This window comes from Balaenoptera ricei, chromosome 10 (assembly GCF_028023285.1).
Source record: "Balaenoptera ricei isolate mBalRic1 chromosome 10, mBalRic1.hap2, whole genome shotgun sequence".
Classification (NCBI taxonomy): Eukaryota; Metazoa; Chordata; class Mammalia; order Artiodactyla; family Balaenopteridae; genus Balaenoptera; species Balaenoptera ricei.
The window spans coordinates 94,409,584-94,480,709 of record NC_082648.1 but is presented as its reverse complement, the minus strand read 5'-3'; the positions used below and the strand labels follow the sequence as shown (position 1 = coordinate 94,480,709).

The following is a 71,126-nucleotide window of genomic DNA, read 5'->3' as shown; positions in this document are numbered from 1 at the left end:
GTGGGCATGAGCGCTCTGTGCTCCTCAGAAGCCCACAGACCCTGTTAGCCCCCTTTCCTTAGAGGGCAAGAGGAGCTGGTGGCTTCCCATTGTTAATTTTAGCTCTGCCCCACCATGCTGTTTAGGATCCAGAGAATGGAGCCTCCAAGGTCCCCCATGTGCCCCGCCAGCACCCCAGGAGGTGTAACCTTAGTGGATTTGCTAAGGAGCATGATAATAACAAGTTTACCAGAACCTGAGCTCTCTGACCCCTACACCACCCACACAGTGACTCGGTTCCACTGAGAATGACTCAGCAGAAACTGCCCTCCCCCTCCTGTCCCATCCAGCTGGCATCCATAGGTAGGGGACAGGGCAGTGCTCCCAGCAGCTGTGCAAGAGGAACCAGCTCTGGGCCCCGAGCTCTGCCATTCCCAGCTCTGCTGCCCGTGTCCACTCAGCTCTGGGGTCACACGGTCTGCAGGACCACATGGCCTGCATGAGGGACCCCTTCCTGGGCCCCAGTGAGTTAGCAAGGGGCAGGGGGGAGCGACTAGGATGGGCCAGGAGTCACCCAGGCAGTGTGGAGTAGCAGTGAATCCTGTGGCCCCAGCTGCCAGGGAGCAAGTCGGAGCTCTGCTGGTGTGATGTTGGGTGAGTTACTTAACCTCGCTGTACCTCATTCTTCATCCATAAGGTTCTTGTGACCATTTACCATGAGTCAATACATGTAAAGCACCTAACACAGTGCCTGGCACAGAGAAAGGGCTTGAGGACAGGGAGTTGTTATTATCATTCATGGTCCATCTATCCTCCTATTTATACAACAAATACAGGAAGGGTGAGGAAGGACGTTCTAGGCAGAGGGAACAGCGCATGTGTGCCATGAGATGGGCTATGTGGCAGCTCAACTCTGATGCTCGTTTGCTTCCCTCTTTGGTCTCATTTTCCCCATCTGTAAAAGGGGATAGTAAACAGTTCCTATGGGGCTTTACTGCGAGTGAATCTCTTAGCACAGAGTGCCTGGCACTGAGTAGGAGCTTGGGAACATGAGTGTCATGAGAAACCAAAATGCCTGATGTTGATGGAGGTGCTTCTAAGTTGACTGTTTCTGCTTCATTAAATATAACCATCTAATTTCTCCAGAGAAGACATACAGATGTCCAATAAGCACATGAAAAGATGTTCAACATCCCTAATTATTAGAGAAATGCAAATCAAAACTACAATAAGATATCACTTCACATCCATCAGAATGGCCATCATTAAAAAGTTTACAAATAATAAATGCTGGAGAGGGTGTGGAAAAAAGGGAACCCTCCTACACTGTTGGTAGGAATGTAAATTGGTGCAGACACTATGGAAAACAGTATGAAGGCTACATATAAAACTAAAAATAGAGTTACCATATGATCCAGCAATCCCATTCCTGGGCATATATCTGAAAAAACTCTAATTTGAAAAGATACATGCACCCCTATATTCACTGCAGCACTATTTACAATAGCCAAGACATGGAAACAACCTAAATGTCCATTGACAGATGAATGGATAAAGAAGATGTGGTACATATATACAATGGAATATTACTCAGCCATAAAAAAGAATGGAAGAGGCCCTGAACCAAGATGGCGGAGTAGAAGGACGTGCTCTCACTCCCTCTTGTGAGAACACCAGAATCACAACTAGCTGCTGGACAATCATCGACAGGAAGACACTGGAACTCACCGAAAAAGATACCCCACATCCAAAGACAAAGGAGAAGCCACAGTGAGACGGTAGGAGGGGTGCAATCACAGTAAAATCAAATCCCATAACTGCTGGGTGGGTGACTCACAGACTGGAGAACACTTATACCACAGAAGTCCACCCACTGGAGTGAAGGGTCTGAGCCCCACATCAGGCTTCCCAACCTAGGGGTCCGGCAACAGGAGGAGGAATTCCTAGAGAATCAGACTTTGAAGGCTAGTGGGATTTGATTGCAGGACTTCGACAGGACTGGGGGAAACAGAGACTCCACTCTTAGAGGGCACACACAAAGTAGTGTGTGCATCGGGACCCAGGGGAAGGAGCAGTGACCCCAGGGGAGACTGAACCAGACCTACCTGCTAGTGTTGGAGGGTCTCCTGCATAAGTGGGGGGGGGTGTGGCTCACCATGGGGACAAGGACACTGACAGCAGAAGTTCTGGGAAATACTCCTTGGTGTGAGCCCTCCCAGAGTCTGCCGTTAGCCCCACCAAAGAGCCCAGGTAGGCTCCAGTGTTGGGTTGCCTCAGGCCAAACAACCAACAAGGAGGGAACCCAGCCCCACCCATCAGCAGTCAAGTGGATTAAAGTTTTACTGAGCTCTGCCCACCAGAGCCACAGTCAGCTCTAGCCACCACCAGTCCCTCCCATCAAGCCTCTTAGATAGCCTCAACCACCAGAGGGCAGACAGAAGAAGCAAGAAAAACTATAATCCTGCAGCCTGTGGAACAAAAACCAGTCACAGAAAGATAGACAAGATGAAAAGGCAGAGGGCTATGTACCAGATGAAGGAACAAGATAAAACCCCAGAAAAACAACTAAATGAAGTGGAGATAGGCAACCTTCCAGAAAAAGAATTCAGAATAATGATAGTGAAGATGATCCAGGACCTTGGAAAAAGAATGGAGGCAAAGATGGAGAAGATGCAAGAAATGTTTAACAAAGACCTAGAAGAATTAAAGAATAAACAAACAGAGATGAACAATACAATAACTGAAATGAAAACTACACTAGAAGGAATCAATAGCAGAATACCTGAGGCAGAAGAACGGATAAGTGACCTGGAAGACAGAATGGTGAAATTCACTGCTGCAGAACAGAATAAAGAAAAAAGAATGAAAAGAAATGAAGACAGCTTAAGAGACCTCTGGGACAATATTAAACGCAACAACATTCGCATTATAGGGGTCCCAGAAGGAGAAGAGAGAGAGAAAGGACCAGAGAAAATATTTGAAGAGATTATAGTCGAAAACTTCCCTAGCATGGGAAAGGAAATAGCCACCCAAGCCCAGGAAGCACAGCAAGTCCCATACAGGATAAATCCAAGGAGAAACATGCCGAGACACATAGTAATCAAATTGGCAAAAATTAAAGACAAAGAAAAATTATTGAAAGCAGCAAGGGAAAAACAACAAATAACATACAAGGGAACTTCCATAAGGTTAACAGCTGATTTCTCAGCAGAAATTCTACAAGCCAGAAGGGAGTGGCATGATATATTTAAAGTGATGAAAGGGAAGAACCTACAACCAGGATTACTCTACCCAGCATGGATCTCATTCAGATTCGATGGAGAAATCAAAAGCTTTACAGACAAGCAAAAGCTAAGAGAATTCAGCACCACCAAACCAGCTCTACAGCAAATGCTAAAGGAACTTCTCTAAGTGGGAAACACAAGAGAAGAAAAAGACCTACAAAAACAAACCCAAAACTATTAAGAAAATGGTCATAGGAACATACATATCAATAATTACCTTAAACGTGAATGGATTAAATGCTCCAACCAAAAGACACAGGCTTGCTGAATGGATACAAAAACAAGACCCATATATATGCTGTCTACAAGAGACCCACTTCAGATCTAGGGACACATACAGACTGAAAGTGAGGGGATGGAAAAAGATATTCCATGCAAATGGAAATCAAAAGAGAGCTGGAGTAGCAATACTCATATCAGATAAAATAGACTTTAAAATAAAGAATGTTACAAGAGACAAGGAAGGACACTACATAACGATCAAGGGATCAATCCAAGAAGAAGATATAACAATTATAAATATATATGCACCCAACATAGGAGCACCTCAGTACATAAGGCAACTGTTAACAGCTGTAAAAGAGGAAATTGACAGTAAGACAATAATAGTGGGGGACTTTAACACCTCACTTACACCAATGGACAGATCATCCAAAATGAAAATAAATAAGGAAACAGAAGCTTTAAATGACACAATAGACCAGATAGACTTAATTGATATTTATAGGACATTCCATCCGAAAACAGCAGATTACACTTTCTTCTCAAGTGCGCACGAAACACTCTCCAGGATAGATCACATCTTGGGTCACAAATCAAACCTCAGTAAATTTAAGAAAATTGAAATCATATCAAGCATCTTTTCTGACCACAACGCTATGAGATTAGAAATGAATTACAGGGAAAAAAACGCAAAAAACACAAACACGTGGAGGCTAAACAATACGTTACTAAATAACCAAGAGATCACTGAAGAAATCAAAGAGGAAATCAAAAAATACCTAGAGACAAATGACAATGAAAACACGATGATCCAAAACCTATGGGATGCAGCAAAAGCAGTTCTAAGAGGGAAGTTTATAACTATACAAGCCCTATGCCAACAAAATAGACAACCTGGAAGAAATGGACAAATTTTTAGAAAGGTATAACCTTCCAAGGAAGAAATAGAAAATATGAACAGACCAATCACAAGTAATGAAATTGAAACTGTGATTAAAAATCTTCCAACAAACAAAAGTCCAGGACCAGATGGCTTCATGGGTGAATTCTTTCAAACATTTAGAGAAGAGCTAACACCCATCCTTCTCAAACTCTTCCAAAAAATTGCAGAGGAAGGAACACCCCCAAACTCATTCTATGAGGCCACCATCACCCTGACACCAAAACCAGACAAACATACTACAAAAAAGAAAATTACAGACCAATATCACTGATGAATATAGATGCAAAACTCCTCAACAAAATACTAGCAAACAGAATCCAACAACACATTAAAAGGATCATACACCATGATCAAGTGGGATTTATCATAGGAATGCAAGGATTCTTCAATATATGCAAATCAATCATTGTGATACACCATATTAACAAATTGAAGAATAAAAACCATATGATCATCTCAATAGATGCAGAAAAAGCTTTTGACAAAATTCAACACCAATTTATGATAAAAACTCTCCAGAAAGTGGGCATAGAGGGAACCTACCTCAACATAATAAAGGCCATATATGACAAACCCACAGCAAACATCATTCTCAATGGTGAAAAACTGAAAGCATTTCCTCTAAGATCAGGAACAAGACAAGGCTGTCCACTCTCACCACTATTACTCAACATAGTTTTGGAAGTCCTAGCCATGGCAATCAGAGAAGAAAGAGAAATAAAAGGAATACAAATTGGAAAAGAAGAAGTAAAACTGTCACTGTTTGCAGATGACATGATACTATACATAGAGAATCCTAAAGATGCCAACAGAAAACTACTAGAGCTAATCAATGAATTTGGTAAAGTTTCAGGATACAAAATTAATGCACAGAAATCTCTTGCATTCCTATACACTAATGATGAAAAATCTGAAAGAGAAATTAAGGAAACACTCCCATTTACCATTGCAATGAAAAAGAATAAAATACTGGGCTTCCCTGGTGGCGCAGTGGTTGAGAATCTGCCTGCCAATGCAGGGGACATGGGTTCGAGCCCTGGTCTGGGAAGATCCCACATGCCACGGAGCAACTGGGCCCGTGAGCCACAATTACTGAGCCTGCGTGTCTGGAGCCTGTGCTCCACAACAAGAGAGGCCGCGATAGTGAGAGGCCCGTGCACCGCGATGAAGAGTGGCCCCCGCTTGCCACAACTAGAGAAAGCCCTCACAGAGAAATGAAGACCCAACACAGCCATAAATAAAATAAATAAATAAAATTAAAAAAAAAAAAGAACAAAATACCTAGGAATAAACCTACCTAGGGAGACAAAAGACCTGTATGCAGAAAACTATAAGACACTGATGAAAGAAATTAAAGGTGATATCAACAGATGGAGAGATATACCATGTTCTTGGATTGGAAGAATCAATATTGTGAAAATGACTATACTACCCAAAGCAATCTACAGATTCAATGCAATCCCTATCAAAGTACCAATGACATTTTTTATGGAACTAGAATAAAAAATCTTAGAATTTGTATGGAGACACAAAAGACCCCGAATAGCCAAAGCAGTCTTGAGGGAAAAAAACAGAGGTGGAGGAATCAGACTCCCTGACTTCAGACTATACTCCAAAGCTACAGTAATCAAGACAATATGGTACTGACACAAAAACAGAAACATAGATCTTTGGAAAAAGATAGAAAGCCCAGAGATAAACCTACGCACCTGTGATCAACTAATCTATGACAAAGGAGGCAAAGATATACAATGGAGAAAAGACAGTCTCTTCAATAAGTGGTGCTGGGAAAACTGGACAGCTACATGTAAAAGAATGAAATTAGAACACTCCCTAACACCATACACAAAAATAAACTCAAAATGGATCAGAGACCTAAATGTAAGACCGGACACTATAAAACTCTTAGAGGAAAACATAGGAAGAACACTCTTTGACATAAATCACAGCAAGATCTTTTTTGATCCACCTCCTAGAGTAATGGAAATGAAAACAAAAATAAACAAATGGGACCTAATGAAACTTCAAAGCTTTTGCACAGCAAAGGAAACCATAAACAAGACAAAAAGACAACCCTCAGAATGGGAGAAAATATTTGCAAACGAATCAATGGACAAAGGATTAATCTCCAAAATATATAAATAGCTCATGTAGCTCAATATTAAAGAAACAAACAGCCCAATCCAAAAATGGGCAGAAGACCTAAATAGACATTTCTCCAAAGAAGACATACAGATGGCCAAGAAGCATATGAAAAGCTGCTCAACATCACTAATTATTAGAGAAATGCAAATCAAAACTACAATGAGGTATCACCTCACACCAGTTAGAATGGGCATCATCAGAAAATCTACAAACACCAGATGCTGGAGAGGGTGTGGAGAAAAGGGAATCCTCTTGCACTGTTTGTGGGAATGTAAGTTGATACAGCCACTATGGAGAACAGTATGGAGGTTCCTTAAAAAACTAAAAATAGGATTACCATATGATCCAGCAATCCCACTACTGGGCATATACCCAGAGAAAACCATAATTCAAAAAGACACATGCACCCCAATGTTCATTGCAGCACTATTTACAATAGCCAGGTCATGGAAGCAACCTAAATGCCCATCGACAGACGAATAGATAAAGAAGTTGTGGTACATATATACAATGGAATATTACTCAGCCATAAAAAGGAACAAAATTGGGTCATTTGTTGCGACGTGGATGGATCTAGAGACTGTCATACAGAGTGAAGTAAGTCAGAAAGAGAAAAATAAATATCGTATATTAACGGATATATGTGGAACCTAGAAAAATGGTACAGATGAACCGGTTTGCAGGGCAGAAATTGAGACACGGATGTAGAGAACAAACGTATGGACACCAAGGGGGAAAAGCGGCAGGGGGTGGTGGTGGTGTGATGAATTGGGCAATTGGGATTGACATGTACACACTGATGTGTATAAAACTGATGACTAATAAGAACCTGCTGTATAAAAAAAATAATAAAATAAAATTCAAAATTTCAAAAAAAAAAAAGGAAGATGTCATTTGCAGCAACATGAATGGACCTAGAGATTGTTTTTTTAAGATTTTTTTTTTTTTTGATGTGGACTATTTTCAAAGTCTTTACTGAATTTGTTACAATATTGCTTCTGTTTTATGTTTTGGTTTTTTGGCCACGAGGCATGTGGGATCTTAACTCCCCAACCAGGGATTTCACCCACACTCCCTGCATTGGAAGGCAAAGTCTTAACCACTGGACCCACCAGGGAAGTCCCGGACCTAGAGATTATCTACCAATTGAAGTAGGTCAGAAAGAGAAAGTCAAATATCATATGATATCACTTACATGTGGAATCTAAAATATGATACAAATGAACTTATTTACAAAATAGAAATAGACCCACGGACATGGAAAACAAATTTATGGTTACCAAAGGGGAAAGGCAGGGAGGGATAAATTAGGAGTTTTGGATTAGCAGATACAAACTACTATATATAGAATAGACAACAGCAAGGTCCTTCTGTATAGCACAGGGAACTATATTCAGTATCTTGTAATAAACTGTAATGGAAAAGAATATGGAAAAAGAATACATGTACTGTATTCTGAATCACTTTGCTGTACATCAGAAACTAATACAACATTGAAAATTAACTATTTATTTTATTAACTTCAATAAAAAAAATAATGTAATCATCTAGTAAGGGAGATGGACTAATATGGCAAAGCAGGCAACACCCTGTGGCCTGGGGTAGGGAGCAAAGCTGGTGTGTGTGTGTGTGGGGGGGTAGGTGTGGGTGTGTGGTGGTGGTGGTGGGGTGTCTCTGAAACTATGGGGGAGGGACACATGGGAAGGCTCCCCCCAGGAGTGGCACACAAGTCTGGAAAGATGGGGGGGGCAAAGAGCAGAGGGGAGCACATTGTAGGCAGAGGACACCGCCAGGAGGGAGCCCGTAGGATCTGTTAGGGAGCGGTGGTAGCTCTGTGTAGCTTCAGGCAGCTGAAACTTGGTCACTGTGGAAACAGGCCAGTGCCAGGAGGGAGGGAGGCCTTGACCCTCACATTTGAATAGGCTTTCCTGTAGGCAGCGGATCAGCTGGCAGGAGAGAGACAGGGACAGACAGATTTGTGTTCTAGAAGCTCCCTCTGGCTGCAGGGAAGAGGGGCGGGCAGAGAAATCAGTAGAAATGTGGGTCCAGGCAGGAGACAGTGAGGCCTGGCCCAGGGTAGTGGGTGTGGGAATGGAGGGGAGCAAGGGAGCCCCAGAGGGGAAGAGGGAGTCAAGGAGGAGGAGGAGAAGGCAGGACCCCCACCCTTCCCAGGCCCTGGCCAAGTCTCCCCTCCTTTTGCAAGGGTGTGCTCGTACCTGCTCCCTTCCATCCTCTCCTGACCTCAGACACAGCTATCCCCTTGACACTTAGCAGAAGCATGAGGTTGTGTGACCTCTCCAGCGTCCCTCCATTATGGTAATTATTTTGATGGTGACAACCATTTATGGAGTACCTGCTGTATTCCAGGCACCACACACACACACACACACACACACACACTCACTCATCATCTCATTTAAACCCCACAAGACTCTTGCAAGGTAGATATTATGGCTCCCATTTTGCAGTGAGAATCCCAAGGATCAGAGAGGTTAAGTAATTTGCCTACAGTCACATAGCAAGTATGAGAGAGTCCGGATTTCACCAAATTAACTAATATATGGAAAGTGCTTACACCAGGGTCTGGCACATAGTAGGCAATCAATAAATGCTGGCCACTACTTTTGTTAGTATCAGCAGCTAGATCTGTCTGGCTGCAGAGCCCAAGGTGGAGGGGGGGGGGGGCTCACCGATTCATCTTGTTCTCATGGTCTGTTATCTATTTGTCTTCCCCACTGGGCTGTGGGATCCTGCAGAGCAGGAGCCAGGTGGTGTTGGTTTGTGGGTCCCCAGCACCCCTCATGAGGCAGGCACAGAGTAGGTGGTCGGTGATTGTTGGTTGAATAAATCAAGGCAAGATCAAGCTCTTGAGGGCAAGGACTACGGTTCTCTAAGAATCATGGGATTTCTCCAGCCATGTGTGTGCTACATATCTATGGGAGGAGCCTTGGTTAACACTTCAGCCTGGACAGTCTGTTTCTCTTTCCAGCCTGCCTTCTCCCACCCTCAGGACTCAGCCTGTAATCAGCTCCTACCAGCAACACCTCCTCCCCCCTGGGCTGTCAGCCCTGCCAGGCCAGATCTGCAGGCGCACACGCACCCTCTCTGGTCCTCCGTGGTCTCCATACATAGGATGGAGCGGCGAAGGGGGACAGGGCGCCTGGAGTCCCAAGCTGGCCTCTAGCTTTTGGTGGAAACCCGGGGAAGGCCCTCTTTGCTTTGGTCCTTCCCACAGAGGCACCACGAAGAGTTAATTCGTTCTGGTCTCCCAGAGGCTGGACAGGCACAGGGCGAGCCCTGCCTCCTGACCCCTGGGTCTGCCCCTGACTGCCTGGGTGTGTAGTTCGACTGGCTAGGTGTGTAGTTCCCCTGTCTGGGCCTCAGTTTCCTCAGCTGCAAGATGATCATGGTCATTTTGATCACTTCTTTTAGGTCAACCTTGTCGATTTGCTAAAGGATCCAGCTGGATGGAGGATGAGGAAGTTGTGTTCATCTCTCCCAGTGCCTCTGCAGGTTCTAGATTATCCCTCGGGGGAAGTGGCATAGCTCCATATGACCACTAGGTGGCGCTAGCGGGTCACATATCTCCCTGAAGCCTGTCTTCAGGCGGAATTCCACCCCAGGATTAAGATCGCAGGACCATAGCCTCCCACTGCAGACCCACCAGCTGGAGGAGGCAGGGTATGCCAGGGTTAGGGACTGGTTTTAAGGTCGGGCAAACTTGAACTGGGAAGTTCCACGCTAGACCCTTCTCTAGTGAGTGTCCTGGGCTCTGCTGGGCAATTAGCTTGCCCGGTGACCCTGGGCACGCCATATGACTTTGAGATGTCAGTTTCTTCATTGGGGAAGCAGGATAACAAGTTCTTCTCCTGGGGCATCACGGAGACTGAATGAGATCGGGGCGCATAGAATGTCCATCCCGCCTTCTGGCGCAGCACTCTCTGTCACTAGTCATTACTACTTTACGTCTCAGAATCTCCCCTGGGAAGAACCTTGGGCAAGATGCCCAGAGATCTAGGTCTGCATTTGGCAAGTCCCTTCCTGCTTCTGGTCCTCTGTTGGCCTCAACCAGCCTTGAGGGACTGGGAGTGTCATGGAAAAATAAGGGCTTGGGAATCAGAGAGACTTGGGTGTGAATAGCACCCATTTCTCCTCTTCCCAGCCGTGTGACCTTGGGCCTCTCTGGGCCTCTCTGGTAATTACCTAATTATTTGTGATTATTTGTTCTAAGTCTGTCTTCTTAGCTCTATTATAAGTTCCGTGAGGGCCAGGATCTTGTCTGTTCAGCTCACCTACATAAACTCAGCACTGAGCTCAGCATGGGGCCCAAAGTTAGTCCTTAACAAACAAGAGCTGCCATTATTATTATTATCACTACTGCGGTTACTATACACATCACTCAACACCGTAGTAAGGCTGTGTTCAGAGCTTTCCCTGCATTATCTCTAACAATCCTCTTCCATTATCTCTATTTTACAGGTGAGAAAACAGGGCTGGAGAGGTTGAATCCTTGCCCAAGGTCACACAGCTACAAAGTGGCAGAAGCTGGGATTTGAAACTGAGGCCCATGACAGATTATGGTGACAGGTGTAGTAAGTGGAATAATGACCCTCCAAAAATATCTACATCCTAATCCCCAAAACACTTGTGTTCCCTTACTTGGTGAAGGAAACTTTGCAGATGTGATTAAAGTAAGGATCTTGAGATGAGGACATTATCCTGGATTATCCAGGAGTGTCAGAGTGGGAAGAAGGAGACAGGACAGCAGAAGCAGAGGGCAGAAAGGCTATGTGATGCGGAAATTAAGTCAGCATCCATTCTAGAAAAGGCAAGGAAGAGGATTCTCCCCTAGACTCCAGAAGGAACCAGCCCTGTTGACACATTTTGCCCAGTGAGACTGATTTTGGACTTCTGACCTCCAGAACTGTAAGGTAATTAATGCGTGTTGTTTCAAGCTACCAAGTTTGTGGTAATTTGTTACAGCAGCCATAGGAAACTAATACACAGACAGATGAGATAATGTCCAAGAAGCACCTGGCATAGAGTTGGAGCTCACTAAGTACTCTTTCCTTCCCAGTTGTAACCCTTGTTCCTCTTTCAGCTATAACAGAATAGCAGAGGGGGAACTGACTTCCAAGATCTTTGAGCTCAACCAGCCCATTTTACAGATGCGGAGCCTGCGGCCAGAGTTAGGAAATAACTGGCCCCCTTTGCATGGGGGTAGGGTGGGGTGGAGGGAGCTCTCCCCTGGGCAAGTCCTGGGGTTGCTGGGACTCCAGCACTGGGCAGCCTGGGTGGAATCATCTAATCCAAACCCATTTTCCAGGTGAGGAAACTGAGGCCTGGAATTGCCCCAGAGAGTGGCAACTCCCAGGGAGTCCACCTCTTCACAGAGCCTCCCCTCCCCCTCCAGAGTTGGGGGGGAAGGGGGACATGTTTATCCCCAGCAGATACGGGCCAGCGGGGTCTGGGAAAGCCATGTCCGCCGCGGCCCAGCTGTGCTGGAGGAATTCGAGAGCAGCTCCTTGGTGGCCTTCAGCCTGGGAAAGCGCTGAGGTCTTCCTCTCCCTGCCCGCCTCGCTCCTCCCAGCCAGCCCCGTCCCCACAGCTGTGAGACATCACTGGAGGCAGTGTCCGGTGGAGCTGGAGGAACAGCGGCCCGGAAAGGAGGGACTTGATCCCTGATCCTGAGCCAGCATTATCCTGGATCCTCCTAAACCGAGCCTGGGGCCCCGGGCTTGTCTGGGAACCATGGATCTCCCTACCCGGGCACGTGGGGGCACGGTGGCACCATAACACCCAGTGACATGGGCACAGTTCTTCACATAAAGCATTCACACACAATAGCATTCTCAGTCCCCACAACAGCCCTGCAAAAACGAGGCTGCTACTGTCCCATTTTACAGATGGAGAAACTGAGGCTCAGAGAGAGGAAGGGACTTGCCCAAGGACAAGGTCCCATGATGGCAGTGCTGGGACTCCGCTGACTCCATGACTCTCACGGGATGACCCTGGACTTGACTCTGGCACCTTCTGGTCCCAGCCTTGCTGTGAAACCTTGAGCCAACGCCTTCCTATCTGAGCCTCCGCACGCTCCTCCGTAAACTAGGACATAATGACCTTGTCTCCCTCATGCGTACCCTGTGCCCAGTAAGCAACGAGCCCTGTGCCCAGCACTATCGCCTGTCCTCAGCACGATCACACCACTGGATAATCGCAAATAATACCATCCACCGTGCGCCATGTGCCAGGAACCCAACACACAGCCCCTGCCCCAAAGTGACATTCTGGTCCTGAGGAAGACAGCCAATAGCAAAATGAGTGCCTGGGAAAGCATGTCAGAAAGTAATCAGTGCCGCGGGGACAGGGCTGCTGGGGGGGAGGCCGCAAAGGTGCGGCATAAAGGGTCCAACAGGACATGAGGGGGTGACCATGTGGCTCCGGGCAGAGCGAGTGGGGCTGCCTGTCAGGTTCAAGAGACACAGAAGAGGCCAGTGGAGCAAGCGATGGGAGTGACAGAAGGGTATCCGCAGTAGTTCTGTAGTGGCCACTACCAGCTCCTCAGCTTCAGTTCAAGGGGGAGGAAATCCACCATCTATCCACCCTCTGGTCTTCCATCCATCCACCTCTCTATCTTCCTTCCCATCGGTCCATGCATTCATCTTTCCACTCATCTAACCAATTACCTCACCCACATGTTCATCCATCCATCCATCCATCCATCCGCTGGTCTGAAGAGCCACCAGTCTCTGTCTGATTGCTATTGGTCCATCTCTCATGCATCTAACCTGTCCAACTGTCCATCCACCTATCTTACACTCTCTCTCATCCACCTATTGTTTACCCAAAAACCTCTCTCTCTTTCTGTCCATTGGTCTACCTATCCATCTATCCACCTGTCTATCCTCTTCCTAACTTCCCCACCAATCCACCCATTCACCCACCTTCCTCCATCCATCATCTCCTCACCGCACTTCCCACTGCTCTGCCTACCAACTTGTCAGCCTGCCTATCGGTCCATCCGCCCATTCATGCAACATTCGTAGAAGCATGTCCTGTGTCTGGGGTCAAATCCTAGCTCCATTGCCTTCCCAGCTGTGTGACCTTGGGCAAGTTACCTAACCACTCTGTGCCTCAGTTTCCTCGGGTCTAAATCAGATGACAAAAGTATTTACTCCATAGGATTGCTCAGAGGAGTAAACACAGAGACAGAGCTTAGAACCATGTCTGTCACTAAGCAAGAGCTCAGTAAAAATTGTCGTAAAGCAGATGAGAAAATGGCGGCTCAGAGAGGTCAAGAAACTTCTCTGTGGTCAACCAGCTGGGAAAGAGCCCAGATTCTAATCCAGGTGTTTGACACTGGAGCCCTTGCATTGAACGGATATATTCAATGTATGTTCTTGGAAGGGCCCGACCTCATACCATGCCTGTCCCAAGTCTGACATACAGGGCTCTAGATTAGATTGACAAGGGTGGAGGGGCTGGCCTGGCTGGTCTCCACGGTTTCCTGCCATTTCTGACACTGGTGGCTTCTCCCTGTTCGCCCCCAGTCTGGGGCGTGCTGAGCCAGCAGGCTGACCTGCCTCCAGGGAAGCTTCAGAGAAAGAGCAAGAGAGCAAGAGAGCACGTGTGTGCACCTGAGCATGTGCACACCCCCCCCCCCCAACCCAGCCACCCACAAGGTGCAGCTCCCAGGGCTCCCTGCATGGCCTCCCAGGGGAGGCGCCCCCGCGGGCTCCGCGCCCTCCGGTGACATGTGACACTGGCAGGTGGAGTGGGCGGGAGGAGGGGATGAGCTCCCTGCTGACTGACGGCTTTCCCTCTGGGGCAGGGAGCTCCGGGGGCTGCAGCCCTAGCCCCAAATGGCTTTTAACAAACTCTAACTTCTCACAGACAGATCTGTGCTTTGCGGTGCCAATTCCTGGCCTAGTGTGACCTGGGCACACTTCTTCACTTCACCGGGCCTCAATTTGCTCATCCATAAACTGGGGACAATTGCTCCTACCCCACTGGGTTGTGGTGCAGATGACAGGAGAAGATGCATCTATGTAAAAATACCCAGCCCCCAGCAGACTCTCAACACTGTCAATTCCTCCCATCCCTGTTCCCCTTTGGAGGTGGAGGGGGCTCCTGGTCTGAGACAGGAAGGGGCATCCTTTGGCATCTTGTCACAGTTGAGCGAAGGGTGGCTGGATGTCCGGTCCCTGTGGTTGGGGTGGCCTGTGCAGGTGAAGATGCCCCAGGTTCTTTTTTTTTTTTAATTTATTGTTTTTGGCTGCATTGGGTCTTCGTTGCTGTGCACAGGCTTTTCTCTGGTTGCGGTGAGCGGGGGCTACTCTTCGTTGCGGTGCGCGGGCTTCTCATTGCTGTGGCTTCTCTTGTTGCAGAGCACAGGCTCTAGGCTTGCGGCCTTCAGTAGTTGTGGCACGTGGTCTCAGTAGTTGTGGCTCGCAGGCTCTAGAGTGCAGGCTCAGTAGTTGTGGTGCACGGGCCTTAGTTGCTCTGCGGCATGTGGGATCTTCCCGGACCAGGGCTCGAACCCATGTCCCCTGTATTGGCAGGCAGATTCTTAACCACTGCGCCACCAGGGAAGCTCCCCACCTCCAGGTTCTTGATATCAGGAAAAGTGCTGAAGACAACTTGCTCTGTGACATCACAGGGCTGAGGGAGTGAACCCCTTCTCCACTTCAGGCTTCAGTCTCCCCTTGGTTCAACTGGGTCTCTGACAACCCCACCAGTTTGAGCACCCTGTGGCCGGGGTGGGTGTCTCAGATCCCCCTGAAGGCCGGGGAGTCTACTGGGCAGGACCGGGGGCGGGGAGGGTGGAGGTGGGGGAGACTTCCCTTTTCCTGCTCTGCATCTTTGTCTGTTCACTCACTCCTCCAACAAATACCTTTTGAGCCCCTACTATGTGCCATGTTTTCGGTGCTGGGGGTACAGCCGTGAACGAGACCACGCCTGAGGAAGCAGGTGTTCTTGGCGGGGGGGCAGTCGGACTCCATTTGGCAGGTAGCAACTAGTGCTATGAAGGAAAACAAAGCAGAGGATGGAGATGTGGGGTGTCCAGGGTGCTCGTTAGGTAGAGGGTCAGAAGAGGCCTCTTCCGGAGGAGACATTTGAGCAGGACCCTGAAGGAGGTCAGGTGGCAGCCACAGGGACATCTGGGACAAGTGCATTCCAGGCAGAGGGCACAGCGAGTACAAAGCCCCGAGGCTGTAACCGGCTTGGCACGTTTGAGAAGAAGGCACGGGGGCTGAGGGTAGTGAGCTTAGCATGTGGGAGGAAGTGGATGGGGTCAGAGAGGGAAAGGTAGAGGTAGGGGAGGTGATTTAGAGCTGGTTAGGGATCCTGGGCTTGAGGGGCGGGGAGGAGGCCCCCAGGCCCAGCCTTGCTTCACTGGCTGGGAAGAGGGGGCATTCTTTGGGATTACTCCTCTGAGTTCCCTGCCCCCAAGGGCAGCAAGCCACTTGGACTTAGCACATGGATGAGGACGTGCTCTTGAAATTCTGGGTTCAGCCTAAGAGCCTTAAAGCAATAAGAGGTCATCTGGTCCAGCCCCCTTTGTTCACACAAACCCGCATCGAAGATAAAGAAACTGAGGCTTGGGGCTTCCCTAGTGGCACAGTGGTTGGGAATCTGCCTGCCAATGCAGGGGACACGGGTTCATGCCCTGGCCCGGGAAGATCCCACATGCCGCGGAGCAACTCAGCCCATGCGCCACAACTATTGAGCCTGCACTCTACAGCCCACAAGGTCACAACTACTGAGCCCAATGCAACTACTGAAGCCCGTGTGCCTAGAGCCCGTGCTCTGCAACAAGAGAAGCCACTGCAATGAGAAGCCTGCGCACTGCAACGAAGAGTAGGCCCCGCTCACCGCAACTAGAGAAAGCCCGCGTGCAGCAACAAAGAACCAACACAGCCGAAAGATAGAAAGAAAGAAAGAAAGAAAGCAAGCAAGCAAGAAAGAAAGGAACAAAGAAAGAAAGGAGGGAGGGAGGGAGGGAAGGAAGGAAGGAAGAAATAAAGAAAAGAAATAGGAAAAAAATTTTTTAAAAAAAGAAAAGAAACTGAGGCTTGAAGAGGAGAAACAAGTTTCCCCAGAACACCTGGCTACAAGATGTGCCTGAACCCCGAGGCACGCTCTTCCCACTCTGGCCTTCTTTCAAAATAATGTTTGTGAAAATTAGCCTCAGTAAAGAGCTAACAAGCCTGGGTTGGGGATGTTTTTAGCTGCCTGTAAGCCAGATAAAAGGTTCTGCTGTTGCAAAGATGCTCTTCTTGTGCATGCTATAAGCGTCCATCAATTTCAGAAATTATCCAGCCTCGCTAACTAGAAATGACAGGTGCTTTTTGAATTTGAGATGAAGAGGGCTTTTTTTGGTGTTATTGATGGTGGTTTACTCGTGTCAGACTCTTTTCCTATCTTGAGTGTGATATTCTAAATTTCAAGGAGGAAGGCACTGTTTTTCATTTCTGCAGCCCTAGCAGAATAGACACACCAATTAGCATTTACAGAAGAGGTTTTTCCTAAGTGGCCGCTCAGATACCTGCAATTATGTGATCTTCTATATAGTAGACCTACTATACGCCAGAGCATTCTATAGGCACCGGGAATATAGCAGGGAACAAAACCAATTTTCTGATCCCATGGAATCTGCATTCTAGGGGAGACACAGATAATAAGTAAAATAAACTCTATACATACGATTTGTAGTATGAAGGAAAAAAAGCAGACAGTGGTTTTAAAGAGTACCAGAGAGGCCATTTTGGACAGAGTAGTCATGGAAGGCCTCTGTGAATAGATGAGATTTAAGCAGAGACCTGGGTGGTGTGACAGATGAAACAACGTGTCTGGAAGAGTCAGTGGACAAAGCAGGTACAAAGGCCCTGAGGTTGGCACATACCTGGGCAGGAGGGGGGCGGGGTGGGGGGCGCAGCAGAAGGCCTGAGTGGGAACGCGGCAGGGGATGAGGCCCCACGAAGGAGTTTGGGGTTTTGCCGAGTGAGGTGTGGAGCCTTTCACTGGTTTGCATCCGGGGAGAGGTCTGATCTGCTCTGTTGTCCAGGCAAATACCATGGGGAGAACCTAGGCGGCGGGCGGAGGGACCTGAGAAGAGGGGGCACTTGCCACTGTCTGCGGGGCTGCAGGCGGCTCATAGGCGCTGGGGACTGGTTTCAGCGTGTGGCCGAGAGAGTCCCAGACCTTGACCCCATTTCACAGAGGGCTGGCCCTGGGGGCGTGCCAGGACAGCAGGCTGACGGGCCGGAGCCACCGAGCGGGGCGGGGCCGGGCTCCAGGCCTGATGGACAGCGGAACAGCGCGTTTCCCGCACGCCCCCTGCCCCGCCCCGCGGAGGGGCCGAGGCGCTAAGACGGCTCATTGGCTGGAACCTCGCCCTGGGCGGCTGGCTGGGCTGTGAGTGCCTCCCAGAAGCGGGCCTCAGGATGACGGGGCCCCTCCTCTGTGATTCCGACCACGCTCAAGGCCCAGCTGTATCTGCCACCTAATTCTTTCCTGACCTTTCCGCTTTCCATCAATTTCCCTAACCCCTTCCTCCCCTGAAAAAGTAAACGAGGTCCTTGGAGGGGCGGGTATTCTCATTTTATTCTTACCAGGTTGTCCTTCAATAGCCCTTCCCAGAGTTGCATTTTCCCCTTTCCCTCTGTGATTAGTTGATTGACGTCCATTTGTCCCACTCGATTATGAGCTCTGCGAGGGTTGTCTTTCATTTTGGGGGTTTGCTGGGTCGGGGCGGGGTGGTCACCGTTGTATTCCCAACTCCACCAAGTCCCAACAAACAGCTCAGTATAAACCCGAGTTTCCTGCCTCCGGGTGTCTTCTTTTTTTTTTTTTTTTTTTTTAATTAATTTATTTAATTTATTTTTTTATTTTTGGCTGAGTTGGGTCTTCGTTGCTGTGCACGGGCTTTTCTCTAGTTGCAGTGAGCGGGGTCTACTCTTCGTTGCCGTGCACGGGCTTCTCATTGTCGTAGCTTCTCTTGTTGCGGAGCACGGGCTCTAGGTGCAGCAGGCTTCAGTAGTTGTGGCATGTGGGCTCAGTAGTTGTGGCATGAGGGCTCTAAAGCTCAGGCTCAGTAGTTGTGGCGCACAGGCTTAGTCGCTCCACGGCATGTGGGATCTTCCCGAGCCAGGGATCGAACCCGTGTCCCTTGCGTTGGCAGGCGGATTCTTAACCACTGCGCCACCAGGGAAGCCCCCCCCCCCACCCCGGGTGTTTTCAAGTCCTGTCTCCCTGGAGAATCAGGACCTGATGGCCAGGGGCTGTCTTGGGATTGGAGTCCCAGGGAGCAAAAGACCCATTCTTTTCTTTTTTGATGGGAAGGGTTTTTTCCTCAATTTTTTTATTGTGGTAAAATACATAAACATAAAATTAATCATTTTAACTATTTTTAAATACACAGTTCAGTGGCATTAGGTACATTCATATGTGCAACCGTCACCACCATTCATCTCTAGGGTACTTCTCACCTTGTAAAACTGACATTCTGTGCCCATTAAACAAGAGTTCCCCTTTTCCCCTCCCCTTAGCCCCTGGCAGCCACCACTGTACCTTCTGTCTCTATGAATCTGACTACTTTAGATACCTTGTATATGTGGAATGATACGGCATTTGTTTTTTTCGTGTGTCTGGCTTATTTCACACAGCATAACATCTTCAAGGGCCACCCATGTTGTAGCATGTGTCACAATTTCCTTCCTTTTTTAGGCTGAATAATATTCCACTGTATGGATAGACCACATTTTTCTTATCCATTCATCCATCAGTGGACACTTGCATTGCTTCCACCTTTTGGCTATTGTGAATAATGCTGCCATGAACATGGATGTACAAGTATCTGTTCAAGACCCTACTTTCCATTCTTTTGGGTATACTCCCAGAAGCAGAATTGCTGGATCATATGGTAATTCTAATTTTACTTTTTGAGGAACCACCATACAGTTTTCCATGGTGGCTGCACCAGTTTACACTCCCACCAACAGGGCACAAGGGTTTCAATCTCCCCACGTCCTCGCCAATGCTTGTAATTTTCTGTATTTTGGACACTTAGCCGTCCTAATGGGTGTGAAGTGGTATCTCACTGTGGTTTTGATTTGCATTTTCCTGGTGATCAGTGACGTTGCGCATCTTCTCATGTGCTTACTGGACGTCTGTATAATGAAGACCCCATTCCTGAGTGTTCCTTGCCAGGATGGGTCACAGTGCAGCAGAGTGAGGGGCTTCTAGTCACCCATCTGCCGTTGACTTGCTCTGCATGCGTGTTCTTTATTAGATTCTGTGTTTCAAAGTATCTGAAGCGAAGAGCGAATTTGCAAGCAGATTCGCAATAACTCCGTAACCCACTGACACCAATTACAGGCAGTGGTCTTAGAGCGATGTTGTTTTGGGTTTTTGTTCTGAACTTACTTCAGGTGTGGGGGGGTGTCCCATCTCCATCATTTTCCAGTGGGTGGGTATAAATGGCCCAGCCACAGGCCACAGGCCACAGCTCCTGTGAGTCTGTCCTCTCCTACAATGACAATGATAATGACAACTCCCTCTGATTTGGGAACTGTCCCCTCCTGGCCCCTCCAGTCCTGGGGGTGATAATGGCTCCCACCTGTTGCCAGGTTCCTGGGTGCTTCACCATCCCTTGTCGATTTCCCTTAACCCTGTCTACACCTCACAAGAGTCTCTATTAAATGCTCCCCATGAGCCCATTTGTGTGCCCTCTGCATCCTTCAGGACCCCGGCTGATGGTCCCCACAGCACTGTGCACGGGTCTCTGCCCAGCAGCCTGAAGGTGTACCACCCAATCCCAGGGTTAGGGAAAAAAACAGCAGGGGACTTCCCCTGCATCCTCCCCCCATAGTCTGGTGCCTGGGGATCTCTTTCTCTCTGCTTTCTGAGCATGAGTTGCAGGACTGGGTGGTCCTGGCCACTGTGCTCCTGAGATGACGTCTGATCCCTGACCAGTTTCTGGGTTGGGCCTCAGATTCCTCGTTTGTGAAATAGGGGAAACCAAACTGCCTGCTGCAAGCAGCGTTGTGGAGGTGAGATGAGGTAATGAATATGGGTTGGCACGGAGTAGGTGCCTAATCAGTGCTGGCAGATCTGGATTCCACCAAAGGTGACTGCTCACATTTTCTGCATGATTCCCCAAGTCCTCTAGAAAGAGGTGAAATAGTTTCTGCTGAAGCCCAAGAAACCCATCTCTGTCTCTGTAGTTTTAGAACCCAAACCACATCCTCAAGAGGGTCCCCATGGTAGCAACCTCCAAGAAGGCCTCCTGGTATTCACACTGTTATATACTTTCCTCACACACTGAGTAACCAACAGGGCACTGCAGAAATGATGTGTGACTTCTGAGACTGTCATAAAAAATATCGCAGCTTCCTCCTTGCTCTTGCTTGGATTACTTGCACTGGAAGCCAGCCGCCATGTTGTGAGGACACTCAAGCAGCCATGAAGAAGCCCACGTGGAGAGGCCTGAGGCCTCCAGCCAACAGCCAGCGTCGGCGTCCACCATGTGAGGGCGCCACATTGGAAGTGATTCCTCCAGCCCTGGTCCAGCCCTGGGATGACTGCAGCCCTGCCTGACATCTGGACTCTGACCTCATGCGAGACGCTGAGCCAGAACCACTCAGCTGAGCTGCTCCCACATCCCTGACCCACAGACACTGTGAGATATATTACATGTTTATTGCTGTTTTAAGCTGCTAGGTTTTCGGGTAATTTGTTACACAGTGATAGATGACCGATATAATCACCCACTTTATCCTGCCAAGTTTGGCTGCCACAGCCTTTGGCTGCGTCTCAAAGTCAGATCGATCCCTGAAGAATGAATATTCACCTTTACAGTGGCTTTGGGAAAGAATGTCATCCAACGTGGATTAACAGGCTGGCATCATAGGGAGTCTGGAGTTTATAAGGAGAGAGTGGGGACGAGAGGGCTGTATAGGATCCAGAGGGGGAGCCGTGATGGGGTGGGGAGTGGAAAGAACCCAGATGTGGGTGTGAAGACCTGGGCTGCAGTCCGGCCTCTGTCGCTTGCTAGCTGCGTGACCCTGACAAGTGACTCAGACTCCTGGGCCTCAGGTTCATCACTTGCCTAATAGACCTAGCTGACAGCACCGTTGTGAGGCTGACAGTCTGTTCTCCCAACAGCAGCCAGAAGGATCTTTTAAATTGCAAATCCGATCATGACATCCCTTGCTTAAAACCTATCAGTGGCTGCATTGCCTGGGTAAAGGAGCACAGCCCAGCTGGCCTGTACCATCCCTACACCACACCCCTGCGGGGCCAGGCCCTGCTCAGCTGCAGTGCTTCCCTCATCCTCGCTTTCCCTCCCTCTCCCAGTTCTAACCACGCCACCCGTCTTTTGCTTTCTTGAAAGTGTCATGTTGGGTAGGCCCAGGGATCTGTGGCCCGTGTGGGATTTTTCCACCTCGAATATGTCCCCTTCCGCTTTCTAACTTCTCTGTATTCTTCAGATTTCAAGTCACACGGAAAGCCTTCCCTGACCACTTAGGCCACTCCTCACGGCCACTTGGGATCTCAGATATGATAACTGGATACGTGTCTGCCTCCCCACGAGTCAGTAAGGCAGGGTCCCTGCCTCACTCCTGGCTGTGTGCGTGCCATGAGCAGGTTGAAGGAGCTTAAGTCTTTGTGGAATGACTAAATGAGCAGGAGGGGCCTAGGACCGTGCAAATGTTAGTCTTCATCTATTCCCCCGTCCCCAGATTCTACTCTGATTTCATGAACTTCCTGGGGACCCGGGCTGGGGAAACATATGTGAGCAAATGCTTCCAAGTTTCTACCCTTTCTTATCTTTGGCTGAGTATTATCACTCCCTGTAGAGTTTTCCAAAAAGCTGTTGCCTGAGTCCCACCCTCAGAGATTCCAGTGTAGACCTGGGGTGCACTGGACATCAGGATAATTAAAAGTCTCCCAGGTCTGGGGCTTCCCTGGTGGCTCAGTGGTTGGGAGTCCGTCTGCCAATGCAGGGGACGCGGGTTTGAACCCTGGCCTGGGAAGATCCCACATGTCGCGGCGTAGCTGGGCCCGTGCGCCACAACTGCTGAGCCTACACTCTAGAGCCCACGAGCCACAACTGCTGAAGCCCACGCGCCTGGAGCCCATGCTCCGCAGCAGGAGGGGCCACCGCGGTGGGAGGCCCGCACGTTGCAGTGGGGAGTAGCCCCCGCTCGCCGCAGCTGGAGAGGGACCGCACACAGCAATGGTGACCCGAAACAGCCAAGGATAAATAAATAAATAAATAAATAAATAAATAAATAAATAAATAAATGGATAAATTTATTAAAAAAAAAAAAATCTCCCAGGTCAAGCCCTGGCCAGTGGGGAGACTGGGGCCCTGGCAGAGCCCTTCTAACCTGGAGACTGGAGACTGTCTCACTACCTAGGACGATGGGGCTATAAATAACGAGAGGAAACCCAGAGGCTATGATGTGCCAGACACTGTTATAAGGACTTCTCTTAATTAACTCATAATCCTCAGTAGAGTCTCAGAAGAAGATGGTATTATTATCCCCACTTCACAGATGGGGAGACTGAGGCACAGAGCTATCAAGTAACTTGCACACAGTGACCCAGCCACTAGGTGGCAGAGCCAGGATGTGAACCCCAGGTAGTCTGGCTCCAGTGTCCAGTGCTGGGCCACCACCCTACACTGCTAGTGACCGTGGAGAGGTCCCCACTGGCTGTCCTTATCCTAATGATTGCTCTCCCATCCTCCGAGGGCACTGATGGGGGGCAGGGCTGCTGCCCATCTGGCATCTCTGTCCCTTGCCACCAGGATGTGCCCTGAGCCACCAGCAGGCATCACGGAGCTGAATTAGAGGGGCCCGACTGACCCACTCTGGGCTGGGCTTCTTCCAATACCGAAATAATCCTGCTGATGATAGAGCCCTTTGTCAGCCTTAGGAAGAGACAGGTCGCCATGGAAACCACGGGACTCTACAGCCATACCACCAGCTGGCTTCAAGGAAACCTTTTCGTGGCTCCATTTGGGACTCTGCTGTGAGGAAGTCAAGGGGGCTCTAGCTAATTGGGCCCCCTGTTTGGCCAGGATGTCAGGTTAACTCCCGGTGCTCAGCGGCAGCAGCCTTGGACCAGCCCTCCTCCCCACCACGTGTACACACAAGCGCTGTTTCCAGTCCTCCCGTGGGAAGGTGCGTTGGTGGGGGAGGTCTGCAGGTGATTGATGTGTGGGGTTGAGTCTTTAATTAAACGCATCATGTGCCCGTCAGAAGAAAAGAAAGTTCAACTTGCTGGTGAGGTCGTCATCCTGAGCTTCACTTCAAGAGCTCTTTCCCACGGGAGGGGAGTGACCTTGTCTAAAGCTACGCCGAAATTCTTCTGAGGCTTCCGGCGCTGTTCCTGAGCCCGGCATCTGACAGTGTGGGGCTGGTGTGCAGACCTGGCCACTGGACCACACGCTGACAGTCAGCGCTGGGTTGACCCTTAATGAGCACCAGCTCTGTGGTTCTCAACCCTGGCATCCGCTACAATCACCTGTGCAGCTTTTTAGACACACCCACGTCTGGGCCTCACCGCCGTCCAATTAAATAAAATCTTGGAGAGTGGCACCCAGGCCAGGGTACTTGGGAAAAGCTCTGCCAGAGCTAAAGTGTGGCCAGGGCTGAGATCAAGTCCAACCCCCTCTTCTCCAGGTGGGGAAACTGAGGCTCCGAGAGAAGGGACTTGCCTCCCAGGTGGTAAGGAGCTCCGAGGCTGGTGGAATGCAGACCTTCTCCATCCCTCTGACAACCCGCAGCTCCAAAGATGGGGGTGCAATTTGAGGGCCTGGCTTGGGAAAGGGAGGTGGGTGGCACTGGGGAGACCCAGAGCCAAAGGCTGGGGGGGGAGAAGATGTGAGAAGATGACATCATCCCTGTCCCAGCCAGGGGCCTGGGGTATAGTGAAAGGGGCGCAAAACTCAACCTCATTTTACCTTTTAAAAAAACGTGGGAGAGCGTAAGGCCTTTCTAGTAAAGGCGTAATCGGGGGCCAGCTGTGTCACCAAGGAGCTTGTTAGAAAGACTCTCAGGGCTGCCCCAGACCTACTGACTCAGAGTCTGCATTTTAACAAGTTCCCCAGGCGATTCGTATGCACATTCAAATGTGAGAAGCCTCGTAGTAATGACCTTGGGATGAAAGCTACAACACTTGCTTTCTTTGTACGTAACCCTGGGGACATTCCTCTACCTGTTATACGGAGATACCCGAATCTTCAAACGTCAGAGCTGGAAGGACCAGAGATGGGGAGCGAACTGCTCAAGTACACACAGCAAAAGAGTGGCGGAGCTCCTAGAAGCAAGAGCAAGGCTTCTAGTCCAGTGTATTTCCCTCAGCTGTGTGACCTCCTTGCAGGGGGGCAGGGGCACTGGGGTGCTGCAGATATAACAAATACCTTGAGATGCCTCTAAGTTCTTCTTTTGATATGTCATTTTGTTCCAGCAGATTCGTTGCTAGAAATCACATCTCCTATCAGTAAAACTTGGGGGTTTGGTTCCAGTCCCGTGTCTTTGTGATCTAAAAAAATTACAAAGATATCGAAACAAAAATTGGTGCCAAGGAAAAGAAGTCATCTGAAGTAGAAGGAGAAGAATGATGTGTCTACCTTCTCCTCCTCCTCTGCCTCCTCACTTGTTCTTGGCAGAGTGCTGGGCAAGCCTGTGCCTGCTGTGTCTGTGCGTGCATTCATGTGTGTGCATGTGTTATGGGCGTGCAAGAGTGTGCCTTGCATACATGCATGTGTGTGCGTAAGGGGGCATCCATGCGGGCAGGTTGTGTGGACGCATGCATGCGAGCATTAGTATGTCTCTGTGTGTGTGAGTGTGCGTGGTTGGAATGCATGTGTGTGCCTGTGTGTGTATGGTGTGTATTTGTATGTGTGCATATATGTGTGGTGGGAGACGTGTGCATGCCAAGGTGCCACGATCCTGAACGTGTGTTCCTGTGTGAGTGTGAATACAAGTGTCTGAGTGTGCAAGCATGCGTGTGAGCCGGTGTGTGCAAGCGTGTGCTACATGTGCTGTGTGCACGTGTGTGTTCATGTGTATATGTGTGAACCTGTATGTCTGTGTGTGCATGGCGGCACGTGCCCGCATGTTCATGTGTGTGTGTGCATGTGTGTTAGGTGGTGTGGAACATTAGGGGATTTAAAGGCTGCATTTGGGAGGGGGAGGGGAATCAGAAAGCCCAAGATGTCCTTGACATTCAAGGGTTTAGCATGCAATTTGGTGTCATTTCAAGTGATCCAAAGGTCCATGGCTTGCAATGGTTTTTTTTTTAAATTTTTAACAGTTTATATTTTTGATGGGGCAAAAAAAAGTCAGGAGGGAACTGAGCTAATGAGTGAGCCTAGCTCTGGCCACCTGGTGATAAACACTGTTCCTTTCAGGAAAATGGTCTCAAAAGAATTCCAATTGCTAGTGCTAATCATGGAAAGAAGGATGAAGACGTCTGAAACATGATTGGCTCTTAGTCTGAAAAAAATGGAAGCAGGGAGTGGATTAAAGAGAGGAGAGGGGAACTCAGCCCTGGCTTAGATCTGCGGCTCTAAATGAACCCACAATAGGATGCTCTCAGTGGCAACCAGGAGAAGTGATTCCCCACCCGGCTCTAGGGAGCCGCTGAGCCGGCTCCAGGAACAGCTCAACTGAACGAGGACTCAAGGCAGGCTGATGAGTGATGGAACGCACGTTAATAACTGCAGAAATGGCTCCAGTCCTGACTTTACAGGACTAAACGTCCAAGACAGCAGTTTCACATTCCCACGACACTTTGCTCCTTTTTAGAAGGACAGTTTATGCCGGAGACAGTATTTCCCAGTGTGGGATTCTTAAAGATCTCTTGTCTTATTTCTTGTGAATGTCAAGGGCCCACAGTAATTATAAGCATCAAAAAAAATAAATTCGGGGAGGGAGTTGGGTGGAGTCAAACTTATAAATGCATGAAAATTATTAGTAATAATATTTTAATGGCTCATCTATATCGAGGGCTGATGATATGGCAGGTGCTGAGCTAAGAACTTTGATATTAAATATAATTACACTTATATTAAGTAGAATAATATGATTCTTCACCTCCAGGAAGTTCTTCCCTGTAAAATTCTATAAATCCTTAAGAGGCAGCTATAATTGTTACCTCCTTTGAGAAAACTTTCCGTCTGTCATCAGCAATTACTTCCCTGAATTGCGGTACACCCCCTTCCTTGTGTGTCCTTCCCACCCCCCAAGATTCCCTGAGAGCCTTATTCATCTGCCCCCAGCTCCTAGGGCTGGTCTGGGGATCCAGAGAGCTCCGTGTTTGTGGAGTGAATATTCATTGTCAAATGGGCTTTTTCATTTTAGTTGTCTCTGTGAATTCCACGCCCCAGGCTCCTGGACTGCAGCCATCCTCTCTGCTTGTTACTCATTTTGGATAAAATTGATTCGGGCTTTTCTTCTTGAGGTTTAATTTCTTATGAAAACGTTAGAGAGCTGAGAATGTTCTCTCTTGGGGACCAGCCTCCATCCCCATCAGGTAGCACATCAGGATGCTGATTGTTCTGGAAGGCAAGAAAAGGCTTTCAGACAGCTCACTCCATCCATCGCGGGCTCGGCTCCCCTCCCCGCCCTCTCCTCCGCGGTCATCCTCTCTCTTGATTGAAGCCACTGCCTCCGCCTGTGTCCTGGATCCCCGCCCTCCCCATGTCTCCAGAGACCCCTCTCCAGCAATCAACCCTTCCTCCTCTTCTGTGCTGTCATCCTCCTTCTCTTCTGGATCTTTCTCAAGAGCATTTCAACAAGTTCCAGCCTCTCCATCTTCAAAAATGGTAATAGTACTAACAACGGTCCCTCTGGAACCCCTTGTCTCCTTCTAGTTTCTCTTCCATTTTCCAGCCATGCTTATTAAAAAATGTAAAAGAAAGAGAAAAAGTTACCCTCGCTAATGGCTCGCCACCCCCTCCATTCACACGCCGTCTGTCCCTTAGTTGGGCTTCTTCCAGTGTCTTGTGGATACCCTTCAGCCCCTTCGTGGCAGCTTTGACACTGGCGCCCATCTATCCCTTTTCGAACCTTCCTGGTCCCCGGCTGCCATGGCCCACACTCTGGCTTTCCACCTACCTCTCCTCTCTCCCTCTGCCTTCCTCCACTCTCTGTCTTTTCCTAAACCCTGGTGTTCCTCTGGGTCCTCTTTTTACTGCCTGGCCTGTCTAGTCCACACTCTCCCAAGGCTGGCATGACCCTCAGGTCCACCACTCAAGGCCGGACTTCTCTCCTAAGATTCAGACCCTCCCCTCCAGGTTCCTGCTGGTCCCTTGCACTTGAAGTTCCCACGGGTGCCTCAAACTCCACACGACTCAAACTCAACCCATCCTATCCGTCCTGTGCCCATGCTCATGGCCTTCCAACCTGCACCCTGTCCTGATGGTGTCCCCACTTTGGAGACTGGCACCACTTACCATCCAGCTGCCCAAATGCCAATCCTGAGACCCGCCTTTGGCTCTCCACCCAACGCAACACCCCACAGCTGGCTTGGGAGCCCATGTCTTCAGTTCTACCACCTCGAATCCACCCTCTCTTCACCATCCCCTCTCACGCCCCTCCAACACATTCCCTGAAGCCGAGTGGGCTTCCAAATGTGTAGCTGATCAGGCCTCTCTCTTCATTCCTCCGTTGGCTCCTGATATATTTATTGAAGACCTACTGTGTGCCAGACACTGTGTTACTCTGGGAGGACCTGTGCATTAGTCTTGTGTAGTTCCCACTCTAGCGGAAGAGACGTACAATAAACATACGCATTATAAAGAGTCAAGTGATGATCAATGTTATCAGGAAAGATGAAGCAGAAAAAGAGGGCGAACAGTGATGGATTAGGAGGGGATCTTAGGGCAAGAAGTCAGGAGAAACTTCTCTGAGCAGAGATAATGAATGAAGGGACCAAGTGAGCCAGTGGGGATTGTAGAGGAAACACATTCCAGGCGGAGATTACTGCAAGTGCAAAGATCCTGTGGCAGCCTGGTGGGCATTTAGGGTGTTTCAAGGAATAGTGGGTCTGGGACTTCCCTGGTGGTCCAGTGGTTAAGACTCCATGCTCCCAATGCAGGGGGCCCGGGTTCGATCCCTGGTCAGGGAACTACATCCCGCATGCTGCAACTAAAGATCCTGGTGCCCCCAAATAAATAAATAAATATCCTTTTAAAAAAAGGAACAGTGGGTTTTGCCCTCTGTGCCCCAGCCGCGTCGAGCTCTACCCCCTTGCACACTCCCTCATCCTCCCGGTTAGCTTTTATTAATCCATTAGATTCAACTCCAGCATCATCTCCCCCAGAGAGGCCAGTCCAGAACCTTACCCAGGCAGGGATGGGGCATCCACAGCCCCTAACGTAGCACATGACGGACTACATTGCAATCGCTGCTATGAGCTGCTTGCTCGTTCTCTGTAGAGCAAGGACCACGTCTGATTCATTTCTGTGCCCTGAGACCCGGACAGTGAAGAGGGGTTAGGTGAATGTTTTAAATATGTATTGCTGCTAACAAACCCCTCCAACTTTAGTGGCATAAAATCACAACTACTTACTTCTGCTGTCAGATCCTGTGGTCAGGAATTTGGACAGACCATGGCGGGAATGGCTTCTCTCTGCTCCGTTATGTCCGGAAGACTGGGATGGCTGGGGCGGGAGACACCTGAAGGCTCCTGTCTGCACATGTCTGGCCTTCGAGCTGGGCTCAGCTGGAACTGTGTCCAGAACGTCCCCACACAGCCTCTCCACGTGGATCGGGCTTCTCACTGCACAGCAGCTGGGTTCTGAAAGGGAGCCTCCTGAGAGCAAGAGAAGGTTCCAGGAAAACCAGGCAGAGCCGCGTGGCCTTTTCTGAGCTGGCCTTAGAAGCCACAGAGCATCGCTCCAGCATACGCCATTGGTGGAAGAGTCAGAAGCTCATCCAGATGAAGAAGAGGGGACATAGACCCTACCTCTTGGAGAGAGGTATGTCAAAGAATTTGGGGGCCATGTCTTAAAATCCTACAGTGAGCACATGTCAAATGATTGATGTTTGCACCCCTTTTACAAATTGCCAAGTGCTTTCGTGTACACCTTTTTGTGTGGTCCTCCCTGAGATTCAGGGATGAAGGAACAGAGGTGCAGAGGAGTGATGTGTCCAAGGTTGGTTCACAGAAGGCACACAGCCAGAGCTGATGCTGTAGGGAGCACATTGGGAGTGTGCCCACCCCAGGTGGGCCTGCAGCGAGTCTCAGAGAGGATAGGTGCGGTGGACTGTCATGTTCGCCGTCCTTCACGCCTTCCCTGTGTTAGAACATATATGCAAGCCCTTTGCCACGTGACCCCCTGGAGTGGACAGAATATTTCCCCACCCCATGGGCTGTGGGCTGGCTGTATGACTTGCTTTGGCCAACGAAGTATGGGAGAAGTGAGAGTGTGTCAGCTCCGGGCCGAGGTCTCAGGAGACATCTCACGATTCCATCCTTTTGTATTCCAATGATTCATCATAGAAGTGCATACCCTGGGTAGCTGCGGGCTCTTCAGCCTAGGCGGGGTGGTCCTAGAACAAACATGTGGAACAGACCAGAACCTACCTGGTAGCCTGGAGCCAGGGTGAGGTGAGGGTGGAAGTTGCCTCGTGTGCAAAAATTTGAGGAGATGCCAATAATAACTCAGGGCTCAAGCTAAATAATATTTAATGTAATATTTTAAAAAATAAAAAGTAATGCAAAAAGCCCACTGCTGTAGACTGAATATCTGTGTCCCCCCAGCCCCAAAATTCATATGTTAAAACCCAAACTCCAGGGCTTCCCTGGTGGTGCAGTGGTTAAGAATCCGCCTGCCAATTCAGGGGACACAGGTTCAATCCCTGGTCTGGGAAGATCCCACATGCCGCAGAGCAACAAAGCTCGTGTCCACAACTACTGAGCCTGTGCTCTAGAGCCCGTGAGCCACAACTACTGAAGCCTGCGCACCTAGAGCCCGTGCTCTGCAACAAGAGAAGCCACCACAATGAGAAGCCAGTGCACCGCAACGAAGAGTAGCCCCCACTCGCCGCAACTAGAGAAAGCCTGCGCACAGCAATGAAGACCCAACACAGCCAAAAATATAAACAAATAAATAAATTAATTTTAAAAACAGGAAATTAACACTGATATATTAAAAAAAAAAAAAAAAACCTAACCTCCAATGTGCCGGTATTTGGAGGTGAGGTTTTGGGGAGTTAGTTAGGTCACGAGGGTGGAGCCCCTATGAATGGGATTAGTGCTCTTATAGAAGAGACCTTAGAGAGCTTCCTTGCCCCTTCTGCTATGTGATGACACAGTGAAAAGATGGCCATCTATGTCAAAGTAAGCAGACCCTCACCAGACATTGAAGCTGCTGGTGCCTTCATCCTGGACTTTGTAGCCTCCAGAACTGTGAAAAACTATATGTTTGTTGTTTATAAGCCAGTTTCTGTTATCAATATGTAATTTGTTTATAAGCCAATTTATGATGTAATATGGGCACGTTGTTAAGACCCAGTTTATGGTACTTTCGTTATAGGAGTCTAAATGGAATAAGACATCACAATGAACAAAATATCAAAATTTTAAATTAAAACAGGATCAGTATTGAAGTCAAGACCAGCAATGTCCAGCCTAAACCACTCAGACTGCGATTGACCTGGAGTCCGGTAAGCATAAGAAGAAATGTTTGTTGTGAACCACTGAATTTGGGGGTAGTTTGTTACACAGCATTACTGCAGTGAAAGCTGACCAATACAAAAGTAATTTGCTTAAGGACACTCAACTTGAAAATAGCAGAGCTGAGATTTGGATGTGAAAGTCTCAGACCAGAGTCTATGTTATTAACTATTAAAATGCTCTGCCTCTCTTGTTGAGACACACATTAAGGTGTGTGCCCAGGATACCTGGGCTGTTTCAGTCCTTGCACTGGGTTCTGACTCAATTTTCTGTTCAGTGTTCCGTTTCCTGGATGAGATTGGAGCCCCTTCCTGAGTGTCATTCCCCTGCCCCTTTTTACCTGGTGGATGACCCTGGCCCTCTCCCCTTCTTTTTGGTTGAGACCCAGCAATATTGACCTCAGATTCTAAAGCAAGATGCCAAACCAAAGGCAACATTTTCAACGTAGGTGGCCAAGAACCAGCTACTTGATGCTCATACTTCTCACCTACGTCAAAGATATGAGTCAGTAGCAAGAGGATTTCTTGGGAAAGAGAATTTTTGGAGAGCACTGTGGTGTTCTTGTGAGAGTGTCTGCCCTCGTCGCAAGCCTCAAGTGCTTGACACACGTCCCTGTAGCCAAGGGCTCTGTGGACCACTGTCCTTGCCTGATAAATCTAGCGGGTGATAGACCATCTGGGTTAGATGCTAAAGACACTTAACTGAACTCAGATCAACTTATACTCAAGCTAACTGAGGCAAGTGATGTGAGTTTCATGTGGAGGAGATGTGGGATAACCATGAGAGAACGCTGGTGTGGGGATGCCTTCAGCCCTGTCCAAGAGAGCATCCTGGAAAGACAAGAGGCCTCAGCACAGGGAATCCACAGATGCCGGAACATTCCTAGGGGCCACAGAAGGACTAAGCTGGCACTCCAAACAGAGATGCACAGAACTGCATCAGGATACCCACAGGTGAAAGATCCCCAGTGACGGCAGGATGGTTTCTGAAAAAATCTACAAAATTGCCCCTGAGATTTTAGTACCATCATTAAACATCTCCCACGCTCTGAGCATGACACAGTCTTACCGCAATACCACAGTGCCCCGCAAGTAGGAACGTCCCTGTCCCACTGACCTCCTCTCCCCCCGCCTCCTCCCTGACCCACCTCCCAAGAACAGAGGAGAGAGAAACTGGAATTAGCTAAAAGGGAAGATGGAGAGTGAAAAAAGAGGAGAACATGCCCACCCTTCTCTTTCCCAAATTCTAGCTTTTTGTGCACAGCAGAACTCAGCTGGGGGAAGGTCTTTCCTTTGAGTGAAGACAGAAATGTCAGTCATCACATGGCCAGAGATTTTTAACTGAGGCTGTATTGCCATCCGAAGTGCCTCTGGTATAGATGAGAAAAGTCATGGGACAGTCCCAGTTCTCATGGAGGGACGGGGAAAGCAAAACCCAGAGCCACTTGAAAGAAACAGTGGGAGGTCAGAGCTGCTTTCTGATCGCGTCTACTGAGTGGAGCTTGTTGGAAGTCGGGTTGAATGTGAGCCCTGAGGTCCAGACCTGCTGCTTGAGGGTGGCTTCATGGGGACAGTTATCTGGCCAGCCAGTCACTCCTCCTCTTCTTCCACGAGTCACCATTGGGTACGGGGCCACCTAGCAGGGAACTGTGTTTCCCAGCCCTTCTCATAGGTAGGTTTGGTCACATGACTGAGTCTTGCCAGTGGAAAGTGAGCAGAAGGGATGTGTCCAGGGCCCTGAAAACAGCAGATGTGCAGTGTCTGCACTCTCTCCCCTTCACTTTCTGGCTGAACCTGAATGTGGCAGTGGCTTTGACCTTGCAGATGCGACACGGTCCTAGAGATAGAGGAGCCTGAGACCTGGATGCCTGAATGACCAGGTGGAGCAGAGCCATACTCTGGCCTAGCACACTCACCTTGGGCTTCTTCATGAGAGAGAAGTCAAGTTCTCCTCCGGCTACAGTGGCTGCGCCCTTGGCTATGAGTGGCAGGGCATCTCACTCCCTGTGAATGACACTTGCCCAAGTTCTCTGAACCGTGTTCAGACATCACACCCCAAACTGCTGGCTTCTCCCTCCAGAGAGCAGCTCCTAGCTGGCTCAGTTATGAAAGCTCTGGGGAGAAAACATGCTTTGCAATCAGTGGTGAATTCTAGCCCAGCTCTGCCACTTGCCAGCTGTACAATCTGGGGCATGTGCCTTTACCTTTCTGAGCCTCAGTTCCCTCATATGGGGATTCATAATCCTTCCTCATAGCTTTGCCTCGAGGATTCAACAAGAGGCTGCAGGAACAGGCCGAGCCCAGCAGAGCCCCAGCTGGCCTCCCATCAGCCCCCACCAAGCCTGGATGCAGGCTGAAGTTTTTCTTTGGAATGAGTAACAGGTTCAGGGAGGCGGAACAGAACAAGTACTTAGAGTTCATAGCTCAGAATTCTCTGAAATCAGATTCCCACCGCTCCCTTCCTAGGTTGGGAATTAAGCTGGCTGTCCTGGGCTTATCTCTGAATGGTCTCCCCACGAGGGGAATTTTCCTGCAATCTTATTCCACCCTCCACGCCAGGGCTATTTGTCAGGGGCGTCTTCCTCCTCTGCCCCAGCTTTCTGCTTGTTAACCCCATTCCAGGGCGAATCTGTGGGATGCACGGAGTGGGGCTGGGGCCGGGGCTGGAGCAAACGTGTTCTGTTTAGTAACGATCAGAATGTTGTGGGTTATGTAGTAGGAATATTAATTCCTTTTCGCAGAGAACATAGGGCTGTAAGGGGCTGTTCGTGTGCTGTCTGGTCCAGCTGTCCTCCTCCCCACCTCCCACTTAGAGATGAAGAAACTGAAGCCTGGGAGAAGACAGGACTTGCTCACGGTCCCATGAGGAGGGAGGGCGTGGCAGAGGTGCCCCGGCTCCGATGCACCGTGGAAGGCTTGCATGGAAGGTGCGCCCAACTACCTCTCCGTTTAGCCCTTCTTAGGGTGCAGTTCTGACCTGCAATGAAGAAGGGAATGTTCACCTCCACATCTCACATTTACAGAAACCAGGACTGGGAGAGCATCAGGGTGACTTGTCTCCCACTTTGACCTTCTCTGGCTGGCATGGGCAAAGGATGGGAGGGAAGCTGGGCTCCCAGGTAGGCAGAGGTCGGGAGCTCTCCCAGGCTCACCTGGTTTTCCTCCACAGTAGCCGGGCTCACCTTGCTTTGTGAATGTCCACACAGGGGTCTCTCCCTCTGGATCATGAGCCCTTGGCAGGCAGAGACCTTGTCCTCCTTCTCTATGAACCTCCCTGCTCAGTGGTGTTTGCTGACTGATCAAAAGCACAGACCTGTCTCCATCTCCCAGATGCAAAATCCTTTCCTCACTCACACGGAGCTCAGACGGCCTCTGGTTTCAAGTCCCCGACCTGCCCCTTCACCAGCTGTGCCTTCTTGGACGAGATATTGAGCTCTCTGAGCTTAATTCCCCACCACAAGAAGGGGTGAACACAAGGAGCATGTTTCTTATGGGGCTGGAAGATATGAAGATGGAGCGAGAGGAGGGGTGTCAATCACACAGCAGGTGTGTGGCTGATTCCCTTCCCTTCCCTCCGCCGAGGGAGAACCTCGGTCCAAGGCGCCATGTTTGGGGTTACATGGGGATAAGACCTTCTCCCCCCACCTCCACCTGCCACTCCCCTCCCATGTTCTGTCTCATTTCACACAAGGGCACACTGTGCTTGTCCAGTGTTTACCATCCAGAAAGTTGTATGTTGTATCAACCATACATAGACAATGGCTGTGTCTTGATCTCAAGGGTTGACGGTCCAAGCGAGGAGGCTGCCCATTGCTGACATTCAGGGCGGGTAACACTTTATGGCGAGGTGTTCAGCACCGTCCCTGGTCTCTACCCACCAGGTGCTAATAGCATGCCGCCCCCCTTCCCAGTTTTGACAATCCAAACTGTTTCTAGATCTTGCCAAATGTTCTCTGGGTGGTTCTGGAAGCCACCCAGAACTTGGTCATATGGTGACCCCAAAGGGCTAATGGTCCACGGGGAGGCCTCTCTGTCTGACCTGGCCACTCCTCCAGAGGGCCCAGGAGCCAGGGGTTTTATCCCCGCCCCCCCACCCCCCGCCCTCCACGTACTTAACCTTAAAGGCTGACTCAGTGCTGACACGCAGGGCAAGGGCACCAGGCAGGTGCAATCTGGGGAGGGAAAGGCCAGCTTTGGTTGGAGGAAGAGCCACACCTCTTCTTGGAAATACAGAAAATACACATGGTCAAGGACACGGCTTAGAAACAAACCCACTTTAATTGAGAGTGTACACAGAGATAGGGGGAAGCAGGGGTGTGACTGAGTGAGACCAGGCCACACACCTGTCCTGGCCAAGGTACCTGGTCTGCTTAGAGGGTTCAAGCTGGGGCCAGGTGTGGGCACAGAAGCAGGGTCAGAGTGGCTGCCTTGAGCAGCAGTGGCCAAGGTGGGGTAGGGGGTGTGCAGAGCTGAGGCCAGGGCACGTTTATGTCTGTGTGTTCATGTGTATGTACATGGATATACGTGGGCACAATGTACACAGAATCTACAGGAGCCCTCAAAGGCCGATTTAGGGACAGGGTCAGGGAGACAACACCTCAAATCCCTGAAGGCCCCAGGGGATGAGGCAGCATCAGGAGAGGGGCACACCATGGTGTGTGCTGAATGCCAGACCTAACCCTGCTTCTGCCACTCACAGGCTTGTTGTGTGACCTGGAGCAAGTTACTTACCCTCTCTGGGCCTCAGATTCACTAGATGACCACTAAGGTTCCTTGTGGCCCTGAACTTCAATAGTTTCAAGGAGGTTTAAAATATAAAATGTATTTTGTAAGAGCTGATGACAAGAGCCTTTGGTCCATGGGTTCAAATCCCACCACGCCTGGTACCCAGCACAACCCAATCCCAGGCACCAGGAAAAGGCCCACTGGGAGCTCTTCCTACCTGCCTCTCCCGGGCTCAGCTCTGGCTCCCAGCTGCTCTTTCACGCCTCCCAATAGAATGCGTGTACAGAGGCAGCAGGGGTGGGCAGCGGCCAGGCGGCTGGTGGGGCAGCGGCCAGGCGGCTGGTGGGAAAGAGGCCAGAGCCGGGGAGGCTTGGCCTTGGGGGCGTAAAGTGCATTGCTCACCCTCTTTGTTTCCTAGCACACGGTGGACCCAGCACCCAGCAGGCGCTCAATAAATGCTTGAGGAACCAGCACAGTAGAGGACAGCCTGGTTCCAGGTGGAGCTGCGTCCTGAACTAGCCGGGAGGCGGAGCTGGGGCCTGTCACTTTGCCCTCTGAGTCTCATCCACCCGCTCTGGGAAATAGAGGCAAGAGGAGAAGCTGCCCCCGCAGGCCTGCCCCGCCTGTGTGAGTGTGAACGCTGAAGCTTGGTAGAGGGCTGCGTCCAGCGGCGGACAGGCCACAGAAACCCCACCTGGAATGGGGGACGAAGGTGTCCCCAGTGGAGGCAGTGGATCTACACTGGGGGGGCCTTGCCAAAGAGGGGTCACTAGGCTTTCACAGTACAGCAATTTCCATTCCTACTGGGAACACGACATAACAGCTGCAACAACAAAGCACAACCAGCAGACGAGAGGAACCTGGGAGAAGAGGCTGAGGAAGGCGGTCCAAGAGCTGGACATGGGCCAGGCGACGTAGCCACGCCTCCTTCGAACACACAGACACCCCTGGCTCAATGTCGGGGGCAGCTGAGGGCCAAGTTGGGGGGCAGGGGATAGAGCCAGAGGGTAAGCGTTTCAGGATGGGGTGGGAGGAGACTCCCAGCTGCCTCCTAAACCAAGCTGGGTCTTCCACCAGGAGAGCGGAGCCCTCTCCCAGCTGGCTCTGGGTCTCATTTTCATCTGGGATGTTCCAGGAGTCTCCATCGGAGGCAGGGGTCCTGGCCCCTCTGGCCCCTCAGGCAGGCTCTGACTTGGGTCCTGGCATAAGTTCAGATGTCACCCAACCTTGCCTCTTGTCCTGCAGGGATTCCCCTCCCAACCCACGGAGAAGCTGAAACCAAGAGGGAGTGGCGGAAAGGAGGAATCAGAGGGAAGTGGTTGAAGGCAGGAGACTGCACAGAGGCTGGAGGCTGGGGTCCTCCAGTCTGGCGCCAACGTGACTGCTGTTGGGGTCTCACGGGGGGGGATGCGGGCAGCGGGCACCCGGGGCCACGCCCCACCCCCACCGTAAGGCACCGCCCAAGCCCCACCCCAGCGTCCCGCCTGCTCACTGGATGGTGCATTTGTCCCGCTCGCGGGCCTGGCCCTCCCGGAGGACCTTGGCCTTGATGTATTTGAGGTCACTGTTGACGCTGGGGCGGCGGGCAAAGGGCGAGACCATGCCGTAGGCGTCCATGTCCTTGACTCGGCGCATGCAGAAGGGCCTGGGGTGGAAGGCGTCCCCGTACTGCACGGAGATCTTGCGGTGCAGCGCGGGGCTCATCTCGTGCGGCAGCTTGGCCATGCTGAAGAGCACGTAGAACATCTCGTCCACGTTGGTGTTCTTCTTGGCCGACACCTCGAAGTAGGCACAGTTCCCGTCGCCCGACACCAGCAGCTCGGCCTCGGTGGTGGGCACCTGGCGGCACAGCTCGCCGTGGTCGTTCTTGTTGCCGCAGATGACCATGGGCAGCTCCGCCACTTCCTTGGTCTTGTTCTTCAGGCAGGACTTGACCTCCAGGATCTGCTTCTGGAGGCGCTTGACCTCGTCGAAGGATTCCCGATTATCCAGACTGAACACCAGGATGAAAACGTCGCCTGTGGGGAGAGGAACCCCAGGCGGTGAGTTCACAGGCGCCTCCTGACCGCACCACGTGCCCTCGCCCCTCCCCGCTCCCTGACTTGACCTTCACAGTGACTCTAGCGGGGAACTGCTATTATTCCCCCCATTTTCCAGAGCAGAAGACTGAGGCCCAGAAGGTTAAATCCCTTCTCACAGAGCTAATATGTGGCACAGCCTGGTTCAAACACAATCAATCAGCCCTACATTTCCCGGCAGGGCTGGAGACAGGGTGAGTGATTTGTGAGCTTGTGTGGACTGTGTTAGAATAATAAGAAATACAGTTTCCACAAGAGCAGGGGTCTTGCTGTTCAGCGCACATCCCCAGGGCCTGGAATAGCCCCCGAAGCATAGTTGGAATGCAGAGTGTTGGCATCAGGCAGGCCTAGGTTTACCTCTTGCCCCCTCCACTCACTGGCCACACGGCCTTCAGCGGGTCATACCACCTCTCTAAACCTCAGTTTCCCCATCTGTCCCATGCAGGATGCTTTTGAAGGTTTGATGAGATAATGAATGGAAAGTGACACGTGCTCAGTGATCTCGGGTCTCAAAAGGATAATGAGAACAAGCACCTGCGAGAGTCGTGTGGGTTCCCCCTTGACTCCTCATGGAACATCTGTGAGGGAGATTTCATTACTTTCATGTGACAGGTCTGCCAACTGGGGCTCAGAAAGGGTGAGCAACCAGCCCAAGACCACACAGCTCAGGTGTAGCTAGGCCGAGATGTGGACCCGATTCTGTCCTCACCTGGCTGGTCCTGGCACACACAGGTGTCCTCTGATTCTTGAATAAATCACGGATGAACAAGTGAACACTAGCTTCCGAGGCCCACGCTACCCCTGCTACAACTCGCTGCATCCCTCAGTGCAGGTCTTTGAAACAGGGATGATGGGGAGGTGGCAGGGGAGGTGGGGAGGGTGAGAGAGGGCTGGTGCCTCCACCCCAATTTCCACATCTCACTACAATGATCACAATCTCACACTCAAAGTACCTTTTGCACTTTGACTTAAACTCTTGAGAACCTGTGGGGAGATGTTAAGATCCCTGTTTTATAAGAAACCGAGGCTCAAAGGTGCCTGGGGCTGGCCCAAGTTCTCCAGAGGAGAATCAAGTGATGCCAGCTTCTGGTAGCACTGCTGCCTCCTTCCTCTGGACCCCCGGGGCACGCCATTTGTCCCCCCAGAATAGCACACGCCACATTCAGGACCACGTTCCAGCCAATGATGCTCTCTGGAACAGAGGGAGATGTCGTCACGGCGCACAGTGGGTGTTCATAAAGCTGGTCCTGTGGACGGGGTAGGACGGGATGGAGGACGGTGTGGACTGTTTAGAAAGGCACTTGTAAGGCAGCGCCAGCCTGGCAACCGTTTCTGCTTAGGCTGCCAAACCCATCCCGTTAAGGCTAATCCCGGGCCCCTGAGGGCTCTGCAGCCTTGACATATTCAGATGGAAGGCTGTGATGCCAAACTTCAGAGACGCCTGGCTGGCAGCTGGAAGGAGAGCTGGCGGCAGAATTAATGGCTTTCAGAATTTGCTGTGTACCAGCACCAGGTTGGAAAATGAGGCACGGGCCGGTGAGTGAAAAAAGCGGGCAGCAGGCAGATGTGCTTGGAATGATATGTGCACGGAAAAATGAGACGAAAATACTCTCTGTTATGGGGACACAAATGTGAATGTCAAAGTGTTCATGGGGGGTCTGGAAGACTGATGGGGTGGCTACCTCGGGGGAGGGGGCAGGAGCCTGCGGTTGGGGGCATGGGGCAAGGGGGCTTTTTAGCCTTATCTGTATGTTTAGAGGAGGGTGTGTTTGTGTGTTATTTGTGTAATTAAAAATTAACTTTGGAAATACGCATGTGGTCTCTCTCCACATCTACTCTCTCCCTCCATTAGCCTTATTTCTGTTGGTGGGCACCCAGTCCCCTCCCCACGGCCGGGAAAGCAGACATCCTTGCAATCTCCATCGAGTCCTGGAAATGCCCCCCACGCGATTTCCTGCAGTCCTCACAGCCACCCTGGGAGGAAGCAAGGTTATGCCCATTGTGCAGCTGGGAAGACTGAGATCCAGACTTATGGTCACACATCTAAGCCGTCAGGTGGTAGAGCCAGGGCTGAAACCCAGGTCAGCCCAGGCTCCTTCTGCCCACACACTCCCTCTCCAAAACATGGCGTGGGACAGTCTGAGTGTGATCTGGGTCAGATGGTCAGCAAGGACAGCCGGAAGAGGAAGCCATCTGTCCAGGGCACTCAGGGAGGAGTCTTGACTGGGCTGTGGGGAGAGGGGTGGGCATGGCTAGGGTTTCTTGGTGTAGAAGTATCTCGATTTGTGGGATTGTTTTAGTGATGGCTGGGGGGTTACTTGCTCATTCCTTCCCTTCATCGCCACCCAGCAATGGCAGGTGCAGGGTTTAGGAAATGGGCCTGCATAGCCCATCGCAGGCATACTGCAAATGTAGGTTTAAGACCCATAATTCTTGAGCACTTACCTTCCAATCACCAAGCACTTTTCTTATATTAACTCATTTAAATTCTCACAAAGACCTTTGGAATGCGTGCTAATGTGATGCCAACTTACAGATGAGAAAACTGAGGCACAAAGAGATAAAGTCACTCGCTCAGAGGGACAAAACCAGGAAGCAGTGGAACCAGGATTCGGACCCAGGCAGACCAGTTTCTGGATGTGTCCTCTTAGCTACCACACAAAACTGCTTGAGTGATGAAAATCATGGCCCAGTCTCACATCTCTACCTGCCCCCTTAGTCCCCCACAATCTCCTCCCTCCCCACCACTCCCAGCTGGGCCAAGAGGCTATAGGAGAGCCCAGTGGTAAAGCATGAGAGCCAGACTCATTTACCAGCTGTGTTATCACCTGGAGTAACTCAACCTCTCTGGGCCTCAGTTTCTCCACTTGTAAAATGGAGGCAAATACCTGTCTCCTAGGTTAGTTGTGAGGATTAAATAAATACATGCCAAGCTCTAGAAACAGGCCCAGGCACACAGCTCTTGGTAAGCGTTACCAAGCGTTGCCATGGCCGTTACTGTGATTATTACCGAGTTCCCAGCATCCGCAGGTCCCCACCAGCCCCTCTGGTTGATCACTGCCTGCGTCCTGCCCTTGCCTCTCTGAGAGCTGGAAAAGCCCTGCAGTGTTAATAGATCAGAGCCCGATGGACTGACCCCGGGCCCTGGAGCTCTGCTGGGTCACCCCCACAGAAGGAAGGCAGCAGCCCCTCTGTTCCCTGGGGAGGTAAAGCCCCAGTGCAGAGTCTATCAGTTCCTGATCTGGAAGGCAGCGCCAGCAGCCATGAGCAATCGATCCAGAGTCAGACAGAATGGAACTGGGGACCCGGCTCCATCCTTCGCTCGGGAAGCAGCAACACCTCTCTGACCCTCACAGTGCTAAGGGGGCTCGTCGTGAGCTTCATCTCAGATAGGCAAGTGCCTTGCAAACTGTAAAGTACCGAGCACACACGCTCACATACTCAAGCACCTGTGCCCACCCCTGGCACCCACCTGTGAGGATGGAGAGCCTGCGCATGGCAGGGAAGGGGTGGTTGCCGGACGTGTCCAGGATGTCCAGCTGGTACATGTCACCGCGGATGTTGTAGACCTTCCGGTGGAAGTCCTCGATGGTGGGCGTGTACTGGTCCTCGAAGCGGCCGTTGAGGAAGCGAGAGACGATGGAGCTCTTGCCCACCCGCGAGGCGCCCAGCACCACCATGCGGTACGAGTTCTTGGCGGGCACGCTGAGTGTGCAGTTCCCACTGGACAAGGTCTTCATCATGGCTCGGGGCTGCGGCAGAGAGCCGGGAGCCGGCGTCAGGAGGCCCGAGGCCCGGCCTTGCAGCCCTTGCTGGAAGCCTTGGCCTCCCCTGCCGGCCACCTGTCTGGTCTCAGTTTTCTGTCTGTACAATGGGAACACTGGACTGGGGTCTCTCTAAAGGTCTTGGAGTTCTGCCTGCTCGTCCTTCTCTTGTTTTTTTCTTTCCTCCTTCATTCATCCACCCATTCACTCATTCACTCACCCTTGCGTTCATTCACCCCTTATTTATTTGTTTGTTTGTTTGTTTATACAGCACGGGCCTGCTGGGGCTTGACTCCTCGCTTTACCACTAACTTGCTACTGCTCTTGGGTAAGGAGCTTAACTTCCCCGGGAGTCACTTTTCTCATCAGAACTTTCTACAGGCGCCTCTTGGGCTTGTGGGAGAGGCCGAAATGGATCCAAGCTCCAAACCCCAGTTAAAGATAAGTAACCTCCAGGGGCTCCATCAGGCCCACCCAAGGGCCATTCACACTCCAGCCACCCTCGTTTCCTATCTCAGCAGCTGCCAGAATCCCCCCTGGAACCCCTAGTGAGCTTGCGCTCTGCTGGCACCCGCCTCCAGCCCTCAGCTCGTGCTAGCCCCTCCCCCAGAGCACCCTCTTCCCCGCATCAGGGTCTGGCTCAAATGCCACCTCCTCTCTGAAGGCTCCTCTGCCTCCTGCCAAACCCAGCAGGAAGCCGCCCACCCATCTAGAGAAGACGAGCTACAAATGGGTGCAGGCCTGCTGAAATACAGATCTCCTCTGCCCTCAGCGGGCTGCCACACAGGGTGGTGCAGGTGGGGCACTGCACAAGGCCCCCGGCTGGGTGGGAAAGTGGGAGGCCGTCTTATTTGGTGTTCATCTGCTCAGAGAAGGCACCTTTTCTCAATCTGCACAAAGGGCTGTGGTGCTAACTCTGACTGGTCCCCACCCCGCGATGCCCCAGGTCAGTAGCCTGGAGAGCCTCATTCATTCACCCCCTGGTACTCTCCAACATCATAAATGTCTACATCTGCCGTGATGCTAAGAGACTTCGGGTGGAGACACCTCTTGTGTGTGAATTTTCTGGCACACGACCTGTTCAGGGCGTTCTCCTTGCCTGACTGAGAACCGCCGTGCAGTAAAGCGGCTCTCAAAAAGACCTTTATGAAAGCTCTGATTGGTAGCATTTGTCAATTTCCATGAATACTCCCACCATGGCCGATGCCAAGCTACCAAGATGATCTCAATGAATGAATTGCAAAGGGACGCACACAATAAGCCGGCTCAGCCCACCGCTGACCCAGCCTGGAGCCATGACAACGATCACCAGTAACCAAGCCCTGCAGTGTGCCAAGCACTGTGCTAAGTACAGAACAATAATAACAGCTGACGTTTATTTTGCAGTTAATATATGCAGAGCGCTCCAAGTGCTGAACGTGTACTAACCTGCTTCATCCCTCAGGAACCCCAGAAGGTAGATGGTTACCCCAATTTACAGATGAGGAAACTGAAGCACAGAGAAGTTTAGTACCTTGCTCATGGTCACACAGCCAGTAACCAGCCAAGGAGGGATTCGACCCCAGGCAGTCTGCCCCCTGCCATGGAGTACCCTCACCACCTCCCTATGAAGTACGTATTCCCTTCCCTGTTTCACAAATAAGGACCTGATGCTTAAAAGTCTACATGACTGGCCCATTTAGTTAATAAGGAAGCCAGGATGGTGACTCCAAGCCTACGACCTCTACATCCCCTGTGCAATTCATGCCTGAAGCCAACTTCAAATTTATCCCACAGGATTTCAGTGCCATGTACACAGCAGGTGCTCAGTAAATGATCTGTGAATGAATGAAGCAAATGGCTCTACCTTTGGAGCTCATTCAAAGCCTCCTTCTGGGGCCTTCGCCCTCCACCCACACCCTGTCTAGCTGGCCCGGGGGGCTGCAATGAGGAGGGTCTCAGTGCCCTGAACACATCCCTGGGTGGGCAGCAGGGGAGAGAGGGCTGCAAGCCAACAGCACTGAACTTTTTTCAGTCTCCTCCTGGGCTGGGAGAGCCAGGCTGCGTGCACCTTCAACGGAGGCGGGCTGCTGGGGAAAGAGGTCCCACACCAGGATGGCCCCCTCCGCAAGTCCCTCTGCAGGGAGCTTGGATCTTGGTGGTCACCTCTGTCTACACAGAGAGGGAAGGAGGCCAGTAGCCCCCAGGGACAGTGTATCTTCTGCCCCAGCCTCTAGCCCAGAGCTCCTGGTATAGACGTGCTAACATTGGTGACTGAATGGGCCTGAGGAAGTCAGAGGGAGGAGGCATGGGGTCAGGAGAGGGCAAAGAAGGAGAAAAAAAAAAAAAATCTGTGGCTTTCCTCTCTGAGAGAGGACTGTGAGTCTTCACATGGCCCCAGCCACGTGGGGCTGTGTGAAACGCCCAGACACCTGGCCGTCAGGTGACAGCACCTCCCACCCCCGCATCTTTCTTCCCTTCTCCTCCCCCAGAGGAGGCACTATGGGCAGCGCTGTAGGCACAGCTTCTCTCGTCCACCGCTGCCTGCTCCCTTCTCTCCATCCTCAGCCAGGCTGACCCTACAGCGAGGAGTTCAAAGGGCCCTTTGAGAATGTAGATTCCCCCCTGGAGGCCCAGAGAGTGCTTAGTGGGGGCCACTAGCAGCACAGGTACTCAAATGCAAGTTCTGTGACTCATCCCAGGGAGGCAGAAGGGCCTGGAGCAGAGATGATGGGGCCATGCTGGGAGAATGGTCAGCACAGCTGGGCAGGCCTCCATCATGCTGGGTGCTTTGCATGCCTTATTTCAACGACTTCACAACACTCCCATGGAGAGGGGACCACCATCAACCCACTGGACCAATGGGGACACTGGAGGTCGCAGAGGCTGAGTCACTTGCCCCAGTTCACACAGATGACTAGCCAGGCCAGGATTAGAATCAGGCTGTTGGCTCCAAAATTGGGGCTCTTACCTCTATAAAAACCCACCCCCTGGCCAAAATCAATCTTTTTCAAAACAAAGTCTGACTCACTGAAGCCTCAGCTGGGGTCAGGCGGGGGGAATGACCCCAGAAGCCTATTCTAATTCCCTCTCTCTCTTGCTGCAGACAGTTGGGGTCAGGCACCCTGCCCAGTACTCCCCCAAACCTTGTCCAGCCAGCTCCCAGCAAATACATCTGTGCGTTCACCCCATTCTTCCTCAAGCCCCTCTCCCAGGGCCTGCCTGGAAGATGGAGGGGTCACAGGGGCAAGAACAGCAGGATAAGAGTCTGGCCGCATCCTCCTCCTTGTGGTACCCTGAGCCCTCCCTCCCTCCCTCCCTCCCTCCCACACACCCCAAGCCTCCTCCATTAGCACACATCCCAGCCTCTCTGGACCCACGTGCATTCACTGGCCTCCATGCCCACACTGAGGGGAGTCCTGGGGGCTTTGCAAAGCCAATCTCACCACCCTTGACAGCTCAGGGTGGTAGAGAGCAGGCAGACCAGCTCTGCCTCTCACCAGCCCAGCCACCCTGGGCAAATGACTGGACCTAGTGGGGCTGGTCATCTCTCAAATGGTAGAAACAAACCCACAGTGGCCCTCAGAGCTCAGTGAGAAGCCAAGAGGCCCACACAGCTCCTAGCACACAGCAAGCAGGTTCCTTTCTTTGTGGCACTTCCTCTTGGCAGTCAAGGGGCTGCCTGGAGCAGTCAGGTGGGGAGGGACTGGAGTGCAGGCAGAGGTCTTGGGGGACACCATCTTGTCTCTCTGATGCCAGGGGAAGCCTGAATATGGGCTTCTGAGCTAGCTGCCCCTTCCCAGCCCGGCCTCCCACCTCCCATGAGGTCCTGGACAACACCCTTCATCATCCTCCCAGGGCCAGGGGCAAGGGGAGGAGCGAGAGCCCCGCAGAGGTACCTGGGAGCCTTCTGGCCAGCTGGTCACAGGAAACCCTTGTTGGGAAGGGGATCGCCCAGGAAACTCACTCCTTGCACCAACTCCCCCCAAAGCTCACGGAACTCTGAACAGGGAAGGCGTTCCTTAATCTTCCCTCCTCAGAGGAGGTCCTCACCAAGGCCACCACCAACTGGCCCCATCCCAGCTCCACCCTCAGCCAGGTTTGCAGGCTGCAGCTGGCTTAGGAAGGGGAGGGGCTGTGTTTGGGGCAGGGAAGTGCCTCTTCCTCTCTGAGCCTCTGTTTCCTTATATTCAAATCGGCTGTTACTCCAGATCTCTTAAATGGAAGGCTTCTAGCACCAAATCTGGCACATAGGAGAAACGCAGTAAGTCTTTCTTTCCTGGAATAAGCACCCAGCCTGACACATAGTAGGTGCTCAACTAATTTCATTTTCTCTAGATAAGTGAAGTTGCCGGATGATCATAATAGGCGCTCAATCAGTTTAACTTTCCCTAGTCCTGTAAAGCTTCACCTAGCCTTCCGCTGACAAGCTTCAAACCCTTCTTCCCGGCTTCCCCGCTTCCCCAGTTCTGCTGGGGTGTCTCCCTCCTACCTGGGAGTGGCGGGCCGGGTCTCTGGCGCGGCTCGGACGGATGCCCGCAGGCGCCTGGAGGTGCGGGGAACCGCCTTGCTCTCCGGCCGCCGAGCCTTCCAGAGTCTTTGGCGGCTCCCGGGTCACTCCGCCGGGCTCCTCCTCTGCGCGGCTCGGGGCGCCGGGCTGGGCGCGGCCGGGCGAGGGGACACGGGGAGCCGGTGCCCCATGAGTGGGTTCCGAGGGTTCGGCGGGGCCCGGGCGCTGGGCGGGCTCCGGCTCGCTGCCGCCGGCCCTGCCCTGCCCGGACCCGGGGGACTCCTGCTGAGCCAGGTGCCCGGAGGCGTGGGGACGTCCGATCCCGGGGTCCCTGCCTGGGGCTCCGGGGTTGGGGGAGAGGGCAAAAGGAGCAACTCCGGGTCCTTAGAGACTCCTGGAGGGTCCTTTGGAGGTGACTGTAGGTGCGTGCGTATGTGCGTGTCCCGGGTGGGCGAACCTATCCGACCGCCTATGCCACCTGCTCCGCCCGCCCCAAAGGGGATCGCTCGGGTGGCGGGGGGGGTGCCTGCCCGGCTCGGCCGCTGCCTCCTCCTCTGCCCGCAGCTGTGCGGCTCCCCCGGCGCCGAGGGACGGCTCCTTTCTCCCTGCAAGGCGACGCCAGCAGCTGAAGGAGGAGCTGGGCGCTCGGCTCCACGCTCCTGTGGGAGGGGGCCGTAAACGCCGCCCTAACGTTTCGCAGCTCCAAGTTAGCCTCACACAGGCTCCTCCTCCCACTTCACCCCCTCCGGCCCCCAGAGGAGGTGAACTTTCTGCGGGGCCCTGGCTCTTCCCTCCTTCCCTTCTCCTGGAGGCGAACGCCCCTCTTCCTCCCGCAGGGCAAGGTCAATGGTCCCTCCGAAAAGTGATCCGAGCCCAGGCTCCTGATGGCGGTCCCAGCGGCAGAAGCCCAGTTCAGGTCTGGGCGTCCTCCGCCGCCCCTGCGAGCGGTTCTCCGTGGACCCGTCGCGCGGCTACCACTCGCTGCCTCCGCGGCCTGCAAGCAGCCTGTCCCGCCACCCGGCGCCCGCCTCTGCCTCCACTAGCCCGCTCACCCGCCTTCGCCCGGCGCCCCGCCCCCGGTACTGCGCTCGGCCAATGACGGCGGGCCCCGCTGCCTGGCCCCGCCCCATAGCCCCGCCCGCGGCCGCCCTGGCACCTCAGTCTGGCGCTGCGCGTGCCCGGGCTTGTGGGGCCAGGGCGCTGGTGGGGGCGGCCGGGGGCGCGGGGAGCGCGCGAGGAGCGCGCGGGGAGCGGAAGGCGGCGCGGGCCTCGGAGGCTGACGTCTGTGCACGCGCTCACACGCGCACCGCGCCGGCCGCAGGTGACCCGCGAGGGAACCTAGCCCCTCGCGCCCGGTCTGGCGGCAGCCCGCTCGCAAGGCTCCCGCGCCCTCCTCCTTCGCCGAAATTCCCAGGGACCCTCCCGGGCGCCCATTCTGCCCGCCCGAGCCTCTACCTCCCTCCCGAGGTCTCCGGGCCTGCGGGACCCCGCGGGATGACACATGGGCCGCGCACGTGCGGTCAGGAGGGGCCGCGGAGTCACCCTGGCCTAAGCCCTCCTGAATGGAGGTCTGTGCGGCAAGCAGGCCTGAGGGAGCACCGTAGAGAGAGCCCTGCTGGGGACGTCCTGGGTGCCCTTGGGCAGCACCTCTCTCCCTTCCCTTCTCCTCACCTTGAACCAGGGCAGACATCAGTCATTATTACTTAGTATCTTCCAAGACCCACTCCTCCCCCCTGCCCCAAACACGTTTTTTGAAGAATTGTTATATCACTGCCTTAAATGGGAAACCAGTATCACTTGCCATAAATAGAAGGTAAGAGCAAAAATAAGCACAAGGAAAACAAACCAAGTTTATTAGATTCTAGCAGGAAATTGGCCTGCCAAGGCTTGAGATGTGCCCTCAGTGAAAAAGGGAGGTCGGGGACTTCCCTGGTGGCGCAGCAGTTAAGACTCCACGCTCCCAATGCAGGGGGCCTGGGTTCGATCCCTGGCCGGGGAACTAGATCCCACATGCATGCCGCAACTAAGAGTTCGCATGCCACACCTAAGGAGCCCGCCTGCCACAACTAAGGAGCCAGTGAGCCTCAACTAAGGAGCCTGCCTGCCGCAACCAAGACCCAGCACAACTAAATAAATAAATAAAACATCTTCCCAGCAATCAATAAAAAAAAAAAAAGGGAGGTCGGCCAGCTTTGGAGAGGTGTTAAAGACCTTTTAGCTCCCAACAGAGACTTTCTCCTTCAGTGTTATCAGGAGGCTGAAAAGAAAATGTTCTCACTGTGTGATGTGGTACGGGGACACTGAAGGGATGCAATTCTCTGTCTGTCCAACCATCATTTGGATCAGCCAGGGAACTGTCCCTCACTTCCAGAACCCTGAACATGGGGGATGTCTGCCAATCTGCCCCCAGACTTATTCTCCCACCTCATGATAGTCAGTGGGATCTGGGGGGGCACCAAGCTGAGGGTCCAGCTCCGTTGGGTGAGAGATTGGTGTTCAGTCTGCCTCTGTGTCCGCTCAAATCTCTGGCCTTGGGCCGGTCATGGAAATTCCCTGGGCCTTGGTTATGTCATCTATAAAATGGGTGTGCTATGCTAGGTCCACAGAGTGACAGAAGTGCTAAGATGGTCTTGGACTTTGATTATAGAAAGTGGCTTGCTCTGCTTGTCCCTGCATGGTGTTAAGAAGCTAATCAGAGAAGATGGGGCAGATGGAGGTGGAGGGCCTAGATAGAGGACTCAGTGCTTATACTTCTTGAGTGTGATTAGTCCCCTAACCAGAGGACGTGGAATATCTAGGCCTCAGAAAGGCTTAAGGGAAGTGCCCAAGGTCAGCCAGCCGGCAAGTGGCAGGATCCCAGCCCAGTGATCTTTCCTCATCCAAAGCACCAGACTTTGCTTCTAGGAACTGGCTTCAGCCCAGGAGGGTTTCTGCTCAGCTTGATGCACAGAGGCTGTGAGCCTTGAGCTGGCTGTGAACTTGGCAGCAGGAGGCAGGCAGGGTGGTATGCTTCACCTGGAAAGCTGGGGTCAGTAGGACTTAGGCCACTGGGCCAGTTCCTCCACACCCACCCCGGAAACGTGGCAGGTGGCCAGCTCTCAGCTGGCTCAGGAACCCATTACCTGCTGCTTCAACTGAGTTCTCTATCCTGAGTGGGTCACGCTCCACTGACCATGTCCCCATCTTGAGGGGAGCTGTATATGGAGACCCACCTGCCCCTGCCCCCCAGTGCAGAGTGGCTCAGTCAGTAAGCAGGTGCACATAAGGAATTGATGCGCAAAGAAGCTTCATGTGGCAATAGTACACCTCCCGCGTGTGCTCACTTTCCTAGTCTTCCCTGCCCTCCCCCCCCCCATTTGTTTTACCATTGCACATGGACCATTTGTTGTAGCCATCTCCTTCCTTACTGGACTCTCTGTCACCGCCCCCCCCACTCCCGTAACCCATGACCACTTTCATCTTTTTCTAAAAATGCCATCCCTTGCTCAAGAATTTTCAATGGCTCCCCATGGCTTAAGATATAAAACCTAAACTCCTTAGCCCAGCACACAAGGCCAACAACCAGGATCTGATTCCCAGCATGCCTCACCATTAGCCTGCATTTCAGCCAATCAAAGCACTTCTGGGTCCCTAGAGAAGCTGGGATTTCCCTCCTCTGGTCCTTTGTATATGCTGATCCCTCTATCTGGGAAACCTTTTTCTCTATCTACCCTTTGAACTTCTACACATCCTTCAAAGCATGTCCACACCTCTCCCCACAAAGCCTCCTCGCCTTTCTAATCGTGTGGATCTCATCCTCGTCTGGGCTCCTGTGGCAACAAAAGCTGGCTCTTGCACTGTGGGTAACTGACCAGCCCCTTAAACCTCAGTTTCTTCATCTGTAAAGTGGGTGTTATACTAGTAGCTACCTCATGGGTTGTTGGGAGGATTATAAAACCCATTAAGGGTCTCCCACTGGGGGGCCTTGCATACAGTGGCCTTCGCCATGGTTACTTCGTCTATGGCCTGTGATACATCCCGTCTCACGTTTTGGACACATGCCTCATCATCCCCACTTACATGTGAGCTCCTCGGAGAGGGGACGGAGCCTGATTCATCTTTGAATTCCCACATCATTAAGGACAGCATCTTGCACATTGAGTTTTTAATAAATGCTTATTGAATTGTGCTCAGCTGAACAGCCTCAGAGCAGAAGAATGCACAAGCTCTCCTTGGAGACAGGAGGAAGGGAAGGGCAGACACAGGGAGGCAGTTCTGTTTAGTCCTAACAGCACCACTTACAGGAAGGGAAACTGAGGCTCAGGGAGGCTGTTCAAAGCCAGGCAGCTAATGAGGGGCTGAGTTGGGATCTCAGAGACCTTTCTCCAAAGGGAAATCAGGCATTTACCCAATCAATGTGCTGTCACATCTCTGGCCACTTTTCTGGAGCAGTATTTTCTATCCCTGGTAGTCACCCGGGGGAGCTTTTAAATGATAACAAAGCCCAGGCTCCCACTCAGAGATGCTGATTTAATTGCTCTGGGGTTGCGCCTGATATCCACACTGTTTAAAGCTCCCCCAAGTGATTCTAATGTGCAGCCAGAGTTGCTAGAGCAGTGGTTTGTCAAAGGGTGGTCCCTGGACCAGCTGCATCACAGCATCTAGGACTTGTGAGAAATACAGACCCCACCCCAGACCCTCTGAATCTGAAGCTCTAGGGCGGGTTTTAACCAGCCCTTTCAGTAATTCCAACGCCAAAGTTTGAGAACCACTGACCAGAAGATTAGAGTTGGCAAAACCTTATATGTCATGCGGCTCAGCCTTCTTATTTTGCAGACAAAGAGATGGTTTGTGGCTTGACCAAGTTCAACACGTGTTAATGACAGGCTAGATCCAGAGCCCAGGTACTGACTCCTAGCACAGGGCTCTTTCCTGCTTGAATGTACCATCCAGGGCCACACAGCCCCTAATTGGGTCTCTGGTCCCAGCAGTCCTGGGCATCAGAATCAGCCTTGAGCCTTCGGCAGAGGACAGTGGGTCACCAGCTGCACGAGCCTGGCTGGATCAGGGGCACAGGGTCAGGTGCTAGCCAGTGCAGAGAACAGCTAGTTGGAGTAAACTGGCACCACACCTGGCATTACAGGACCCTTCCAAACACCCCTGGAGGTGGAGGGATAAGGACATAGGGGGTGCTCCCCGGGCCAAAGGTCTGCAGGAGCACAGTTGAACCAGCCACACCCTGTGCCCTTCCCCTCATCTGATCACTCCTGCCTCCTTCTGAGCTGAGATGGTACTTGTCACATAGTAGGTGCCCAGTAAAAGTTCAATAAATGAATGACTGAACGAATAGTGGTCAGTTTTCTCTTCTTTGCAACAGGAATATTGGGTCAGATCCTCTCTGAAGCCGCATCTGATTCCACATTTCTAAGCTGAATGAATCCCACTACAAGGTGACTCAGGTGCCTTCTAGCATACGCAGTTTTTATGAGAATTAAAAAAAGGCACCTCCTCTAGGCAGAGGCAGCTCCTCTCTGAGGCTTATGCTTTGGAAGGGAAAAGCACAAGCTGAATTTCCTTACCTGAGTGCCCTTGAGCAGTGAGCAACCTGTACAAACATACAGGGCAGCCCCTTGTGACAGTTTTGCAGGGACCAGTGATGACCAGGAGGGTGTGATCATTATACCAGGCCAAGCCAAGCTGAGAGTGTGGCCAGAAAAGAAACAACCAGAGTGAACCAGAGACTTTAATCGTAACAAGGACCATTCATGCAGCCCCTACTCCTCGCAGGCACTGGGTTGATCCCTGTAACTACAAGAACCCATTTTAGCCAGGCCACAACCTTCTGTGGGGGTGGAACTAGGATCCTCATTGGTAAATGAGGAAACTGAGGCTGGGAGGGACTCAACTGGCTTAAAGACACCTGGGTAAGGAAGTAACAGATCTTGCACTGGCACTAAGTCTGATTGATGGCAGTGGCTGCCTGTGGGTGGGATTTGCCCTCAGCTGCAGCAGCAGCAATAACCACAGCTGCTTGTGTGTATGAAAATGATCACGGCCATGATCTCCACGCATGCTCCCAGTGAAGTAAGCAGGGAAGGGTTTTTTTGTTTTTTTTTTTTAATTAATTAATTAATTAATTAATTTTTGGCTGTGTTGGGTCTTCGTTTCTGTGCGAGGACTTTCTCTAGTTGTGGCAAGTGGGGGCCACTCTTCATCGCAGTGCACGGGCCTCTCACTATCGCAGCCTCTCTTGTTGTGGAGCACAGGCTCCAGACACGCAGGCTCAGTAGTTGTGGCTCATGGGCCTAGTTGCTCCGCAGCATGTGGGATCTTCCCAGACCAGGGCTCGAACCTGTGTCCCCTGCATTGGCAGGCAGATTCTCAACCACTGCGCCACCAGGGGAGCTCGCAGGGAAGGGTTTTTGTTCCCATTTTACAGCTGACAGAACTGAAGCTCAGAGATGTGCAGTGACTTGCCCAAAGTCATTTGACTAGTAAGAGGCAGAGCCTGGATTGTAAAGTATCTAGGTCTTTGAATATCTAGCCCTTTGATCTTTTTATGATACCCTATTGCCTTCTTAAGGCTTGGCCTAAACATGCTATAACAAGCCCTCTCATCTATCCACCCATCCACCCAACATCATCATCATCATCGTCACCATCATCACCATCATCATCATCATCATCTCCATCATCATCTCTGTCATCATACCTATCATCATCATCATCATCTCCAACATCATCACCTCCATCAACTCCTCCATCATCATCTCTGTCATCATACCTATCATCATCATCATCTCCATCATCATCACCTCCATCATCGTCTCTGTCATCATACCTATCATCATCATCATCACCTCCATCATCATCTCTGTCATCATACCTATCATCATCATCATCTCCATCATCATCACCTCCATCAGCTCCTCCATCATCATCTCTGTCATCATACCTATCATCATCATCATCATCACCTCCCAAGCTCATGGAACTTCTGCTTCTCTCCAGATGTTTACTGGGCCCCTTGGCCTTGACTTGGTGTGATCCAGATGGAGGCAGAAGGGCAGCCCAACTTCCCTTAGCCTTGTCCTTTGGCCGGGACTCCACAGATGTCTTCTCCATCCTCTATCACATCTGATCATCCCACAGCCCCAGGAAACATGCAGAACAAAACATGACACGGAAGAGAAGCTGAGGCAGAAGAGGTTAAATGGCAATGGAAGAACAATAGGCCTTCCAACCTAATATTTATCAACTGCTTCCCTTACACCAGGCTCAAGTTGGGGAGACAGGCCCTGTCCTAAGCATGCTACACAATTAACTCCTTTAACTTCCTCAACAACCCTTGTTATCCCCATTTTCTGGACAAGGAGACTGAGGCTCCGAGAGGTGAAGTAACTGGGCCAAGGTCATTCAGCTCTAATTGGTGCAGCTGGGATCCTGAGTCTGTCTGGGACTCTGAAGCCAGTGCTCTCTCTGCCGTAGGAAGTTCCCTCTAGTGCGGCATTCTGACTGCTCCTCTGGGGTAACGCATCCTGATTGTGACCTGGAATCTGCCCTGGGCCCCTTTAACCGGGGGGTGCCAAGGACCCTGGGAGTTAGCATGGCCCTCCAGATTCTGACAGCCAGATGAGCCGCTGGCCTAGGACCTCTTGTCTACAGAGGAGTGCCTGTAAACCCTCAATTCAAGAGAGATTGAGGAAGGCCAGACACAGAGACTCAGCCAAACACTGTGCAACTTTGCAGCATGGCCCCAGGTTCCCCCCCCATCTCTGGCATTACTCCCTGTGAGTGATGAGGCAGAGAGGTGCCTTGGCTCTTGCTTCCTCGACCAGCACCCTTTCCATCACCATTGTCCACCCCTTCATTCACCCTTATGAGCCAGGTGTCGTAGAAAGGGCACAAGCTCGGCCACCAAACAATCTTGGATTCAAATCCTGGCCCTGCCTCTCACCTTATCTTGGCCTTGGATGAACTAGTTCTCTGCTTGATGGCAGCTGCCTCGGTTGCCTCATCTGTCAAATGGGCTGTTGTGAGGACTTATTCATCCCATCATTCAGTCATTCAACAAACACTTAGAGAACACTGGGCTGGGAGCCTACAGTCTAGCAGAGAAGGGAGCCTGTGATTTGAGGAATGCATTGGAGTTGACCAGAGAAAGAGTGTTTCAAGCAGAGGGAACAGGACACGCAAAGGAAGAGACAGAGTGGCCCACTGGAAGAACAGAAACACACCCAGATTGTCAGGAAAGCCAAGAATGGGAAAATAGCACAAGATGAGGCTCAGGAGAAAAGCAGGGGCCAGACATGCCGAGTGGCACTTGGCACACAGTAGGCACTCAGTCAATGTGAGTTGCCTTCCCCTGAGCCCAGAGTTGAACCCCAAGCCCCAGGTGCAGGCCGATCCTCATGGAGAGCGGGGAGTCTATTTCCTCTCCTGGTTGGTACTCGGCACTTCTGCTAATGCCACGTAATACAGTGGGCTCGTTACCTCTGAGTGCTGAGCTGGGAGGCAGCGGGTAGAGGTTTGCCAACTACCTTGGATCTGCCAGAAATAGAACCCAGTGTTCTGGGATGCTAATGACCGTGACCCTGGTGTATTTCTCTTTCCTTTAGTGGTTTCCAGCCGATGGGTTGTTTGAAGAAGAGGAAAGCAGGGTAGTGGAAGACAGGCCAAGCCAGCTGTGCAGAACCCCAGCTCCAGGCCCATGCAGTTGGAAGGTGAGCCTCGCTCTATGCACCAAATGTGCTTCTCTAAAGCCGTGCATAATCCAAATTTGTGTAACTCACATCTTATTTTCCATCTGGGTTCCATGATCCCTATCAACTCCTCGCAGAAGTTTGTCTATAAATATGGCCACTCACAATTCTTCCCATGGAGAGGTGGAGTTTATCACCTCCCCACTGGAGTCTGGGGCACTGTGTGACTGTGGACCTGCTTTGACCAATAGAATGTGGCAAAAGTGACACCATGTCACTTCCAGGCTGGGACCCAAGAGGCCAGGAAGCTTCTGCTTTCACTCTCTCAGAATCCAGCCACCACGTAGTAAGGAAATCCAGGCTGTCATAGGGGAAGGAGAGACCAGGTGGTGAGAAAGACCACGTGGAGGATGAGAGGTCATGTGACATGCCCTTCTAGAACCTTCCAGCCACAAGCTGAATGCAGCTGCATGTGTGTCCAGTCTACTTCCTCTCTTGGTGAGCACCCGGTACTTCTCTTGTCTAGTCCATGTGAAATAGGAGCCCTGTCCGGCCTACCAGAGAAGCATAAGAAATCATAAAACCGTTGTTATTTTAAGCCCCAACTTTTGGGATGGTCTGTTATATAACAAAAGACAACAGAAATGGTTCCATTTGCTTTTTGTCTTCTAACCCTCAATTCTGACCGCAGTGTCTGCAAGGATGTACAGGCCCATCAAATACCAGAAAGAAAACTGACTTATTCTGAGCCAACCATGAGCATCCAGTGAATCCTTATTTTTCCCACCAAGTCACTTTGTTTCCTATCAAGGATGCCTCAGAAGAGCGCCTGTGTATCCCTTCTGCCTCTCAGTTCCTTTTCCCTACTCACCCCGCCCCAGCAAGTCCTGTGATCTTTTTTAAGCCCACCCTCCCCTGGGATCCTGGCTCAATTTCGGAGAAAATATACAAGGCCTATGAGTTTCTGGCTGTCTTCTAGAATATTCTTAGCATTGTGTTCCAAGCAGAGGCTTTATGTCTTACATACTTTTCAGAGGCTACAAGGCATGTGAACCCTTCTCTTGCTAACATCAGTCACCTTTCATGACATAATGAGTGTGCAGGTGTGCTTAAAGAGACTTTCTCCTTGCTCTCTTATAGGGGAGGAGGTGGGAGAACACCCTGCCCGGCCACAGGAAGCATGAGGGACAACCCGGGAAACTGGAGGGCCCTGTGCCCTTCTCCCAGGAACTGCACGCTCCTGCAATCCGGAATGTGATCACTTCTCAGAGATGCCATCAACTGGGGCCGAGGCCTGGCGCTCAGAGATGGGTCTGCTGCTCGTCCCCAGGAGAAGCTTCAATTACAAAGTGTTTCCCTGCCCGGCTCAAACTCACACCCCAGCCTGGGGGTCCCTGCTTTGTGGAATGTTTTATTGGACGAATGGATGAGTGAATGAACTTCATGAGAGAATGGTGGGATGGTTGAATAAATGAATGAAAAGGTAAATGAATGAGTGGAGATCCAATGACTGTTACCATAGTCAATTTACCTGTGAGGCAAACAGGTTCTATCCCATTCCACAGCCTAGATCCAGACACATTACAGCTACAACTTCTGCCTCTTTGATGGGCCATGGGGCCATCTTACTCTGTGTGGAAAAGCAAGTCTCCTGGACATTTTATCCTACTTTTCTCTCTTCCCATCCAAGGCTTTATCATTAAGATTATTTAACTGTAAACTACAGAAAATCCAAAATAAAAGAGGATTAAACCAGAGAGTTTATTTCTTGCTCAGGTAAATGAATTCTGGAGGTGAGGGGGCTGATGTTCTACAGAGCCAGAGATCCAGGCTGCTTCCAGCTTTCTGCTGCACCATCCCTGGGATATGACCTCATCCTCAAGGCCCAAAATGGTGACTCAAGGCTAGCCATCACTTCACAATCTCACAAGCAGAGGAAGGGGTGAAGAAGGGCATACCCGCTTTTCTCTAAGGATATTTTCTGAAAATTGGCCAGAACTGAGTCATATGGCTACACCAGGCTTGCAAGGGAGGCTGGGAAGGGTGACCTTTATTCTGAATGACCTTGTGTTCCGTTAAATTTGGGATTCTGTTATTAAGGAAAAAAGAGAGAACTGACACTGGAGAGTCATCCAGTAGGCTCCGCCACAATGACTAAGAGAACCATTACTTGGGAGCCCACACTGGCCCACCATTCCATCCTGGGGACCCCCTTTTGTTTCTCTACTATCAGTTCCCTAAGAGCAGGGAGACATTAATCATGTGTGGATTCTCAATATCCAGAGCAGGGTCTGTCACGCAATAGGTGCTCATCCATTCAGTAAATACAAATATATTTAAGCCTCTACCGTGTGTCAAGGCACTGGTCTACCTGCTGGGTATAGAATGGAAAACCAGACAGGCAAAATCCTGCTATCAAGGAGCTGATGTTGTAGAGTGAAGAGGGGGATAATAATAGTTATAACGTAGGATGTAAAGTAGTAACTATAATAAATACATAATATAATAAAAGGTCACATAGTGATTAGTGCTCTTCAGAAAATGGACACGGGCCAGGTGTGTGACAGGGTGATGAGGAGCTACTGTGGACAGGTGCTGAGGGAGGTGCATTTCTGCAGAATGAGGCAAGGGGGTGAACCAGGGGTGAACCACAGGTGAACCTCTGTGGGAAGCGCGTTCCAAGCAGAGGGAATGGCAAGTACAGATGCTCCGAGGCAGGCATGCGCACGGTGTGTCCACGGAAAAGCAAGGAAGCTCAGGAGCATGTGAAGGAGTAAGTGAAGAAGTGAAGTGACGAATGAATGAATGAATGAACGGTGAGCAGCGTATGTCCCGGCAGAAGCAACCCCGGGCTGCACACCGGAAGGTGTGTGTTGTCTCTGGTTAACAGCGGGACCTTGTTGATCGTCGGTTCCCTCCTCTACAAAATTGGGATAATACAAGCCCCTGCCTACTTGGTCGAGAGAATCAAATGCAAGAAGCACTTGGAATTATATAAAGCAGACTGTATCTGTGGACTCCAAGTAGTGCCATGACTATTATAAAGCCACAGTCAGACAACTTCCCGCTCAAAGGTGGCCAGGAAAGGGTCCTTTCTGACTCCACCCTGATGACAGGCTGTCTTGGGGGAACCCTCACAGTGGCGGCCCCCTGCCTTCCCCTGTGGCTCCCCCATTTCCCCTCTCCTATCCTCCCTCCCTCCGCCCTGCCTTTCTCCAACATTTCCTGGTGCCCTCTGTGGGCCAGGCCCTGTGCAAGAAGCCCCTGCCCTCTGAATTCCCAAATCCATTGTGAAAATAGACTGCCAAACAGGTTGGGACACTAGAGCTTTCACGGAGGTCTGTGTGAGTTGCCTGGGAGCATCTAAATCTGCCTGGAGGAGTAAGACCTGAGGCTGGGCCGAGGCAGGGGGCCACTGGGCTACGAATCGGGCCTGATTCTAGCTCTAGTTCAGTCCCCAGCTCGCCGTGTGACCTTGGACACCACCCCTCCGCCACCATTCCGGGCCTTAGCTTCATCTGTAAAAAGAGATGGTGATTGTACACCCTGGCAATCTCCCACGCGGTGCTTTTGCCGACCGAGTGCCCCAGCTGTGCTCGCCCTGAAGGGTGTAGACAAGAAAAGAGAAACCTCGGTGCAGCCTGTCAGGAGAAAGGCCCAGCCTCCCGCTCCGCCCAGCCGGACAGTGGGCTCACTCCCTGTTCGGGCAGGTGTTCAGGCAGAGGCGGGGATGCCTTAGAGAGAAACTAAAAGCCCAATGGTGACTTGGAGTGATGGCCGTTGAGGCCTCTTGCCACAAATTCTGGGAGCCTAGGAACAGTTCTAAGGGCAACAGAAGGTCGGACACAGGAAGACATCTGATTTGGAAGCCACGATGCCAGGACGTCTAGGAAGGAGAGGCTTGTGCAGCGAAGCTGGGTTGTCTGCGGGGGTTGCGACAGGAGGTGGGGTTGCATGGGTGAACTGCTTGAGGTTCCGGGTGGGAGAGCTTCAAGCAGTCTGACTGTCAGACAGCCTGATGCTGGCCAAGTCACTGAGCTTCCCCAAGCCTCGGTTTCCCCATCTGTAAAATGAGGATGCTGAGAGAATTCGAGAGAGTTCCTCAAGGCTAGTTCAGGGCTCAGCACACAGCAGGCCCTCGTCATCGGCGGTTTCTGGTCCCGTTGTGTCACCAGAAGGATGCTCACCTCCCCCCCCTCCCTGCTCGTGACCACGGAATCCTGATCTCACCGCCCAAGCCCAGGGAAGCCACCTGCTTGCTGTAATCTTGAAACCGGTCCCAGACCTGCTTTCTCTCTCTATCTTGCCTGACAAGCCCCCAGAATCACTCCTGGTTTTTTTCTTCCTCGTTTTCCCCTGGGGGCCTTTTAATTTCTTCCTCTGTATCATAAACACAAAACAAGTGTTTCAACGTCTGCCTCGAAGGCAATCTGGGAAGCAGAGCAACTCTTACATAAAGACCAGATGAAGCCCACGCTCGCCAGAAGGGCCATCTGGACGCGTGCTCTGCCACCCATTCCTCCCTCCCTCCGTCCACTTGGGAACCACTGTTGGTTCATAATTAAGGCCTGTAAGGAGGAGCTGGAGGGAGCAGTGATCAGGAGCCTAATGTAGGCTAATCGCCCAGTTGCCCTGGCCTTGGGCGGCCCCAACTGCAAGCCAGAGCTCGCCCCCCACCCCCGTTCCCAGTGCACTTCCCAAGTCCATGGTCCTCCCACCTGGGGTCCTGGCATTGGAGGAGAAGCCCCGCCATGGCAAAGAAGCTGGAGGAGAGGAAGGCAATAGAGTCTAGTCGTTACTCTCCCAGATGCAGGGGACAGAAAGCCTGGGTGTGGCTCTCAGCACCCGCACTCCTGGCCTGTGTAACTGGAAGTACGTCGCTGGGCCTCTCTGAACCTCAGTTTCCTCATCTGCAAAATGGAAATAACACTGATACCTACTTTATAGGTTTGTTGTCACGATTCACTGACATCATGCCTGCAAAGTGCTTAGCTTAGGATCTGCTTTAAAAAAAAAAGTTTATCTTCATTAGGGAAAGGTGGGCTAGAGAAACGCCTGGCTATGACCAGCCTCAGCCTTCATGGCCACACATCCCAGGAGGGTGGGACATAGTAGGGAAACAGCATTAGGTTTTGGTGCGCACGGTGAAAATTCAAACTTTGGCTAATATCAACTTTGGGTAGCTAATCTTAACACTGACCAGCTACTGAGGTTCCAGGTTACCATTAAACCATTAGCTGAATAAAAACAAATTTTTTAAACAAAATGATCATTAAATTAGCAGTGTTAAAAGCTGCTAGGATGGCCTGGAGAACTACATGTCATGCCTCTAAGGGCAGATGATGAGACACCTTTGTCTCTGCAAGCTACACTGTGACCATGGGGTCAAGCAGATTCAGCTTTTCCCTGTTCAGTCATTAACTAGCTGGGTAAACTTTCTCTGGGCCACTTACTACCTGCCCTGTCTACTGACGGGCAACGGGGATACGTCCCTGTCCTTCTGGAACTCTGGGTCCAGGGGAGGACAAGACAGGTAAACAGGCAGTTAGGATGGAGCACGCAGAATGCTTTGATGGGGGCACATGAGGACCACAGGGGCCTGTGGAGGGGCCCGTGTGCTGGCACCGGGCGAAGCACTGGGGTCGTGGACACTGCCCTAGACAGGCTTAGGGTCAAAGTGACTGATGGCACATGGGGTTCAGGTGATGAAACCCAGTCCTGTTCAGGATTATGGTGAGACCAACAAGGAAAATATAGATGCAAGCAGGTTCTGGCAAAGTGCAGAGGGGCCTGCAAATGCGAGCTAGTTTTTATCAGTGACGATTTACCATTCCTCAGTCTATGTTAACATAATGCTAGTTTGGATTTATGAAAACACGGCACACCTGCAGCTTTCAAGCACACAGCGTGTGCATGTATGCACACACATGTGGACACGAGCATACACATATGACATGAGAAGGGTCTGCACGGTGTTGACGGCAGTGAGTTCCATCTGGGATTACTAGGAGGTGTTATTGGGATTACTAGGAACGGTGAATCTCGTGGTGAGCCTAGAAGAACTCCCAGCGGACAGAACTGGAACGGGGACCCTTGGAGCAGGCAGTGCTCACCATTAGGTGAGCCAGACACATCCTCATCCCCCCCACCGCCACCCCCAGCCAGCTAAAGATAGGGGAGGCTGCTCCCTCTGGGCTGGCCTCTGTCTCCCAACCCCCACGCCACGGTCATCCAAAGAGACAGGTATGTGCACCCAGAATGAGTCCTGGAGAACGACCAAGGCCAGCACTGGCCCCAGGCTGCAGGTGTCTGTTGCTACTGAATAAATCATGATTGGGCCCAATCAAGCATCTTCCCCCAGAGGAACGCTCTCGGCCTCCCAGATGCTATCTTCCCCCAGGAAGCCAGGTGGCACTTACGTGACCCTTCTTCAACAGATGGCGAGCAGGGGCGAGCCTCCCACCTGGTCAGGCTTACGTTTCCCAAGCTGGAACCAGCCTCTGCAGTGATCCACGCAAAGCCCAGCAGACTGCTGCTCTGCTCATGCAGCTCCCGGCTCAGGAGCCCCCCAAGGCTCCCCACCCTTTACATCCTCAGCAACCCCTTCTCCTGCTGCTCCCCTAAATGAACTTCTGCTAGAGTCATCCCAGCATTCTTACAGCTCCTTAAAAATTCTGCGCATGCCCACCTCCATGGCTTTGCCGTCCACTCCCCAAATGGCCTCCCTTCCCATCTGGTTCCGGGCCATTCCAAGGGCTGCATCCACAGGGCTGGGTTTGGTCAGCTGAACCCCATGTGCCATCAGTCACTTTGACCCTAAGCCTGTCTGGGGCAGTGTCCACGACCCCAGTGCTTCGCCCGGTGCCAGCACACGGGCCCCTCCACAGGCCCCTGTGGTCCTCATGTGCCCCCATCAAAGCATTCTGCGTGCTCCATCCTAACTGCCTGTTTACCTGTCTTGTCCTCCCCTGGACCCAGAGTTCCAGAAGGACAGGGACGTGTCCCCGTTGCCCGTCAGTGTCTATTTCCGTCTCCTTTGTATTCTCAGGGCCTAGAATAGAGTAAACCCTCGATTCCGAATGAATGGAAGGAAGAAAGAAAGAATGAATAGATGTATTATTTGTCTGGAGGAAAGCCAGATATCTCCAGACTCCTCCAGTTCATCAACTCTCTATTTAAGAAACCCTCAAGCCAGCACAACTTCCTATTATTATCTCTTATTCCATCCTTTATATCAGGATCGTTGTCTAAAATGCCTTGGGAACAGTTTCAACTCAATTCCAGAAAAGATAAATAGCTTATGCCTGACACAGACGAGTAAATAACTCAGATTATCTATTTTTGCCCTGGTTTCTTACGTTGACAAGGCAATCGAGCTGACGCGGCATTGCACTGATCCAGTAATTGCTTTTATAACATGACCTTTAGAATGCTACACATTTTCATGCAGAGAAATTCGGTTAAACCCTGTAACTTACTCTGGATATCACGTGTCTTTGAATATGCTTCGGCCAAGAGTAACCAAATGTGAGAGGACCAGATAAGAAAGATGGAGGATTAATTACTCATCTTGGTTGAGCATTGCTGGTGAGTGGGCATGATTCATTTTCTTGAGAGGGAGGGAAGGAGAATGGGAGACAGAGGGATGGGGGCGGGACAGAAACACAGACAGAGACAGAGGGAGACAAGGCTGGGGGTGGGGATTATCTGGACCATTTGCGGGATGCCCTGCTCCCCCATCAACGGGACTCTGGGCTCTTCTGGCCCCAGCTGGCAGTGACAGCAAGAGCAATGGCTGCATGCTTTCTCACCTCTCTCACGTGTGTCGCATTGCCACCTTCTGGAGAGCTTTGACGTCCATCATCTCATGAGATCATCCACCCTGAGGCCTGCGAAAGAGCAGATGTGCTGTCTTGAACCCCAGCATCCTCCGGAAGGGCTCATACCAGGGCATCCTCCCTGTGCTGGCCGAACAACAGGCAGGGACTTGCCCTTCCCCAGGGGGCCCGTTCTGGCCTCGATGGCACCCGTGGTTAGAAGGTGTGTGCAGTGGAAAGCAAGCCTGTGGGCTTTGGAGCCAAATGTGAGCTCTGCCTCTGGTCGGCTCTGAGACTTTGAGTCATGACCTTGCTCTTCCTGGGCCTCTGCCTCCTGGGCTGGGAAATGGGGGCATGGCGGGGTTCCCCCTCGGGGAGATGATAGGAGCACTGCAGTGATTAGGAGTGCAGGCTTCCAAGTGGGCAGAGCTGGGCTCAAGTTCTTGTACTGTCACTTTCAAGACAGATGACCTCAGGCACATTGCTGAATCTACATGGACCTCAGTTTCTCCATCTGGAAAATGAGGATGATAGCAGCACCTCTCATAGGATCATTGTGAAGATTAAATGAAACCAAGTAGGTTGGGACCAAGGGAAAGTCATGATACTGGCCAACACTCACACAACAATTACTAAACACTTACTATTCACCAGGCTTTGTTCTGGGGTTGATGTATGTATGTCTATGTGTACATACACTGTAATCCTTACAGCTACTCCTGAGTTGGATAACATTATTATCCCTAGTTTACAGATGAGGAAACTGAGACTCAGAGATGGGAAGTAACTCTCCCAGGACCACACACCTGGTTAGTGGCAGAGTCAAGATTTGAACACAGGCTGTCTGGCTCCAGACACTGGGTCCTTACCCTAACCTTTACAGACTCTCAGCAAGGACTTATAAAACTCAGCTGTTTCTCTTCAGAACCCAGACACACTGCAAACGCTTAATGCAAGCTCACTTTCCCTACCCCTACCCCATGGCCCTCATGTGGAATTGAAATCTGTCCTCTATTTATAGTCTGCTCATTGTCCCCAGGACCTGTCTCTAACCATCTCTTCTTCGTGCCTTGTCACAACCATTCTGCTGCTTGGAGATCAATTAGCCAATTTCCCATCCATCCCTTCTCCAGGCTAACCTTTGTCCCCATTCCCAATGGGAACTCTCATTGATTTCTCGTTCATAAATTTGCATTAACGACCCTCCATGTACCAGGCACTGGGCTGAGCACAAGATAGAGCCTGATCTCTTGGTTCTCCCACTCCAGTGGGTGGACTAGGGGGTCCCTGCCCCATTCTGACGACTCCTTGTGGGACCCTCATCAGTTTTGCTATGTCCCTCTAAATACTGGGGCCAAGAAATCAGCCCAGCACTGCTTTGAGCCTTCATAGCCACCCTGGGCAGTGGGCAAGACAGCAATTATTGTCCCCCTGTGACCGATGAGGTCACTGAAGCCCAGAGAGGGAAAGTGACTTGCCCAAGGCCACACAGCAAATCCAGGTTTCACAGATTCACACATCTGGCTTCAGTCTCCTAACTCTCAGGGTGACACTTTCCTTGGATTTGGGGGAGGAAGGAGCAGGAGCTTTTTTGGGGAGGGGGAGCACCAGACCTTGACCTTCTTGGCATCTCTGCCCACTGAGATTTGCAGGACCTGGCTGGTGAAGGCAAAATTACCACCTGCTTCAATTCTTCCCCCAACTCAGTGGACGCAGGGGGCACCTGATGCCCTACCCCTGGTCTGCAAAATATAAAAGCTAAAAAAATATCCCTGAGAAGTTAAAATTAGTTTTCCACCTTCTTCTGCCCCAGAAAGAGCTAACAAATCACCTGGAAGGAACTTTTTCCTTTCTGGAAGCTGAGAGGGGTACTGGTGAGGGTGCTGAGGTTGGGGCCTGAAAGGTTGTTTTTCTCCCCAGTCTCATTTTCCATTTCCCACAGAGAAGGCACAGCACTTGATTCTATTTTAATATTAAAAGCCAAAAAGAGAGGTGTTTCTGCCCCAGGCCTGGCCGCCCATGACAGCATCAAGAGGCATTGGGGCTTAGCACATGGCTCAGAGGGAGGGAGTCCTGAGGGTCACGTGCCTGGCAATTAAGGCCGGCTCCAGACAGCAGTGCCAAGAGGGAGAGGGGCTGCCGGGAAGCGGGGAGAGTGCAAGTCTCCTGGTTCAGTCCCCAGCCCTGCCCTGACTCTGGACTGTGAGCCCCTTCTTTCCCTTGTCTAGGCCTCAATCTTCTCATCTGTAAAGTGGGCTCATACTGCCTACCTGAGTGGAATCAGGTAAGATGGGGAAGGGTGAAGAAGGGACCCCCTTTGCCTGGATGTTGTCTTTGAAGTAGCCGCCAGGCAGGGGAGAGGGACATAGTCACAATCCCATGTGACCACTTATGATGTTGTACTTCTTCTAGATATGGAGAAATGGAAGCTTGGGGAAGCCAGCAATGCTGGTATTCAGGTCTGAATCTCAGGAACTGCAGGGCCCAGGCTCTTTCCAAACAGCCCATCTGACTGTACTTTGCAAACTCTTCTTTGCCTTTTGAGTCTGAATGACCATTACCAGGCTTGCTCCAGGGAAGCAACCTGAGCTCCATGGTGGCCCCTCAGACTGCCCTCAAGTTGGAGGCCCTGAAGCCCCTCCTCGGAGCAGGACCACCAGGGACCCCTCTCCCAGCTCCCATCCACCCCTGCATCCCCACCCCCAGAGACAGTCCTCCTGCATTCCAATGCCCTGTGCAGCAGAGGTGCCCCTGCACGTCTACCTTACACACAGGAACTGCTCACAGAGAATGACAGAAGGAGCAGGGGATGGTAGTTTCCATAGCAACGCTGGGTTTCTCATTCCCGGCACATAAAATGCCAAAGCTGGGTTGGGGTGGTGCGGTCCCCTCTCTCGTTGGAGAGGAGTCTCTTCCTCCCTCCCCTGCTGTCGCCATCTCCACCTTGCTTGGTCCCATCCAGACCTCGGGGGAGAGGCTGGGACACTTGGACCCACAAAGGCTATTAAACTTGACTCCATGGATGACAGACCCACCGGGGGCTGAGGACAGCCTGAGGGATCTTTCAGTCGACCGTGACCTTGTGCAGAGGGAGTTGGGAAAGAAAAAGAGGGGAAGGGAGAGAGGACAAGATTGTCCCCACCTCACCCCCACCCTGGGAGAGTACTGTCCATAAAGAGTGACCCCTGTCAAAGGGGCTGCTGGGTACCCCCAGAGGACGCTGACTCTTACTGCAGCCAAGGACCTGGCCTTGGGGTCACGTGGACCTGAGACTCAGTCCGGGCCTTGGCACTGATCACCGTGTGGTCTTTGCTCTCTGAGCTTGAGTTTATTCATCTGGAAAATGGGAGAAATAAGAGACTCCAGCCCCTGTGGTGCAATGCTTGGTACGTCAGAGTGCAAAAAATGATGCTCATTCTTACAGCTTTGTTATTATTATTAATAATAACATTGAAGTCCGAACGCTTCCGCCTGGCAGGGAGCCTTCCACAGCCCTCTGTTCTGCTCTTGTCACTCACCTGCCCCCTACGAGAACCCTCTGGCCCTTCCAATCCAGCTGCTCTGCTTCCTGCCTGCAGACTGAGCTGAATCAGAAGGGGGGTTTGGGGAAGCAGCATCGCACCAAAGAGCAGTCCCACCTCCCAGCCTTTGCTCAGGTGCCCCTCTTGTCTGAAGTTCCTGCCCCATGTTCCCTGTTCAGATCCTCCCTGATTATATCCCCCTCCCTCAGGAAGTCCTCCCAGCCCACAGGGATCTTGCCCTCCCCTGAGCTCACCTTGTTCCTTGATCCCAACTCTTACCATATGTTACCTGGGAGCACCTGTGCTTCATAAGGAACCACATTCCCCAGCTCTTTGGGGCGAGCTGATATAACATTCGTCGACCGTCCTGGGTGCTGGTCACCGTGCTGAGAATTACAGGTGTGCCCCGCTATCCGAAAGTAGAGCGTTCCTATGAAAACTTCCGTAAGCCAAAATGATGTAAAGTGAAGAAGCAATTACTTGAGGATGCATCTTGCTAACAGATGCACAAAATAGATCGAGATAAAACACAGACGTTCACAGAGTTCAAAGCTATGGTGGCTTGATGCTGAGTGTGGTTCCCAGGAAGGGGCTTGGTGGGGCCACTCTTGCTGCTGGGGTTCTGCAGTGCCTCTATCACAGCTCTCTGCAAAACAAACACTGAACGCCATTTTCACTTTTCACCTTTTTTTGTAAAATTAAAAATCCTCTTCAGATTTCTTTTGGTTAAGGAAACAGGTCTTTCATAAAAGTGAAGTGATGTAAAGTGAACTTTCGAAAAGTGAGGGGTACCTGTACATGGGAAAGTGGCCAGTACCCCAGCCGATACTCAGTAAACCGCTCTTATCATGGATAAATCTCCCTTAATCCTAACAGTCACAGAAAATAAGTACCCTTGTTATCCCCATTTTAAAGATGAGGAGACTGAGACTCCCAGGGGTTGATGGATCTGCCTAAGGTCACAAAGCTAGAAAATGGCAGAGCAGAATTTTAACCCAAAGCCCTTTACAGAAGCAACAGGGTGAAACAGCATTAACAGGTGGCAAAATCCTTCTTGGGGAGGAAATGGCCTTTATTTGGAAAATACTTTGACAACTGTCTCCATTAGAAGGTGACACGTGAGCCCAAGACCCAAGAAGTAAGTCGTAAGAGCTGAGGCTTCATGAGCCCCTGCCATGCCCCAGGTGCCTCCCCAAGTACTGCAAGTCGATTTACCCAGTTAATCCTCCTAATGACCCTATGAGGAAGGTCTGAGGGTTAGTTCCATTTTGCAGATGCAGAAACTAAAGGGCAGGAAGTTAGGAAGCTCTCCCGACGTCACACAGCTAGCAAACTGGGGCAAGATTCAACCAGGCAGACTGACTCTGGTGCCCCTGCTCTCAACCCCTTTGCTCACAGGCTGGACTGTTTTGCAAAGACAAGGAGTGGAATTTGTGGTTTGCTCCTGGGAGGAGCAGAGGAGAGACACTGGAGATCAGTGTAGACAAGTGATATAAAGAAGCCATTAAAACGGGTTGAGATGGGCTAATGGGGGCAAACCCCCAGTGGTGGTGGCTGAAAGGTCCCTTAAGAGCACAGCTGCCTAATGTGCATTTTAAGGTGATTTGCATTTTTGTGATGGAAACCCTAGCTTTCTCCCTGCTCCTGTTCTCCCACCAAATCTCCAGTGAAGTGTTCTATGCTAATAACTGTTTTGTATGACTGCGGCAGAAGGGGAGAAGTTAAGTGAACAAAGAAAATTATCTTTAGTACTTTAGTAGGCAGATTTCAGGAGAGGAGATGAGGATAAAATTAATACACACGCACACACCTTCTAATGCAAGTTCAGTCTTTTGCACCTTATTTTACATCTTTTTGTGATAATTTGAAGAACAGTCAGAAATAAAGAAACAGGGACTATAGAGGCCAAAGGGAAGGGGGAAGACAGGAGAAAGATGGAAAGGTTTGGCAGGTGAAAAAATACAGGAGCACATGGGAATGTGAGTGAGAACTAGTAAGAAAAAGAGTCTTGAGAAATGAAACTATGAGATCTGATTGAGATCCTCTTAAGTTTGATGGGAAAGACACAGATAAAAATTGGAATTACTTTTTAATTACTTTTGTTCGTTGAACTGTGCATCCTGAATAAAACTCCATCCAAAGACTGGGCCACTTGGGACCCTTGCTTGTGATCAGGTTACAGTAGAAAACAAGGATAAGGAAGGAAATGAGCTTCGCATGTCATCAGTTTGGTGTGAGACACAGTACAAGAGGAAGCAATAGTCTGGAGATAGCAGTGACCTTGATAATAGGAGTCCTTGCCTCCCCCCACCCAAATTCACAGAAATTTTGATTTAGATGTCCACAAGGCATGGAATTGGAGATTGATACTAATATATTTGAAGCTTTCAAGGGGTAGGAAGGCTCCATCTGACATTGAATTACATAGGAATAACTGACTACTAGAAATAATGCCAGGAAATCTGAGATCCCCCTCCTCTCTCCTGCCAGCTAGCAACCGATGAATAATCAAGACTAAAACACTGCTTCTGGTCACCCATGGCTGGAAGAGTACTAATCTGTTAGAGTAGACCATACCTATGATATAATAGCTATAATTAGTTCTGTAGATGCTGAGTTATTTTAGCAAGCTTATATAGAGTTCATCTAGAATGCTGTTTTGATTCTTCTTAACTAATTTCCTTGGTTCTTTCCAATTCGAGCGAGTTTATAAACCACAGATCTCTAACCTACAGGGATGTCCAGCCAGTTGAGTGTTTGATGCCAAGGCAGTTTCTCCCCAGACATCTGTTACACAAGTGGAGCCCAGAAAGGGATGTCTCTAACCAGATAAACTGGCAAAACGTGACCCAAGAGGGACTGCCCCTGCTCTGGGGCAACATCTTATCCAGACCCTCAATGAACATTTATTGAGTATTTCACTAGATATGAGATATTGAGGGCAGACATCATGGCTTCATGATTTGTTTCCCTGATGGCCTTTCCAGGAGCCAAACCCAGCACTTAAGAACTGCTGAAGAAGCACCATGTACCTGGCTGCCCAAGTCAAAAACCTACCAGTGGCCCTTGACTCTATCTGGCTCTCACTCCCCACATCCAGGTTGTCAGTAAACCCAACTGGCTCTGTCCACCTAAATCCTACCTAAATCAGTCCAGTGATCACCAGCCGCCTCCTGTCTTAACCTAGCCATGGTCATCTCTTGCCTGGGTGACAGCAGCAACTCCCTAACTGGTCTCTGCAGCCAGCCTTGGCCCTCTCCATCCTATCTCCACAGGGCAGCCAGAGAGGTCGTTTGAAAACAGAAATCAGATTGTGTCACCCTCTGGGATATTTCTCCTTCTCCTTCAGCTAAAATCCCAACCCTCACTGTGCTAGAAGACCCTCCACACGCTGCCCATCTCTCTGCCTTCTCTTCCTACCCCTGTTCCCCTTTGCCCCTGCTCTTCCAGCCCTACAGAGGTCCTTGGGTCCCCGAACACACCAAACGTGTCCCTCCCCGCAAGCCTTGGCCCTTGCCGTTCCCTCTGCCTCTAATGTTCTTCCCCAGATGTCTGCACCACTCACGATCTTTTTACTTGAGTCTTTGCAAATGTCACCTCTTTAAATAGTCCTTCACTGACCATCCTCTCTAAAGTAGCATCTCCCATCCTTCTCCATCTCCTGCTTTACTCTTCCTGGTAGCGTTTATCGCTGCCTGTCACTTTATGATATTTTTAATCGGTGATACTAGGATGTTAGCTTCCTGGCTGATGTCAAGGGTTTTCTCTCCTCCACCGTGAGTCCCCAGTGCCTGGACCTTGGCACTCAGTAGCTGCTCCAAATTACTTGTTGAGCGAGTGAATGCACCATGTGTTGAAATGAATGCACATATGAAGTACCTAGTTTTTAAATGATTGACAGGCAAGAGATTTTGTAATTAGGGTAGTGTGGTACCCGTGAAGATGATGTGGTCCCCAGACCAGCAGCATCAGTGTGACTCGGAAGGTTGTTAGAAATGCAAACTCGTGGGTGCCACTCAGACCTATTGAGTCAGACACTGGGTGAGGGCCCAGCCATCTGCATTGTAACAAGCCCTCTCGGTGACTCTGATAAGCGCTCAAGTTTGAGAACTACGCTGTAATAAGGACCCTTGAACCCAGCATTCAATTTACACCACATACAGCAGGCTGTCTCCTTTGAGTTAACTGCTGAAGTTATTTTGTTTGGGGGCACTAACTCCCACTCCAAATGCTGGTGGAGAAATGATTTTCAGTGTAATGAATAACGCCTGGACCAGAAACCAAAACAGAACGCCTGTGGACTTGTGTCAAGTAGGCGAGCGTGTTCGTCATCATTCTGAACAGTTGTTCTGAAGTACGAAGAATTTTTAACATCCAAATATTATAAAAACTGCACCAGCAATAAGGACAAATTAACCTTTGGGAAAGTAAAATAAATGTTCCTTTTTATTATTTGTGTGGGTGTCAGCAGGCCTCCCCAAGCCAGATGGAGTTACAGAACTTAACCCTATGAGCAATGAGAGAGAGAAAGAGAGAGAGAGAGAGAGAGAGAGAGAGAATATGATGGCTATTCCACCCCATGTCATTCAAAGAGCATTAGTCCAGATTGCTGGTCCTCTGCCGCCAGCCCCCCCCACCCAAGGCACATCCAGAAATGGCGTGGGGACGTTTTTTGTTGTATGATGGAAGTGCTACTTGCTTTCAGTGGGTGGAAGCAACCACAGGACAGACCCACACAGCAAAGAACTGCCCGCCCCAAATGCACAGCCCCTCCCCC

General features: G+C 51.1%; 1 protein-coding gene and 1 long non-coding RNA gene across 2 annotated transcripts; one reads left to right on the top strand and one right to left on the bottom strand.

Annotated features, from left to right (window-relative positions):
• Positions 1-35,533: 35,533 nt before the first annotated feature.
• On the bottom strand, positions 35,534-47,353 carry RASD2 (RASD family member 2). The gene is made up of 3 exons (XM_059934825.1): positions 46,313-47,353; positions 41,550-41,829; positions 35,534-38,017 (listed from the first exon to the last, which is right to left on the bottom strand). The coding sequence occupies exons 2-3, from the start codon at positions 41,818-41,820 to the stop codon at positions 37,488-37,490; spliced, it is 801 nt and encodes a 266-aa protein (XP_059790808.1). The 5' UTR covers positions 41,821-41,829; positions 46,313-47,353; the 3' UTR covers positions 35,534-37,487.
• Positions 46,013-56,723, top strand: LOC132372698 (uncharacterized). Its single transcript, XR_009505228.1, has 3 exons — positions 46,013-46,084; positions 54,928-55,032; positions 56,152-56,723. It is a non-coding gene; the product is annotated as an uncharacterized LOC132372698 (long non-coding RNA).
• Positions 56,724-71,126: the final 14,403 nt, after the last annotated feature.

Bases quoted from the DNA above. Each gene is read 5' to 3' on its own strand.
- RASD2 (XM_059934825.1), bottom strand. From the start codon at position 41,820: ATGATGAAGACCTTGTCCAGTGGGAACTGCACACTCAGCGTGCCCGCC. The intron at 38,018-41,549 runs GTGGGTGCCAGG...CTCTCCCCACAG, and splicing joins CAGGCTCTCCATCCTCACAG to GCGACGTTTTCATCCTGGTG.